The sequence below is a fragment of the Ipomoea triloba genome, chromosome 1 (assembly GCF_003576645.1).
Source record: "Ipomoea triloba cultivar NCNSP0323 chromosome 1, ASM357664v1".
NCBI classification, from domain to species: domain Eukaryota; kingdom Viridiplantae; phylum Streptophyta; class Magnoliopsida; order Solanales; family Convolvulaceae; genus Ipomoea; species Ipomoea triloba.
This window is the reverse complement of record NC_044916.1, coordinates 25,541,547-25,613,635: the sequence shown is the minus strand read 5'-3', so window position 1 is coordinate 25,613,635 and position 72,089 is coordinate 25,541,547. Positions and strand designations below refer to the sequence as shown.

The following is a 72,089-nucleotide window of genomic DNA, read 5'->3' as shown; positions in this document are numbered from 1 at the left end:
ACTTGTAGCAATTTTATTTTCACATTGAGTCAAATACATCAAATTTACCGGTAACGTGGTAGAAAATAACCGGAAAAGGCACCTTCTTCGGCGACACTTTTGGTCGCCTTCCGCCGGAGATAGTAGTTTAAAAACACATTTATCTAGGCAAGTGTAATAATATTTTCACAATGATTAAATTACTTCTAGCAATTATATATATTTTCACTAATATCGCTAGAGAAAGGGTTTGAACCTTTGACCTTGTGGTTAACAGCCACACGCTCTAACCAACTGAGCTACTCCAGCAAGTATTATTTGTTGTTAAAATAGCTATTTTTGAATGACGAGTTACATGAAGAGATTTCTATTAAACAACTTGACAGTTTTGTATTTCCAGATTAAGAAAAGAAAGTAAATTGATAAAATCATTGTATGATTTAAAACAAGCGTCCAAGCAATGGGTACTGTACGAGAAATTTGACCATGCAACGATAACTAATTGGTTTAAGATAAATGAGAGTGAAAAATGTATATACATAAAGGATACAGTAGACAGTTATGTCATTCTATGTTTATACGTGGATGATATTTAATAAAAAAGGCTCCATAAACCCTAATTCAATCCCTAAAGGATTTTACATCCCTAATTTTACTTCCTAGATGTTATTTTTTGGATGATACATGAATATATTGTACTATAGTATAAGTACATGACCAAAATTATTTTAAATGGTTTAGGTCTCATTGTCATCTATTATAGTCACATTGTATTCCAGTAACAGTACATGAAAAAATTATACTAAGTGTGTTGAGTGTCAATTTTTATAAGACATCAAAAATGAGCTTTTGTGGGAATATACTCTTTGAGTTTTAAATCTTCCCTACTTGACAATGTGTTGTCATTGGGCTATTTATCTAATAAGGTCTGGAAGACCTCGAATCAGGATTGATCTTTGGGTGACTAATGACTCATGAATGATGTTTGCAACTTCTATTTTTAGTGTTATGCTACAATGCATAAATGCTACGTGCTTGATAGTCGAAAGTGAATCACATCATACTTATTTGCCTGAAGCAAACAAATTGTGAATATTTGTTGATGATGACTCCTTATAAGTTGAGAAAATAGACTTTAGAGATCCTGAATTAATGCTCTGAATTGCATATATAATTGAGTAGTCACATTGAACACATATAATGAGTCAAATTTTTATTAATGTTGCTCGACATCATACATATGTCAAACAGTAGTCTCCTTTCTTTACGTGAGTATTTTATAGAACATGTGTGAATAGAATTTCCTAAATTACATGTTGGGGACATCCAATTTTAGATATTACTGTTTTTATCTAAATCTGACTCACTGCATATCATAACTATTCCCCCATATATCTAGTACGTGGTTAAAAATTGAGCATTTAATCAACTACAAAGGAGTATATTATATTTATAATAAATTTTTTAAAGAATAATCTAATGGGTTGAAACTAGAAATGATTACATATTTACATATCATAAAATCAAAATAGTTTAATATTAATTTTTTTTTAAAAAAAAGTAAGTAACAAATAGATTTATCAACATGATTGAAATTTAACATTATTTTATAAATCAAACAAATTTATTTTTGCTAAAGAAAGGGCTTGAACCTTTGACCTTGTGGTTAAGAGCCACACACTCTAACCAACTGAGTTACTCTAGTAAATGCTATTTATCATTAAAATAATTTTTTTGAATGGTGAGTTAGATGAAGAGATTTATATGGAACAACTTGATAGTTTTACAAATATGGTCTAAGAAAAGAAAGTTTATAAATTGGTAAAATCATTGTACGGTTTAAAACAAGCGTCTAAGTAATGGTACGATACGAGAAATTTGACCATGCAATGATAACTAGCTAATTGGTTTAAGATAAACGAGAGGGAAAAGTGTGTCTACATAAAGTATAAGGTGCATGATTATGTCATTATGATATACTCATCATTAGTAACAACGATCATATGATCAAATCTATCAAAAGCATGTTAAATTCAAATTTTGACATGAAGGACATGAGTTTGGTAGATTCAATCCTTGGGATTATATATTAAAATCATTAGAAGATCGGATTGACTTATGTTAAGCCAATCTCATTATATTGATAAAATTCTTAAAAATTTTAACAAAGATGGTAATCAATTGGATAGGACGCTATTAGATAATATACGTACATATATCTAAAAATCAAGGATAATGTTTCTCAAGTAGAATACGCTAGGATTATTGAACGTTTGATGTATCTAATGAGTTATACTAGACTGGATATTATCTTTGCGGTTACTAAACTTAATAGATATACTAGCAATCCTGGTGATGAGCATTGGAAAGAAATAGTGAGGGTGATGAGATACTTAAGATATACTAGTGAACTAAAACTATAATATACTAGATATCTTGTTGTACTACAAGGATATAGCGATGCTAATTAGTATTAGATACTAAGAACTCTAAGTCCACGAGTAGTTATGTGTTCACAATAGCTAGTGTAGTCGTATCATGAAAATCCTCAAAACAAATCGTGATAGTTAGATCCACATGCAATGAAATATGAGTTGATAACTTTGGACAAATGTAGTTTTTTTTTTTTTTTTTGAAAACCAGAAAAACCAGTATATTAAAACATAATATCCTTACAGACCAAAGCATAAATAAAGAACGACATATACTCAGAAAAATCAACTAAAACATGTGTCTGCTGATCTAAAGCCTATTTCGCCAACGCATGAGTGACCAAATTGTTGCCTCTCCGCACAAAGCACATAGCGGCCGACTCAAACTGGTCCAGTAAAGAACGACCATCCCGGACGATTGCCCCGAAGGGAGTATTCAGATCACCCGTATCGACCGCCCTCGTCACCACCTGCGCGTCTGATTCAATGATCACCCGCTCCCAACCTTTACTTTTTAGCCAACTCAACGCCTCCCGGGCTCCCATCGCTTCAGCTTCAGGAACCGAGAATAAGCCCACAGCTTTCCGCATTGCCACCCCCTACACCCGACCCTCATGATCCCTAACCACCCACCCGAACCCCATATAGTCATTAACAAAATCCATTGCAGCGTCGATATTCACCTTTAAATAAGAAACAGGAGGAGGACTCCAGTGTGTAGGATTTGTCAAACTACTAGACTGAAGTGAGGGTAAAACATGCTGCTGCTGTTGAGCCCTTTTCCACGATTCCCAGAAAAGAAATGCATGAGTGACCAGAGTGTTAGGATCCTTCATTTGTTGGTGCCAAACACTATTGTTGCGATTTTCCCACAGTGCCCAACAAACAACAATTACCTTCTCTACCATCTGCCGAGACAAAAACAAAAACATTTCCTGAACCCATTGCCCAATAGAATCCATTTCAATCAGCACCCAAGCCGGATCTAAAATACGCCAGCAAAGATGTGCAAAGGCACAATTTGCAAACACATGAACTGCAGTTTCATTCTCCAAACCACAGAGGGTGCATAAAGGATTACAACGAACCTGTTTCACCATCAAAGCGTCCTTAGTAGGGAGACGCAATGAGCATAAAGTCCAAAAGAAACACCTAATCTTAGGGGGCAAGTTTAGGTCCCATACGGCAGTCCATTCATACCCATTACCCATAACACACATTTCAGTCAAGATGCGGTAGGCACTACGCACAGAATACAAACCATTTGTTTCCCCCTTCCAAAACAGAAAATCAGGAGTAGAGGTAATAGAGATAGGAACACTCAGAATACGAGCACAATCATATTGATTAAAAATATCATGCAACAGCTCGTTGTCCCAACAAGTAGTATTATGATGAAATAAAGATTTGACAAGAGTAGAGGACTCAAAACCAGGGTTGTGGGTAGATACATAAGGATTTGTATAATTTGGCAACCACGGATCCTCCCACACCCTCACATGTTCCCCATTCCCAATACCCCATCGCACCCCCTCCCGTAGCATATTCTGAGTTTCACGGATACTCGACCAAACAAAAGAGGGATTGGACCCCGGCTTAGCATCAAGGAAAGAGCAGTTGGGAAAGTATCGAGCCTTAAAAACTCGAGTGACCAACGCATCAGGTTTGTGCATAAAATTCCAGCCCTGCTTACCAAGCATTGCCATATTCATCTCCCTCACTAACCTAAACCCCATTCCACCCCCCCTCTTAGGTTTACATAAGTCAGCCCAAGAGCTCCACCGAATCCCCTTTCTCCCTCGCCCCTCACAACCCCACCAGAACGCATTCATAAGTCCCTCAATCTCAATGCACATAGTTTTAGGTAATAAAAACACATTCATAGCATAGTTCCGGATAGCTTGGAGAACAGTTTTGAGAAGAACCTCACGCCCAGCCCGAGATAGAAACCGGTTACCCTAGTAAAGAATCCTGTTTCGAACCTTCTCCCGAATAAAACCTAAAATCTCTCTTTTACGTCGCCCCACAAAACCCGGTAGCCCCAAATAGCTCCTCCCACCATGCTGTTCCGTAATCTCAAGGGATTCCAAAACAGCCTCCTTATCCGCCCTCCCCACATTATTCCCAAAAACTATAGCTGTTTTCGCGAAATTCACTTGTTGCCCACTAGCCCGCCCATACTCCTTCAAAACCTCTCTAATAATCCCGGCTTCAAGATTGTTTGCCCTAAAAAAGAAAAGACAATCATCCGCGAAGAACAAATGAGAAATACGAGGAGCCCCCCGAGCCACTCTCACCCCTTGCAAACCACCCTCCATCTCCTGAACCCTTAGCATGGCACTGAGACTCTCCGCTACTAGGATAAACAAACATGGAGACAAAGGATCCCCTTGCCTTAACCCCCTAGTCGGAACAATAGGCCCCCACTCTTTCCTTTCCACCAAAACTCGATACTGAACTGTAGAGATACACTCATGCATTAAGCTCACCCACCTCTCACTGAAACCTAACTTAGTCATAACTCGCCCTAGAAACCCCCACTCCACCCGGTCATATGCCTTACTCATATCCACCTTTAGTGCCCCATAACCACCCCTATCCCCTTGAACACGGTTCATAGCATGATTTGACTCAAAAGCAAGAAGAACATTATCAATAATTGTTCTCCCTGGAATAAAAGCACTTTGTGCCGGAGAAACAATCAAATCTAACACCCCCCTTAGACGATTAGCTAAGACTTTCGCTAAGACACGATAGATGACATTACATAACAAAATAGGACGAAAATCAGACATCAAATCCGGGTGACTCTTTTTCGGAATCAAAATAATATGAGTTTCATTTAAAGACTCAGGCATATGACCAGTATGAAGAAAAAGTTTGCAGAAACTTACCACCTCCTCGCCCACCACATCCTAGTGCGTTTGGAAGAAAGCCGGTGACAACCCATCCGGGCCTGGGGACTTGTCAGGGTGCATCCCAAATATTGCAGTTTTCACCTCCTCCGCCGAAACCTCCTTCACCAACATTGAATTCTGGTCCTCCGAAACTTGTCTTGTTAAACAGTCAAGCACCGGCCGATCATCCCTTGCCTCTATAGAAAACATATTTTGGAAATAATCGACCATAATGTCAGCCTTCCCCCTCTCATCCCTTATGAGCACCCCAGCAGCATTTCTGAGCCCATCAATCTGGTTCCTCCTCCTCCGGCTATTGACAAAGGAATGAAAAAATTTGCTATTACAGTCACCCCCAGAGTACCACAACTCTTTGGCCCTTTGACGCCATATATCACTTTGATTTTGCACAAGAGCCATATACTTTCGCTGGGCATCCCCAAACTCCCTCACACTCCTCCCATCACCCGCATTTCTGAGTTCTCCCATCCTCTGCTTACACTTCCTAATTTCAGCACTTTCGCCCACGTTTTGCCACCTCCCCCACTTCCATACCTCTCTACTGCATCTGCCAATCCTCTCCCCAATCGAAGCAGTACCATCACGGTACCACGCCGACACCACCGTGTCCCTACACTCCTGAAGTTTTCCCCATGAATTCTCATAACGGGGTCTGCGAACTACACTCATTCTCCCTACCCAGTTCGTACTCAATTTTAGAGGTAAATGGTCACTACTAGAGCCTTCAACCGACCAAGCTCTAGCCCTAGGGAAAACATCTCGCCAATTCCCAGACACCAGAACTCGATCAAGCTTCTCCCTCACCCAATTCACCGTTCCCCGACCCCTTTCCCAGGTAAATTGACACCCCTCAAACCCAAAATCAGACAAACCACTCTCTCTCACAGCCTCACAAAAACCCCTCCTCAACCATTCAGGATGAGGAACCCTCCCTTCTTTCTCTGAAGCCGCCATAATATCGTTAAAGTCCCCCATGAGAACCCAAGGCAGAGAATTAATTGAAGATAAATACCTCAAGAGCTCCCACGAGTGCCGCCGATTATGCCTCTCTGGACTACCATAGTACCCCGTAAACCTCCATCTCGGATGCCCCAGAGCCGAGACCACCGTATCTATGTAATGATTTGAATAACCTTTCACCTCAACGTCGAGACCCCCATTCCATAAGAGAGCGAGACCTCCACTTCGCCCCACCGGTTCAACGGTAAAACAATTATCATATCCCAAACGAACCCGAACACTTTCCATCCGTCTAGCATTACTTAAAGTTTCACAAAGAAATAAAACATCATGCCTGTCTTAAGATGTTGAATGGCTACATCAATTTCAAGAGGATATTCTTAGTTAGGAAAAATTCATGTACCTCCGATTTTTATACATTGCAATAGTCAATTACAAGTGGAAGGAATGATACAGAGTAACATATATAATGGTAAATCTAGACATAGATTGTACGTCGTTGGCATAGTACCATTAAACGTCTTCTCACAAAATGTGTTATCTTTGTTGACTACATGATATAGGGGATGGTCCAAGTGAGAACAAGCTCCGATCCCATGTAAAATAATGAGGATTGATTCGATCCATCCATCTGGATAGATCTACGGTTGAGGGTTGTTGAAAAATAAGAAAAAAAAATGTTAGGTTCTTTTTATAAATATTAAAAACTTGAAAATTTTCAATAATTATAAAATTGATCCCGTATTTTTCATTTACTAAAACCCTCAACTATTGATGAACACTAATAGGTGGATGAGATCAGTCCTCACTGTATAATGACAAGTAAGATTAATCCAAACACACTATATATAAAATTTTATGTAATCATCACTAAGTAATATAGTAATTATAATAAAAGAATAATTACACTTTTGGTATCTCAATTATTGATTATTATGTAATTTAATCCTGCATTTTTAATTTTAGTCAATATAGTCCTCAATTTTTTTACTATGTTGTAAATGTTGTCGACTGTTATGTAATTTAGTGACACATACTACCTTAAAAATATCCGTCAATGTTGACATCTATTAGTTTGTCAACATATCTTTAAATTAACACACACACACACTAGAATGTTTTAACATTTTGGATTTTGGACATTGTGTTATTATTTCAAATAAAATTTATGGTATTTAAATATTTATTAGTGATTTAATGCATTATTTTTATTTATTAGTGTGATCTTTTTAATCATGAAACGAGTAAATAATTAATATTTATGCATATTTAGTATAACCTTTACATGCATATCCCTATATCTTTTTATATTTACATGATTCTTACTTTTTTTTTTAATATTAGGTATTGAATATTGTGAATTTACTAGTTGATAAAAAAATGATTTTCTGAGTTAGAAATTAAATTGAAAGCTAAATAACTCGAAATATAGGGATCACAAAAAAAAAAAAAAAACACACACACACACACAGAGACAATATATTATTGTTACGAGAGAATAAAACACAATTGGATGACAATGTTCATATTGGAGAAATATATGCATGTAATAGTTGTGCTCTTACTTCACATGATTTCCTATCATCAAGCCCGATCCTATTATTTTATAGGTCTAGAACATGAGAAAAGAAATAGGCTCTACTTGATGTTAACATATATTTCATACTTCAAATTTAAATTATATAAAGAAAAAAAAACTAATACCAAATAACTTTCAAATAAGATTAACAAATTTTTAGCAATTTTACATACACAATAATAATCATGAAAAAATTTCTAAGTACTTTCACAAAGAAATAATTTATAAATATGAATAAACAATTTAAAATCAAATAAACTTATAAATAATAACATATACTACCTTGTAATAGAGTCAATGGTGCTAAAAAAAAGCCTATAAAGAATAACACTTTTATCATAATAAATAATAAATAAATCTATACTATTAATAAAAACAATATCCTCAGTTTTAACTTCCCGCCCAAAACAGACCTATAATATTATGGTTTGCGTAATATTATAAAATATGGTAATACAGTTCCTATCCCTAATACAATTGTAAATTAAAATAGAATTCCTAATAAAATATATTCTTCCGTACGTTCCTATTCGTAATACAATTCTAGACTAGAATTACTAATGGTAATAATTCAGTATATATATTTCTCCGCAATGCAATCTATACTATTAATAAAAACAATATCCTCAGTTTTAACTTCCCGCCCAAAACAGACCTATAATATTATGGTTTGCGTAATATTGTAAAATATGGTAATACAATTCCTATCCCTAATACAATTGTAAACTAAAATAGAATTCCTAATAAAATATATTCTTCCCTACGTTCCTATTCGTAATACAATTCTAGACTAGAATTACTAATGGTAATAATTCAGTATATATATTTCTCTGCAATGCAATCGATACTATTAATAAAAACAATATCCTCAGTTTTAACTTGTATTATGGTATGGTGCTTAATATTGTACAAAATATGAAAATTTGGCATAATTCAACCCGCAAGCCCAACCAATTTTCTGAACGACATTCGTGCATGCAGGTGTCGGCGCACGAGTCAAGCCTTTTTAAGTTCATTTTGGGATTTCATTTGCACCCCCTCCCCCCTTGCGTGCGAGAGAGAGCCTCTATGCTATACAATTCAATAAGCCTTAGAAAAACTCTTGTATAAGTAGTGGTGCAAACCACTTCTCAAACCAATGTGGGACAAAAGTTACTTAAAAGATTGATATATTGTACGCTCAAAACTGATAATGGGTGAATGAGAAATTGGTTCTCAAAGTTGACCCATTTGAGTTAGAAAAATATAGAAAAAAACCTTTCAAGTAACTTTTGTCCCACATTGGTTTGAGAAGTGGTTTGCACCACTACTTATACAAGAGTTTTTCTAAGGCTTATTGAATTGTATAGCATAGAGGCTCTCTCTCGCACGCAAAGGGGGAGGGGGTGCAAATGAAATCCCAAAATGAACTTAAAAAGGCTTGACTCGTGCGCCGACACCTGCATGCACGAATGTCGTTCAGAAAATTGGTTGGGCTTGCGGGTTGAATTATGCCAAATTTTCATATTTTGTACAATATTAAGCACCATACCATAATACAAGTTAAAACTGAGGATATTGTTTTTATTAATAGTATCGATTGCATTGCAGAGAAATATATATACTGAATTATTACCATTAGTAATTCTAGTCTAGAATTGTATTACGAATAGGAACGTANGAGAAATATATATACTGAATTATTACCATTAGTAATTCTAGTCTAGAATTGTATTACGAATAGGAACGTAGGGAAGAATATATTTTATTAGGAATTCTATTTTAGTTTACAATTGTATTAGGGATAGGAATTGTATTACCATATTTTACAATATTACGCAAACCATAATATTATAGGTCTGTTTTGGGCGGGAAGTTAAAACTGAGGATATTGTTTTTATTAATAGTATAGATTGCATTGCGAGAAATATATATACTGAATTATTACCATTAGTAATTCTAGTCTAGAATTGTATTACGAATAGGAACGTAGGAAGAATATATTTTATTAGGAATTCTATTTTAATTTACAATTGTATTAGGGATAGGAATGTATTACCATATTTTAAATATTACGCAAACCATAATATTATAGGTCTGTTTTGGGCGGGAAGTTAAAACTGAGGATATTGTTTTTATTAATAGTATATTTTTATTATTTATTATGATAAAAGTTATCAATATCCTCAGTTTTAACTTGTATTATGGTATGGTGCGTAATATTGTACAAAATATGAAAATTTGGCATAATTCAACCCGCAAGCCCAACCAATTTTCTGAACGACATTCGTGCATGCAGGTGTCGGCGCACGAGTCAAGCCTTTTTAAGTTCATTTTGGGATTTCATTTGCACCCCCTCCCCCTTTGCGTGCGAGAGAGAGCCTCTATGCTATACAATTCAATAAGCCTTAGAAAAACTCTTGTATAAGTAGTGGTGCAAACCACTTCTCAAACCAATGTGGGACAAAAGTTACTTGAAAGGTTTTTTTCTATATTTTTCTAACTCAAATGGGTCAACTTTGAGAACCAATTTCTCATTCACCCATTATCAGTTTTGAGCGTACAATATATCAATCTTTTTGTCTAACTACGAAGAACACGAATCCACTTTGACCCGACCCAAATCGAAAGTGGACCCCACATATATTTGTACCACAATATTGCCAGTAAAATGCCATTTTATGCTAATTTTTTTCCAACAGATATTTGTCCAGAGAATATCAACGTGTTGAAGGAAGAAGATGATATATAGTGAAGGGCAATATCATCTTCACTATATATCATCTTCTTCCTCCAACACAACGCTCTACGGTCAACCAACAATTACTCAACTGATTATCCCATTACTCCCATGTAAATTTTTTCTCTAATATAGTTATACTTACTGAATATCAAAATATAAGTGTATCTCAAGATCTTGCAATAACTAACCGACAAGTAATTAAATTAATGAATATGATGCAATAATGTAAATTATCTACCTATTGCATTTATACACTTATTTTAGAACACTGAATTTTTGTGATATTTGTTGCATGCAAGTAAGACTCATACTATAATTGCATTTATACACTTATTCATACTCATATTCGATGTTATAATTTATATAATTGTATATCAATTCAAATATTTCTTAAAGTATTATAACAAATTCATTCCGTACAACGCACGGGTGAAAATACTAGTTATTAATAAAAATTTATAAAGCACCGCTTACAAACAGATGCCAAGCTAAAAATCTGAATAAAATTATATGATTTTAAAATTGTTAAGGTTGTTTGGATAAAATAATTTAAATAGAAAGCATATTATAAATCACAAATCTTATTTATTTATATTTTTTTATAAATATTTTTTACATCAACCATATATTCATTAAAAAAAAAAAATCTCTTAGTTTTTAACATTCTGATATTGTTTTCAAAAAATCATTCTGTTATCTAGTCTCACAAATCCTTTTTCCATTAACTAGAAAACAAAAGGCATTTACTTTTTAACATTTTGATATCTAGTCTCACAAATTAAGGAAGTTTTGTTGACTAAAATGAAAGAGAAAGTATTAAACGCCTTGTCGTTTAGGTTGTAGTTTAGACGATTTTCGCCGGAATCGGCCATTTCCGTTGCTGGGCGCCTAGCCCGCCTAGGCGTTTTTTTTTTATTTAGTAATTTTAAATTTTAAACATTTAAACTATTAATGTTATAATGTATTAACTAATACTCTAATAGTCTAATAAATAATAACTTAATAAAATAATAAGTAATAACTAATAACTAAATTCTCAAAAAAAAACTAATAGCTAAATTAAAATAATAAGTAATAAATAATAAGTAATAACTTAATAAGTAATCACTATTAACTTATTAAGTATTAAGTATTTAACTATTAAAGAGTAAATACTTAAAATATTAAACACTTTACAATTATTAACTTTAAAATAAATTTAAAAAATTTTAAAAAAAATCAGGTGTCTGGGACGCTTAGTGATTTTTTCAACCTTGAGTCTAGGTATCTACCAACCAAATAACTTTACCTTTGTGTAAAAATAAATGTATATTATTTACTATACATATATACTATATATAAAAGTGGTGATTTTCAATATATATATATATATATATATATATAAGAGATAGGTGTCAAGTGACCCCCTCCAAGCATGGCCCTGGACAAGGGCCTAGCCTGTCCTTTCCTGGTGGTGGGCCTGCCAACCATTTAGAACTCAACACTATCTAGGATAAGATTACTACGCCTTATAGAGCTCCTCTCGTTCTCGACCTACTCATGTGCATTATAAGCTAACCCGACCCACATATAGTTCTTTTGGCCTAATTTCTCCATATCGACTCATCAATATGTTATTTCAACCCAATAATGCACTTTCCCCAAGCCCATTGGAATCCAACACCATAGGCGGGACCAATATAATCTCTTTTGCTATCAAATTTGTTGGTGACGAGATAATTGGATAAGTATATTGGATCTAACCGGAAGCATTGAGTCATAGAGTGTTTAATCAGGGCAATTAAAGTGATCAATAGCAACAGTCATTAATCAAGCATTTAATATAGAGTCGTTGCACTTATTGGAGAGTTCGTTGTTATATTATTATGGGTATTAAGTCTGCATTTAGTATTGAGTCGTTGTACTTATTAGACCGTTGAGTCCATAGTTAATCAAGTATTACCTAATATAAATACTTAGCTCCTGTATAAGTCTGTAACATGTAAAGAGCACACTCAAAACTTATACTGAACATTTCAAACAATATAATCACTCTTGTTCATTATCTCGCCGGTGTTACAATAATACCGTGAGTGGCAATCAAATTCAAAAACAATATTGGATAGATCCAATAAATTCATACCTCAAAACCTTAGCCAATCAATATAAAATCATCAAAACATTTTAAATTGAGAATCAAAATCAAACTCCCATGGAATACTTTATTGAATTCAGATATGAGGAAGTGGTTGGCAAATGGCAACATAATGGTGGGGGGGAGTTGGGGAGGGCATTGAATTTGAGAGGTTGAACCACATGGCATAGTAGAAGCCGGTGCAGCATGCGTTATTGCGTGGGTGGGCGGTAGCTTAGCTAAATAGCCTTTGAGGCCACTTTATTTGGGCGTATAGAAAAATGCGACCATCTATCATTCAATGCTACCACTCGTTTCTATTTATAGCTCACCAAACTCTTGTATATCTTTTTTTTGAAAACAAACTCTTGTATATCTTGAATTGCTAGCTGTTAGATTCTAGTTTTCCATCACCCCCCACGTGTTCTTTGGAAACCTAGCTTCTACGCTACTCACACGTCGCCTTGATTCTACGGTTCTTCTACCCTAGTTTATATGTTTCAAGTTTTTACTTACTTTGTCTCCAAAATTCAAAAATCCTCCTCCTTCCATTAAAATATTATGCAAAAAATATCACTTTCAATAAAACCTCAATTAAATTAGTTAAATTTTTGACTTGATAACAATAATGTTACAAGTTCAACTCTCAGTCCATCGAGAGCGATTTAATTAATTGTCTTTCTTAATTTTAGTCGGTCAACTATAAGTAAACTTAAACGTGTTTATGAGTTTATCTCCTTGTGATTCTTTGTCAACTAGAATCACAAAACGGAATTTACTAAAAGAGGTAAGACACTACCTTTTATGATGTCCTACGACCCTCCGCCTCTGTCAACCACGTGTACGACTCTCTTGTGTGTCCTTTCCTCACCACCCATGTGTGCCACAACCACTTGCATGCCTCACCCACACACGCCCACTTCCACCCAACCTGTGGTGCAGTGCTAGCATCGCGCACCACCCTAGCCATGCCCGAAGAAAGCTTGCAGGCCCTAGCGCCTGCCGGTCATGGGCACCCCCAGCCCTTATGACGGTGGTATCTTTTGGTGAGGTGCAAAGTTGTGTTGCCACGTGCATCACCTGCGTTAACCATGCGACGACAAAGGGAGATTGGCGGGCCAAGCGTTGGGCAGTCCCGCTCCCACGGGTATAGTGTCTCCCTTGTTCTACCAACCCAACCAACACCATCCTACTTGGGCCGCCACCTTGCCTGGTCTCCCCAACCCATAACACCTCCATTCTGAACCCCCTAGATAAAGAGATATTCTCAATATAGTCAAAGGAGCTAGGGCCTAATCAATACTATTCAAACTAATCTTCTTTCGCACCAAACAAGTCCAATAAAGAGCAAAGTATTACCCATATTAGTTAAACTTTATCTTTAATAATAGATTTATAGGTAAAATTTCACATTTAAATTCGAATATACAAATTAAATGAAAGAAAGCACCAACCGGGACAAACATACATGATTATTCTTACACATCAATGACATCATAATTCAAATTTGCTCTTAATAATATGTGAGATTTTCACATTTAAATTCGACTATACGAATTAAATGAAATCCAACACCGGTACCAATGTAACATAAATGATCATTCTTACACGTCATGTTGTCATAACTATAAAGCACAGATGTTATGACTTTAAGTGCAGACGCTATATTCTAAGTGCATGTGCATATGACATGATTTTATTATGAAGTTCTAAAATTTTGTCATATTTTATCATTCAGCCTCATTTTTTGTTATTAGTAATTAAATTTTTATTTGAAAATTATCATAAACATAATGACTTTATCATTCAAAATAATTTATTTAATTATTATGCAATCATGTTCAATAATATAGGAAAACAGCCAAAGACCTTGTGGTTAAGTGGCACCCGGTGTCCCGATTAACACTCTCACATGGATGACGGGAGTATGTAGATTCGAGTTTCAGTGGAGTCAATTGTCTTCAGTAGGTTGAGCAAGAGCTATGAACAGATAGTGCATTCTAACAGAGTCAGTTAGTTATTAGCGATTAAAAATTAGGTCAAATGACTAAATGTGACAAAATTTTAAAAGTCGTAGGATTAAATATAAAAAATAATAATTGAAGATTAAATATGAAAGCAATCTAATAATTGTAAGATCAAATATGAAAATATTAAAAGAACGAAAAAGAAATTTATTATGAGAGCTATTAATTTTATTCTCGTAAATATATGCATTCTCTTCCAGGATTCTGTATTGATTGGATAGACGAGGCAGAGAATAAAGGGGAGAAAAAAGAAAGCATAAATGGATTCCACATAATATCCTACATAAGTAAATTGATATAAAATTTAATAATTAGTTTGAAATAAAATACAGGAAATATTGCGATATTACAACAAAAATAAAAAACGTATTATTATTCTTTTAATATATTGGTTTCCGAAAACACCCCCAGCCAAAGCGCTCACTACTTCTGCTCATCGTCGGCGGCGTCCTCTTCAAAGGCGGAAACGGGGTAGGAGCGGGAGAGCCCCGCCGGAGTAGAGAAGCTAATTTTCCCGGCGTCGGGATCGGGAATCGAAATATGGGTGAGCGTGACCCAGAGGAGCAGCTCCTTACTCTTGACGCCAGTAAGATGCTTAAGCCGGCGGTCCTCCACAAACGCGGTGACCTCGGTGTCGTACCACACAAGTTTCCCGATCTTCTTAAACTTGTGCTCCTTCGCCTTCTTCTGCTTCATCCACACGAACCCCGTTTCCCGGTTCCGCCCCACCTCCACGTACTCGTCCAGCGGGAGCAGCCCTCTCGGCATGTTGATCTCCTCTAGTAGCTCCAGCGATTTCTGCTTGCACACCGCCGGATCGGTGAAGACCTCGGCGTTCTCGCGGTGGTTCACGGCGGTTTCCTGCGACGACATCTTCAATTTGATTGTGGATTGGAGAGGAAAAGTTTCAAACTTGAAAGGATTCTCTTCTCGGGTGAGAGAATGAATTTGGGAGTTTAGTGTATTTATAGTGGCTAGTGGGACATTGTGAAGTTACTGAAAAGCCCTTTTCCAGATATCTCACAATAAAATAAAATAAATTAATAAATTAATAACCACTGAGTGTTCTTTATTTTTAAAATTTATCTTCAATTTTTGCCATTTTGGGTACAAGGAGAGGTGTACTCCTTTTTTTTTTTTTTTTTTTTATACCGTAATTTTGCAAATAAAGTTTGCAATTTTCTTGTTTATAAATAATATTTTTTTAAAGGTAAAACGTAGCTATTCCATTAATTCATAAGATAAAACATTTACATCAATGATCAATGAAATGGTAAACCATTCCTTACACTCAGACATAGAAACAACTTTTCTAACTATGCTATAGAAAACTTGAATCGCAGACTGTTTCATAACTATGAAGCTATGTTCGTTCAGGGAAATTAAAGCTTCATCAAAGATTTGGGTCTTCGTCATCATTCTTTTTTGCTCGCCCAGGATAAGATCAACACTTGTCGAAACCAAACTAAACGATTTATGCTAATGAAAATGAAAAGCTCGTGAAAGTAACGAGAGGAAAAATGCTCGTGAAACTAACGAGAGGAAAACACAATAATAGAGAAAATAAAAAGTGGGTAAAGTCAAAGTAGGGTTGGGAGTTCAAGACTACCCACACAAACCCCAATACCTACCTACTATTATTTTATTCAAAGGGAGAGAAAACGGAAGAAGAAGATCTATGGCGGTGGTCGGAGGCGGACGGAGCTGCGACGGTAGTCGGGACGGAAGAGAGTGAGAGCAAACATAGAAAGTGACCAAAACCGCCGGCTCAAAGCTCCATTAGAGCTCCGGCCGGAGGCCGGCGGTGGAAGCCGAAGTTGAGCAACAGAGAAAGGCGTTTGGTTTTAGAGGTGTACTCCTTTTACTTCTAAAGAAATTTATATTCAATGGACTAGATTTGTTTTTTTTTTTTTTGTTTTTTTTTTTAATACAACGAACTACATTTAAATATAAACACATGCTAAATACCACCTATGTTGTTCATTAATCATTATTCATTAACTAAATCAGCTCTTTTTTTTTTTCTTTAATATTTTCTTTTAAATTTTAAATTTTATTTTGTGTCTAATAATATTTTTTTTAGTTTCTAAATATATAAATTTTAAATACTAATACTAAATTTAACATTATAAAAAATTTAATTATAAATAACTTCAGGAAATAATCATTAATTGAACGAGACACATCAAATGAGATGGAAACAATGACCCTGTTTGAAAACATAGTTAACTTATCAGTCAATTTTGACTTATTTAACTATTATTAGTTGTTTGGCTTGGTTAAGCAATCAATATAAGTGTTTAACTAATTAGTTTTTTTGTAATAGCTTATTGCGCCAAAATGTTAAAATTCAAAAAGCTGCTCAAAGCAGTTTTTCGATCAACTTTTTGAGAAAGTCATTTTTCATGCATGTAATCAGCCATCAGCTAACAACTAATTTACCAAACATTTTTTTACAAGCAACTAATGCTATCAACTAGTCAACCATAATAACTCAATCAGCTAACAACTATTTACCAAACACCCTCAATATATTTTTAATAGTAACAATTTTTGTTTTATATATTCGTTATGATTAGTTAATTGTCATTATATAAAAAAAATTAATTGAAAAGTCAACCAAACACAACGTAACACATGAGTTGAAAATTTTTGAAAGTATATTACACATATTTTACTTGTTTGATAATTCAATTGCACACGTTTTAAGTTGATTGACCTAATTGTCCAAATACAATAACGTCGAAAAGTTTAATCACTTATTTGATGTAAGATATATTAAATATAATATATCTAAATATATATATATAAATATAAATATATATATATCTCTCTCTCTATATATATATATATATATATATAAACACGTATATATAAATGAGAGAAAGAGGAATTGAAGAATGATACTTTGAATTGGTGATTAGAACTGAAATGCATACACACTATTTATAGTGAATGGAAGACAACTTAAAAATGCTAAAATTAAGGCATGCTGCATGTTTCCTACAATCAAGGCCACATTCCATGATTCCACGTATTGCATGCATGACCTTTTCTAATTAACATATTAACAAGCTAATTAACAAACTAATTACTTGGTTTAATACTATAATAATATTATTATTATAACATTGCCTCCTTTAAACTAAGTTGGATATATTGGTCATCCCAATATCCTTCTTTAATTTGAGAAATGTCTCCGTCTTCAGCGGCTTCGTAAAGATATCAGCAACTTGACATGCACTCGAACAATACTCAATGTTGATTTGCTTTTCAGCAACCAACTCTCTGATTTTGTGATACTTGATATCAATATGTTTGCTGCGACCATGAAAGACAGGATTCTTGGACAACGAAATTGCAGACTTGTTGTCACAAAAAATAGTTGTAGGTGCTTCCTGCTTGTGTTGTAAGAACTCCAAAATTCTTCTTAGCCAAATTGCCTGAGTAGCACAATTTGCTGCTGCAATATATTCTGCTTCTGCGGTTGAAAGTGCTACAATCTGCTGCTTCTTTGAAGACCAAGAAAATATGGCTGAACCAAGATAGAAGGCATATCCTGATGTGCTTTTTCTGGTCTCAACATCTCCAGCCCAATCACTGTCTGTGTATCCAGCAAGCTCCACAACTTCATTAGTAGAGTAAAAAATTCCATCATTACTCGTACCTTTGACATATCTCAGAATTCGCTTTGCTGCAGCCCAATGTGATTCTTTTGGTTCCTCCATGAATCTGCTGAGTATTCCAACTCCAAAAGAAATATCTGGCCTTGTTGCCACCAGATACCTCAAACTCCCAATTAAGCTTTTATAAGCTATAACATTCACATTCTTAACAGACTCATCTTTGGACACCTTTAACTTTTCAGCTACCGGAGTTGAAACTGGTTTGGAGGTTTCTATTTAGAACTTTTTCAAGATGTCAGCTGCATACTTCTTCTGTGAAATAAAGATTCCACCATCTATTTGAACAACCTCAAGGCCAAGAAAGTAACACATAAGGCCCATATCAGTCATTTCAAATCTCTTAATTAGTGCCTCCCTGAATTCTGAGATTAGCTTCAAGTTATTCCCAGTAAAAACCAAATCATCAACATACAGACAGATTATAACAACATCACCAGAATCAGTTCATTTGACATACAAAGTGTGTTCATGAGGACATCTCATAAAACCACTTTCAACAAAATAAGAGTCAATGCAACCATACCACGCCCTAGGCGCCTGCTTTAAGCCATATAAAGCTTTTCTCAACCTGTAAACTTTAGATTCCTCCTCTTTCTGCACAAATCCTGCAGGTTGCTCAACATATATTTCTTCTTCAAGAAAACCATTCAAAAAAGCAGACTTGACATCCATTTGATGCAATTTCCAATTATTTTGAGCAGCAAAAGAAATAACCATTCGAACTGTATCAAGTCTACTTGCTGGAGCAAAAACCTCAAAATAATCAATACCTGGTTTCTGCTTGTAGCCCTTTGCTACCAACCATGCTTTAAAACGGTGAATATCTCCATTTGACTTGTATTTGGTTCTGTAGACCCACTTTACTCCAATTGGCTTCTTTCCAGGAGGTAAATCTGTTAACTCCTAGGTACCATTTTTTTCAATGGCACGAATCTCCTCATCCATCGCCTTAAGCCAATGAGTTTCTGTAGCAGCCTCCTCAAAGGATAGAGGGTCACAATCTGCAAAAAGAGCAAATTGAACAATCTCTTCATCAGACAGGTCATTATCACGACCGATAACATAATCCTGCAAGCGAGCTGGTAATTGGCGCTCGCGTTGAGATCGTCGAACAGACGACTCGGGTTGTGAAGGAGACTGGACATTATCTGGAATCGGTTGCTCATCAACAATATCGTCAACAACAGGAACAACAACTGACCTTTCATCTTTAGCTGACCAATCCCAGGCACTATATTCATCAAAAGTGACATCACGGCTTATAACAACCTTTTTAGTTTCAGGGTTGTATAGTTTATAAGCCTTTGAACCGTCACTATAACCAATGAATACGCACTTCTCTCCTTTATCACCCAACTTCTTTCTCAACTGATCTGGCACATGTGCATATGCCAAACACCCAAAAACCTTGAGATTTCTGATAGAGGGTTTTCTCCCACTCCAAGCTTCCTCAGGTGTCTTATCACGAACACTTTTAGTTGGACACCTGTTCAATACATAAACAGCACAAGCAACAGCTTCTGCCCAAAAAGGCTTAGGCAGATTTTTAGATTTCAGCATGCACCTCACCATATCCATGATTGATCTATTCTTCCTCTCAGCCACTCCATTTTGTTGTGGAGTGTATCTAGCTGTCATCTGGTGCTGAATACCCTTCTCATTCAGAAAATTATCACAACCAATATATTCTGTACCTCTATCAGTTCTCAAGATTTTGATTTCATAACCACTTTGCTTTTCAACAAAAGTCTTAAATTGCTTGAAAACATCACACGCATCAGACTTTTGCTTCAGAAAATAAACCCATGTTTTCCTACTAAAATCATCAATGAAAGTAACAAAGTACTTACAACCTCCATGTGAGGGAACCTCCAATGAACATAGGTCTGAGTGGATAATCTCCAATTGTGTTGTGGCTCTCCTTGACTTGCCCACGGGGAAGGGATCTCTGTGCTTCTTCCCAATCAAACAAATCTCACAAATACGATCAGGGACATTCACAACAGGTAAATCAGAAACAAGCTCCTTTTTCGCTAGATAGTTTAATCCAGAGAAATGGAAATGTCCAAATCGCATGTGCCATAACCAATTATCATCACATATTTCAGAATTGAAGCAAGCAAGAAGTGCATGATTGATTTTCAAAGGAAATAGTCGATTTTGGGACATATTTACCTTTGCAATCAAAACTCCCTTAGCATCTACAATGGTACAACACCCCTGAGTAATATTTATCTTATATCCCTTTTCTGACAACTGCCCCATACTCAACAAATTTTGGTGCAGTTTAGGAACATAGAACACATCAGATATAAAATTGTGAGTACCATCTTTCAACTGAATAAAGATTTTACCTTTTCCCAAAATTGGCACTTTTGACTTGTTGCCAAATGTCACTTCAGACCTGACTGATTTATCTAGTTCGGAAAACAACACTTTCTTCCCACACATTTGGTTACTACACCCAGTATCCAAGAACCATATGTTTTCGTCTGCAGAAAAACTATTACTGGCCAAAAGTAAGGTTTCAGAACTCTCACCGGACTTTTCAGCAATATTTGCTTGATTTCCACGATTGTCTTCATTGTACCAGCAATCTGTAATCTTGTGCCCATACTTGCCACAATTGTAGCAATGAAATGGAAATTTGCCTTGTTTGGCATTACCTCCACCTCTTCCTTGGTTGGAGTTACCTCGTCCTCCTCCTGTGTTGGAGTTACCACGTCCTCTTCCTCTAGATCCTCCTCTTCCTCTTCCACGACCTCTACCAGATCCTCCACCTCTTTGATTAGGGCCAGTCATATTCAAAGTGACTTGGCTCTTCAAAGCTTCTTCTGCAAGTGGTTCCGACTTTGACTCAATCCTGTCAATATGACTTTCTATCATACCTTTCAGCTCTGCAATTGATAAGAGCTCGGTTTTGTGTTACTCTGTTATTGAAGCCACCACATGGTCATACTTCATCGGCATAGTTCGAAGAACTTTTTCAACCACTGCACCATCTTCAATCGTATCTCCATATAACCTCAACTTATTTACCTAATTAATATGACGAGTGAAATATGCATCTACTGTTTCTGTAGAGGTCATCTCACATTGATCGTACAACCTTCTCAACGACTGCAACTTCGACTTTTGTGCCCGATCAACTCCTTTGTTTGACACCATTAGGATGTCCCAAGCTTGCTTTGCTGTTTGAGCCCCAGCTAATTGGCCAAAAATTGAGTAATCAACACCTTGGTGAATTTGTCCCAAGGCTAATTGATCTCACCGTATAGCGGATGCTTCAGCTCCTTCTTGTAGACCGGGATCAATAAAGCTCCAAAGATTTTGGGCTTTCAAATGAGTGGTCATCATAATTTGCCAATAATTGTAATCGAGTTTCCCGTCTAATTTGGGACCCGACCACACACTATTGAAATTTGTGGACATATTTCACTACGGACAATATCTCGGGGTTGGAAGGTTGACTGGCTCTGATACCAAATGTAAGATATATTAAATATAATATATCTAAATATATATATATAAATATAAATATATATATATATCTCTCTCTCTCTATATATATATATATAAACACACGTATATATAAATGAGAGAAAGAGGAATTGAAGAATGATACTTTGAATTGGTGATTAGAACTGAAATGCATACACACTATTTATAGTGAATGGAAGACAACTTAAAAATGCTAAAATTAAGGCATGCTGCATGTTTCCTACAATCAAGGCCACATTCCATGATTCCACGTATTGCATGCATGACCTTTTCTAATTAACATATTAACAAGCTAATTAACAAACTAATTACTTGGTTTAATACTATAATAATATTATTATTATAACATTTGACTTTTTTTTTTCTTAATATTTTAAAGAGTTACATTTTACGGAGTAATTCATTCCCTCGAAAAAACGAATTTAAAAATACGTACCTACTCAATCAATATTATTCACCAATATATTCTTAAATTATGATGTATCAATACCATTGCCTTTAACTCAGTCCTTCAAAGCAAATTAAACAAAGTAATATAGTCACCACAAGTTTAATGTAGTTAGATGGAAAATAATGTCAACCCTTAAAAAAAAAAAAAAAAAAGACTTTAAGTGTGCTCAAGACTATGTTTTAGAAAGCATTCAACCTAAACAAATGATGGTTGTTTACAAGCACTTAAGTCATAATGCGTGTTAGAGGTGACCACACCGCACAATTGTTATAAAATGGACTATGATCTATCTTGCATTATAAAATTTAATTAAAAAATTATGTGTCTATAGTGAATATGTTATATGCCTTTAGTTAATAAATTATATGTTTGTAAATAAATTGAAGACACATAATTTGTTAACTACAAATACATAATATGTCAGTTATATATTAATACATTATGTGATTTACTGTGGATACATAATAGATTAATTGCATACACATAAGGGAATGTCATTTTGGACCAAGGTCTACAAGGCAAAGTAGACCCTGATCCATGACATAATTTGCCTATACCCCAAGCCTGGGTGGATCCGTGCTGGTTCGAGTCTAGGCCTAGGGCGAGATTGGCCTTGTTAATTAGGGACGGGCATGGGATTAGGTTTTCATTTGTTCTATTTTATGATCTAGTTTGACTAACGATACTTGACTAAAATTATTTATTATTTAAATTTTAATAGTATTAAGTTTAGTATTAGTAGATAAAATTGATATATTTAGAAACTATATTAAAGTACTATTAAATACAAAAAATTAAATTTAAAAATAATGATAAAAAATAATAAAAAATAAGTAAAGAAGAAAAAGTTAGTTTAACCCGTAAATACTAAATACTAAACATGATAGGTAACATAAGACAAATGAAAGTTTTTTTTTTTTTTTGGTATTAATTTATAACCTCATATCATTTTTACAATATATGTTATATAATTTAATACCCCACTTTTAGAATTTTTCAAATATTTAATATAATATTTAATATTTGTAAACAAAATATGATGTATATATATAACATTTTTAAGTAATTTATTTATATAGATAGATAACTATACAAAACAAAATCAGTAAGTTTCATTAGCTTATTTGGTTTGTATTTAATTAATAATACAGTTGAGAGTTGGAGCGTACCCATTTTGAATATTATATATACCGAACATTTAGATAATATTGAGTGTTTGGGGGAGGTAGGGCCGGTTGTTATGCCATGGACTCGGGTCTATCTTAAATCCAGATTTATGTTCACAATTTTAGAATCATATGTACACAATTTTAGAACTATATATTCACAATTACAGAACTCTATATTCAACAGTATAACACAATTTTTGAATCTATATAACAAAATTGTGAATATAGAGTTCAAAAATTGTAAATATTGAATAATGTAATTTTATATATTGAGATCTAAAATTATGAATATAAAATTTTAAAATTATGATAATAGAATTCTAAAATTGTGAACATAGACCCGAGTGACCGAATGAGTGGACCCGGATCCATAACATAATTTGCCGGTAGGGGCTGGGGTTGAGCTTGGTTCAATCTCTGTCTCAAAACAATTAGGTGCTTGGACCAATTTTGGGCTTGAGTTGGGCCTCCAAAGGGCTAAACTAGGATCAGCTCAGTACAGGGTAGTCCCCATCAATTGTTATACCATGGATGAGAATTCATATTACAGTGTGTATCCTAATACAAAAATTATATATATACCTTCAGTTAGTATATTTTGTACTTACAGTTAATAGTTTCTGTATATATAAAAAATAACTTCATAATATCTGACACATAATATGATAGCTACAGGTACAGAAACTTGTCAATTGCAGGTATAGAATTTGTTAACTACAGATACAAAATCTGAAGGTTATTTTTAAATCAAGGTCTACAATGAAAGGTAGACTTACTTTACCCGTCCCGATTTGAGCATAGGCCAGACTTACAAATTGCCAAGTCCAAAATTTTTTTGTTAAGTTGATTCAAGGCTTGTTCGATCCTAAATCAATCTATGGGCACCTCTAACAATAGTTATATATGTGGACCCTAATCCTAAAGAACTTAGTTTTGAATTTTAATTTTGATGTTCACCGTTTGTTGTTCAATTCACGTTACAAGGTTTTTTTTTTTAATTTTTTTTAAGCATGTGTATGTGTCTTGTGTTATGCGTTTTTGTGTCTCGTGTTATGCAATTCTATACCTTAAATGTATTGATTCTGCACCTGAAATAAAGTAAATATAACATGCACTTTTCTGTCTTATGGGTTATGCACGTGAAATATATTAGTAAATATATAACATGTGTATGTGTCTTGTGTTTTGAGTTTTTGTGTATCTTGTTATGAAATTTTGTACGTTTTTTTTTAATACAACTGACTCTATACATTTTAATATCTATTCATCCATACTCGCCTCCACTTAGGCGAGATCTCATGACCTCTTATATGGGAGAGTCACTACATGCCATCTGAGCACAAGGTGCTTGGGTATACGTAGGGCTGTTAACGAATCGAACATAAACGAACGGAGGATGTTCGTGTTTGTTTGTTAAGGATTTTGGAGTGTTCGTGTTCGTTTGTTAAGGTTTTTGAAAATCATGTTCGTGTTCGTTGTTAAGCGTTCATTATTATTTGTTAACGTTCGCGAACACGTTCTTCACAAACATGTTCGCGAACGTTAACAAACATGTTCACGACATGTTGGTTAACAATCATGTTCATGAACACTGAATAACCAAACACCTGCATATGTTCATGATCACAATTCGTTTGTGAACAAGACATAATTTACGTTTACGAACAATAACTAAACGAACAACACAAGCTTGTGAACATGATTGCGAACATTTGTAAACGAACACTAACTGAGTTTGTTCGCGAACATTATTAAACGAACACAAATGAGCTTGGTCACGGTCTCTTAGCAAACGAGCTTATCCATGTTCAAACTCTGTTTGTTTATTACCCGAGCTCTAAATTTTGTTTGTTAATATTTATTTACCTTAATAAACGAACATAAACGAGCGCTTATTGAACACGAACACGAGTAGTTTGTCGAAAGCTCTATTTGCTAGCAGCTCTACCTGTACGTTAAGAGTATTGGTTCTATACCTAGAATAAATTAAAATTGGTGTATTGAAACATGAGAAACGAGAAATTACAACATCTGTTAAAGCTTAAATATCAAAACATCATTTTGATACAAGGTCCACAATGTTATGTGAATCCTAATCCACGATATAAATTGCCCACCCCTAATGTGTATAGCAATTATAACAGTCTAATCATATATAAAGAGAGTTAAGATTATTCCATTAATTTTCTTTTTGTAGTCCAAATATTTGTATATTTGGTTTTAATAATTATACTTTTAGTGTTTATAATTATACTATTATTTAAATTTGATTAAAATGTATGGGTAACACTTGGTTGAGACCGTCTCACGAGTCACAATTTGTTAGACGGGTCGGGTCTATATAATTTGGGTCATAGTATTAGTTATAATTTGGCGCGCTAGTTGGTTGCTGCGGAGAGTCAAAACAATCGATCCAACTGTAGTGCGCATTTATAGTGCCATTTGCGTATATATTGAGCTTAATGCCAACCTTTTTCCAAATTAATAGGCAACTAAATCTCCTCTCACTTATCCTAAGAATGAAAATGTAAATTTATATTACATTTAACAAAATATAGTAAACTCATTCATATTCATACATTTTCATCACATTTTATATTTAGACTATAAAGTATTATGTTTAATGTTTAAAGTATTAAATATATCTATCTTAAATTATATATGTACTAGATTAGTGCTATGAAGTATTACATTTAGACTGTTAAGTATTGTATTTAAGGTTTAAACTATTAAATATATCTACCTTATTAAACTGTGTACTAGATTAGTGCTATAAAGTATTACATTTAGACTATAAAGTATTGTATTTAAATCTTAAAGTATTAAATATATTTACCTTAAATTGTATACTAGATTTGGGCTATGAAGTATTAGATTAGACTATAAAGTATTGTGTTTAAGGCTTAAATTATTAAATATATCTACCTTAAATTGTGTACTAGATTAGTACTATGAAGTATTACATTTAGACTATAAAGTATTGTGTTTAAGGCTTAAAGTATTGAAATATATCTACCTTAAATTGTGTCCTAGATTAGTGCTATAAAGTATTACATTTAGATTTAAAGTATTGTGTTTAAGGCATAAAGTATTAAATATATCTACGTTAACTGTATACTAGATTTGGGCTATGAAGTATTACATTTAGGCTATAAAGTATTGTGTTTATGACTTAAAGTATTAAATATATTTACCTTAAACTGTGTACTAGATTAGTGCTATAGAATATTACACTTAGGCTATAAAGTATTGTGTTTAAAGCTAAAAGTATTAAATATATTTACCTTAAACTATATATTTGATTAGTGCTATGAAGTATTACATTTAGGCTATAAAGTATTGTGTTTAAGGCTTAAAGTATTAAATATATCTACGTTAAACTGTATACTAGATTTGGGCTATGAAGTATTATATTTAGGCTATAAAGTATTGTATTTAAGGCTTAAAGTATTAAATATATTTACTTTAAACTGTATACAAGATTTGTGCTATGAAGTATTACATTTAGGCTATAAAGTATTGTGTTTAAAGCTTAAAGTATTGATTATATCTACCTTAAATTGTGTATTAAATTTGTAATATGAAGTATTGCATTTAGGCTATAAAGTATTATGTTTAATGCTTATAATATTAAGTACATCTAACTGCAAACTCTGTATTAGATTTGTGCTAAAAGTATTTGATTATATATACATGTAGATTGTGTATTATATTTGTGCTATGACGTATTATTTTTAATGGTTAAAGTTTTGATTATATATTTGTGAATTGAAGTATTACATTTATGTGATAAAGTATTATTTTTAATACTTAAAATATTGATTATATAATTTGCATATGGCAGTCCAATATGCATTAATACACAGCTAACTATTGACAAAAGCTCAATCCTAATGCAGAAATTTACACCACAATGACAAGTTTAACAACATCATCTCCAAAAGCAGTTGCCCGCAACACTATCTCTAGCTACACAAATCCAAGACTACATGAAAACAGAGCTATGAATCAATGCATGATCATCAAAATAAAATCAATAACCATAACCCAAGCTAAACCAGATCAAAAATGATGATAATTCTAAAATCTACTCAAAATGGCGATAATCAACATACTTATAGAAAGAGAAGATCCATAAGAAGCAGAAGACAATGTTGCTTAGGATGATCGTCTATGAATTCCCTTCGATCTGATGTTGCTCAGGTGTCGATGATGGTGGATGAGGTTTTATTTCTTCCACATTGAGTCTATGGAAAATAGTTGCGGACACTCCGTTCATCATTGCAAGATCAAACTTGAATTGGTAGCTCCGTAGACAATAGCTCTGATGCTGAGGACATCGTGGAATCTTTCAGAACGGCGTTGTATTTGGGCGGCTATGAAGGTCGGAGTTCCGACGGATGCCTGGACTGTAGTGGGGCAGCTGCTGAGTAGGAAACAGGCAGATCCAACAAGAATATCCTTGATGTAGGCAACGACGTAGAACTCGAACGTGACGCGGGAGGTTTCACTTGAGATGAAGTCGAGTGAGATTCGGAAGAGGAACTTGTAGTTACAATTCGGAAGAGGAGTCGACCCACACAAGAGCGTATGTTTGCATTCTGCGAAGGTATGAGCTTGAGATTGTGCGCCACATATTGACCCATATTATAAAAGATCCGATCCATCTCAAGGATCTCAATCCGTGAGACGGTCTCACACAAGTTTTTGCCATTTTATTAATCAAATTTTCACTAACTCTATTAATATTTTGGCTAACTCTTTTACTATTAAAAAAGATAGTGCTCTTTGAATTTTACAAAAAAAAAATACTAAATCAATTTCTTTTAAAAAAATTATTTTAATAAGTTTTTTTTTTAAATGTTGTTGACTCTGTTACAATATAATATTTGTTCATAACTACTTTCTCAACATACTGAAACATGAAGAGTCAATATTATCCCCTAGGGGGCGAGCCCATGACGTCCCATATGAAAGAGTCACTTCATGCCACTAGACCATAAGTTCATTGAAAATTAAAGAAAAACATTAGAAATTTATTTTCACAGAATTTTGTTACTAGTCATAAAGTTTGTAACGATTTGACATCTTACCTTATAAAAAACATATCTCACACTCTCACAGGAATTTATTTACAGTTTCCATGCTTCCGTACAGCAAAATCGTTTGTAACATATCAAATGACCTAGCTTCTCTATACAAATAATAGTTGAGCACCATAATTGCTTTAGTTGAAAGGTCAAATCCCCATCTTTTGAACAAAAAAAAGAAGTTTTTTTTTTTTGAAAACAAAACTCAAGCACTAGATTATGAAATAAGTGTCGAAATGGCATCGGGTGGGACTAAATCCCAGTACAACGAGTTTGAAAAAGTAACAACAGAAGTAGCTAGAGTATGTGCAACGACATTATCGTTCCTTGAAATTAGTCTAACACAGCACGAATTAAAAGTAGCAAGGGATGCCGTACAAGCATCAATGGAGAAACCACCATACGAGAGGAATGGATGGTTTGGTGGTGATAAGGCAGTTGATAGTTGTTATCAGTCCGTGAGCATTACCACCTCATCAACCTCCGTGGTTCTAAGCCAAGCCAACGCTTGCTTGCATGCAGCTGCTTCTGCCATGAATGGAGTGTAGCAGTGAAGCAGGGGACCAGCTGCAGCCGCCATGAATGATCCATCTGGTGCGAGCAAAACTGCCCCAAACGCTGCAGTCGACGTGCCGAAGTGGTAGGTGGCGTCGAAGTAACAGCAGGGCGTTGTTGCAACCGGTGAAGCCGCAGCTGGAGGAACGGTAGTGGTGTGAGGACCGATCTGATGGACTCCTCTCCATGCCTGCAACGTAGCTGCTGCCATCCGCACTGTTCTTCTCGGAGCAGGCAGGAAACCCTCCCAGACTGCCTAATTTCTTGCCATCCACACGCGATGCAACACTGCTACAGCCAATGCAATATCATCATCAGTCAAAGTAGGCAACAGCCGTGTGAACCATGCATTAAAAGTGTCCCCAACTATATTAGAGATAGGTAGCATGGACTCATGCCAAACACGTTGTGTGTAATCACACCCAACAAGTGCATGCATTGTGTCCTCATGAGCAACCCCACACATAGAACATGTAGGGTCAACATCTACTCTCTTTATAATCAAATTTGATTTAACAGGGAGAATACCACCAAGAGCTTTCCATAGAAAAGTTTTCCATTTGGGGGGAACTTTTAATTTCCAAATTTTTAACCAATCACTGAAATCCCCTGGGTTACTTTGAAAGTTTCCCATAATGGATCTATAGCCACTCTTTACCGAATAGCAACCATTGGGGTTATCATGCCAGAACCAAGAATCCCTATAGTCTGGTGAGATGGGGACCCTCATAATTCGTTCCACGTCAACCGGTGAAAAGATATCCTCCAGAATCTCGTGGTCCCACATGCAACCATCTTGTGTCATTAACTCTGCCACCAATGAACACTACTACAAAAATGGTCTATTACGACACAGCATAGACCGCGGTTATTTAAATAACCGTCGTCTAATATATTTTAGGTCTACTACGTCACATATAAACTGCGGTTTTTTTTAAAACCGCCGTCTATTATTTACCACGTCACTTAATAGATGGCGATTTTTAAATAACCGCCATCTAATATATACCACGTCACTTAATAGACGGCGGTTTTTAAATAATCGTCGTCTAATATATACCATGTCACTTAATAGATGACGGTTTTTAAATAACCGCCGTCTAATATGTACTTAATACACGGCGGTTATTTATACAACCGCCGTATATATATTTTTTATTTTATTTTTTTATTTTAATATATATTAAGCTATTTTAATATTTTACTTTGTACCAAAGACTAAAGGGTAAAGAAATAACCTTAGATCTAAAGCCCCCAGCGCCCAGCTAGACATGGGCATTTCAGTTCGGTTTACCCGAACCGAATTGAATCGAACCGAATCGAAAATCGATGGATTTTTTAAATTATATATATATAAAGATAAATATTAATAAACCCTAAGTTATGTTCTCAAAAAAAAAACCCTAAGTTAAGTCATAGTGTCATACGCGAAGAGCCGAAGACCGGCGAAATCCTCTTCACGCACGCAAGCCGCAGCTCTCAATCTCTCATAGACTCACCGACTCACTGTCACTCCATGTCTCCGCCACAGGCCACGATCACGACCACGTCTCCGGCTCTCTACCAGGCGGACCACCGCTGTCACAGCCGCACCACCGCACTAAACCGATGTAATGTTTGCCTCAGAATTTTTGTAGTTTATACTTTATAATGTTCAATTTCAATAGTCTTATTTTAATGATTTAGGTCTTTTATTTACTTATTTATGCTTAGTGAATAATTTTTTAATTTTAGGATTCTTGAATTTGAATTTGAGATATGATATTTGAGTTCTTCATTTAAGATTTTTTAATCGTTTTTGATTTGGGATTTGGGATTTGATTTGATTTAGGAATTTGAATTTCAGTGAACTAGAATGCTGCATTCCAGTTCACTGGAATTGAATTCACTGGAATTAATTCCAGTTCCTCTAGTGTCACTGGAATGCATTGGAATATGCATTCCAGTGAACTGGGAACTGGAATGCACATTCCAGTGAACTGGAATTGACTCTCAGACCATTGGAATTGCATTTCAATTTTCATTAGTATTTTAATCTATCCATCGACTTTTAGTACGCTGACATTCGAGGGTCTAAAACTGAACTGAAGCAAATTCAAATCACTTCGGTAGTCATCCTTGGTGCATTGTTCAACATACAACCATTTGGGTCAAGTAAAGTTGCTGGCTTCACATTTGCTCCGACTCTTGCTATCTGGTTCTTTAGTTTCAGGTCGATTGGAAACAATGTTTGCTGATTTAGTATGTAAATAGGATTTCTTTCAAACTTATGTATATTGAATATTAAATGCTTTTAATTTGATTAATTTTAATTATGTGTTCAGAGTTATATGTGTTGAATTATTGATAAAGTTTGGAGCTAGTGTGTACTCTTTAAGCACATGTAAGAAAAATTATAATTTTAATAAATTAATAATATTTTTAAGCTTTCAAAAAAAATATTTTTTAAAAAATATATACATATTTTTATTCTTAATAAATACTTACGACGACGATTGTTACTCGAAATCGTCGTATAAAGTACACTTTAGATGGTGTTCATTATTCAGAACCGCCTTATAAAGTATATATGTAATGTGTAAATTTGTTTTATACGGCGGTTATTACTTCGAGCCGCTGTCTAAAGTACACTTTAGATGGCGGTGATTATTCAGAACCACCTTATAAAGTAAATATGTAATGCATAAATTTGTTATAGAAGGCGGTTATTACTCGGAACCGCCGTATAAAGTACATTGTACACGGCGGTTATTATTCAGAACCGCCTTATAAAGTATATATGTAATGCGTAAATTTGTTATAGACGGCGTGTATGTTTATGATTATACGGCGGNTTAATAACCGCCGTATATAGGTAATATACACGGCGGTTCTTTAGAACCGCTGTAAAATGTAATTATTTACCAAGGCGGCCACCTACACGGCACTTCAAAAACCGCCGTGTATGTGTAAAAATAACCGCCGTGGTAGCTATGTTTTGTAGTGGTGGAACCACATAGCTGAGTAGGCATTGGAGTCTGAATTAAGGGGGATGGATCACCAGGTAACCATGGGTGTCCCCAAATCAAAGTATTCTTACCATCCCCAATTCTTCGCCTTACTCCATCACAAATAAAGTCATGAGCAGCCATAATACTACGCCAACAGAAACTTGGAGAGCTACCCACTGTGGCCTCAATAAAAGAAGACTTCGGGAAATACCTGGCCTTATAAACTCTCGCCACCAGGGACTGTGGTTTTGTTAAGAAACGCCAAGCTTGCTTTCCCAGCATTGCCAGATTGAAAGCACGTAAATCCTTGAAACCCAGGCCCCCATATTTTTTGGGAACACATAACCTATCCCAAGCCTTCCAATGTATTCCTCCATCATTTCTAGTGCCCCACCAATACCGATTCATGGTTCTCTCAATTGACAGACAAATATTATCTGGAAGTAAGAAAACACTCATAGAGAAAGTTGGCATTGACTGAGCTACACTTTTCAGCAAAACCTCCTTCCCCGCTTGCGAGAGCAATTTCTTATTCCACGAACCAATCCTGTGCCTGATCTTATCCTCAATATATGCAAAAGCCGCCTTTTTATTTCTTCCCACAAAAGCCGGCAAACCAAGATATTTCCCAAAATTCGGGGCTTGATTTACGCCCAAAACTGCAACTACCTCTTCTCGGTCAGCCTCAGATGTATTTTTGCTGAAACAAACACTAGACTTGTGGTAATTCACTGCTTGGCCTGACATAGATTCATAAAGCCCCAGGCAATGTCCAATCACCCTGGCTTCCTGTGCATTTGCTCTGAAGAACAACAGGCTATCATCTGCAAAAAATAGATGAGAGATAGGGGGGGGCTCCCCTAGCTACCCTGCAGCCATGAATTTCCCCTTCCATCTGAGCCTTTTGTAGAAGTAGAGAAAGGCCTTCTGCACAGATGATAAAGAGATATGGGGAAAGGGGGTCACCTTGTCTCAAACCCCTGGTTGGAGCCACCTGACCAGCAGAAACTCCATTTACCAGAATGTTATAAGAAATAGTGGTAACACAGAGCATAATCAAATTAATCCATCCTTCCGCAAACCCCATGGCTGTTAACATACGCTGGAGGAACAACCACTCCATGCGGTCATAGGCTTTTGCCATATCCATCTTTAAAGCACCCCAGCCTACTAAACCACACTGTTTCCTGTTCAAAAAGTGCCCTACTTCTGCAGCTAGAAGTATATTATCCGTGATTAGCCTATCAGGGATGAAGGCACTCTGGGACTCCGAGATTATTCCGTCTAACAAAGGCTTCATCCTGTTTGCCAATACCTTTGCTATAACCTTGTATACCACATTACACAAAGCTATTGGCCTCAGATCAGCAACCGTTTCGGGCACTGGTTTCTTGGGAATCAACACAACATTAGTATCATTTAAGCCCTCAGGGAATGAGCAGGAACTTAGGCAATTGAATACAAACTCCGTAACATCACCTCCCACCACATCCCAATAGTGTTGATAAAATCCCGGGTTCATCCCATCAGGTCCCGGTGCTTTATCAGGGAACATTGAGAACATGGCAACTTTAACCTCTTCCATCTCAAAAGGGCGCAATAGCATATCATTATCATTTTGAGAGACTCGTGGGGCTAGCGTACTAAAGAAATCATCTACGGGGTCTGAGCCATTGGTTGTAAAGATAGAATTAAAATAACTCATAACAACAGCCTGCAGAGGCTCACCCTCAACCCATACCCCACTTTCATTCATTAGTTTAAGGAGAGTGTTCTTCTTTTTACGGGCAGAGGCATACTTGTGATAGAATTTTGTATTTGCATCAGCTCCTCGCAGCCAATGTTGCTTGCCCCGTTGCCTCCAAAAGACATCCTCCTGGGCTTCAAGACGAGATAATTTCTTCTCAATATGCACGAATTCGGCCAAAGATGTGGGGTCCGTAAGGCCCCTCAACTGTTGTTGTGCTTTACGTAGATATTTAATCTGCTGGCCAAACTTTTGAAAGTGCTCACCTCCCCACCTCTGCAACTTCTCCCCACAGTGTTCAATGGTGCGGAGCAGCCCATCAGTTCTCCCTTCATTCCATGCACTAACAACCACATCCCTACATCCCTCATCAAGCAACCATGCCATCTCAAATTTAAACCGCCTTTGACCCCTCCTTCCCGTGTTCTCAGTGTGTAGAACACTTACAAATAATGCAGAATGGTCAGAAGAACGGGTTAAGATATTTTCAACGAAGGCCCCATCCAACTGCGCTCTCCAACTGTCAGTTACCAATACTTTGTCTAACATCTCCTCCATCCAATCCACAGTGCCCTTACCTCTTTCCCAGGTGTATCGATGACCCCTCAATGGTAATTGCATCAAACCACAATCCTCTACAGCCTCCCCGAACCCCCGTAGAAGGTTATCCGGGTGAGGGTTGCCACCTCTCTTCTCATGCTGATATAAAAGGTCATTGAAATCTCCAATTACCACCCATGGTAACGAGGATCTGCCAGCTAAAGACCTGAGCAAATCCCAGGACTCCCTTCTTCTGCTACGCTCGAGGAATCCATAATAACAAGTCATGCGCCAACTTGGCAAGTTAACGCAATTCACTTCAATGTCCACATGATTTTTTGAATAACTGATAAGATTGACCGAACAATTCTTCCGCCAGAACAATACCAAACCTCCACTTAACCCCACATTCTCAACAAAGAATAAACCATCAAAACCAAGCCTGACACGGAGCCGTTCTGCATGTGACCGCCCCACCTTGGTTTCCATCAAGAACAAGAACTCGGGCTTCTTACGGGACATGATGTCCATAATCTCGCGAACTGTTCGTGGATTGCCCAAGCCACGACAGTTCCAATTGACGATACTCATGATGACGGGCGGGACTGGGAACCAGTACCCGCCATATGCAAGTTTTTTGAAACCTCAGTCATGGTAACGTCACCATTGCCACTGCCCGACCGCCTACTACCGGGCCCGCTCCCTTCAAGGCAGCGCTTTGACACCGCAACAATGCCGCGTTCCTCAATCTGTTTACTGGACTGCTGCGGTGCACCCCTCCCGCCACAATTCTCACTGGCCGACACCGCCGGCGAGTCCGCTGCTCGTGGCGAGCCTCCTAACGGCACCAGCCATGGATCGCCCACCGCTCTCGTCCCTCTTCCACCTCCAGCACGTAGGTCAGCACCATACGGGTACTGATCCAGAGGCAGCCCCGACTCTCGCGCTCTCAAACAAAATTTATGCGAGTGGCCGAGGAATCCGCAGAAGAAGCAGAAAGTATGTAGCCTCTCGTACTTGAAAGTAACCCAACAGCACTGCTTGTCTCTCTTCACCAGTCGCATGCGTCTTTTGATCGGACGCGCAACTGGAATAGCAACCCGCACTCTATAGAACGATCGCCAGGGAGTCCCCGCAAACCTATCATCACAGCGAACAAACGAACCCAAGAAGTTCCCAACCTGCTCTAGGACTTCATCAGATGTGTAGCCAAGGGGTAGGTCATGAACTTGAACCCACATGTCAACTGCATCGAGTACGACATCCCCCGGGAGGACGCCATCTTGCACCTGCCGACAGATTAGCGTGTGGTTTTCAAATGACCAAGGGCCTTCTTGTAGAACATGATGCATGTCTGATTCATGGAAGAAAACAAAGAGGAACAGATTGGGCTGTAGCTCCGACACTTGAACGCCTCTAACCGGCTGCCAAACCAATGCCATTACTTGGCGCATATACTCAATCTTGATCAGCTTTTCGGTCAAGAAGCGTCTTACCACCGTCCAAGACTGCACGCCCTCCGTCTGAATAACTCCAACCGTATCACCAACAGGCTCAAAGCCGACAGCCTCATCCTCCAAGACCATGTCCGCCCAACGTGCTGTCATCGCCGCTACATCACCACCATCCGTAGCTATGCAGACGCTAGGATGAAACAACCACAACACACACAAAGTAAAGCGCTGCAGAAACAACTGGAAGAAACGCCGAAGAAACGACGAGGAAGACCGGAAGAGAACGCCTGAGGAAGCAAAAAAGACGCCGAAACCCTAGACGAAGCTGGGAGGTGAGAAAAACCCTACACCTGCTAGAGAGAGAAATCTTATGATGCCACGTTTAAACTTAGTTGGTACAAAAAAAAAAAGTTAATTAGAAAAAATAATTAAAATAAATAGAAGTTATATTTTCAAATAAGAAAATCATATTAAAATAGATACACACTATTCATTAATTAAAAATTATCATCAAACTACACTACATTTATAGAAACTACTTATACGCTACATATGTATGTATGTGTTTGTATGTACCTATATAGTAAGTGAGAAACTGGTAAAAGAAAAAATATTGAGGGTAAACTTGTTAATAAATTTTAAATTTACAACACAAAGATCATCAAAGAAATATATTTAATGTCACATATACAACTAACGAATTTTTAATTTCAGTTAATAACTAATGTTAAAATTATTTCAAAAAAAAAACTAATGTTTAAAGAAAAAATGTAAACAATAAAGTTGGAAAGAAATTGTAAACAAAAAAAAAAAAAAAAAACAAAAAAAAAACAAAAAAAAAACAAAAAACAAAAAACAAAACAAAACAAAAGTAACACAAAGAAACAAATAAATGATACTATGTACAACTTATATTAATTTTCATTCCAGTTAAGAATTGATAATTTTTTTATTCTTATAAAATTTTAGAGATAGAGATTAGAGAAATACTTTGAAATTAATGACATCATGATATTTTATTTGTTTGGTGAAATTTTTAAGATTAAAGCTCTTAAATAATTTAGTCTCGATTATTTATGAGTATTTTGAAATCATTTGCTGCATTAAGAATTATTTATTAGTCATTGTGTAATAAGATATTCATAATAGTATCAAAATGTATTTTAAAACAAATCCAAGACTACATGTTGTTACTAGTCATAATGTTTGTAACGATTTGACACCTCACCTTATAAAAAACATATCTGACGGGAAAAATTTTATTTACAGTTTTCACGCTTCCGTCCACCAAATCGTTTGTAACATATCAAATGACCATGATGATAGTGGCAAATGGTCCACATAATGCTTTGTAGACCATAATAAAATGTACATTTTTAATATACTAAATGTATATTATTTGTGTACTGAATATGCATTATACTAACATTCCTGAGTACAATGCACATTTTTAATATACTAAAAGTAGTACATTATTTTATACTGTATGTACATTATTTGATAGTATGGTCCACACAGCTATATGGACCATGGTCCATACAATAATGATTGACAATGCCGAATTTTAGGGTGTGCAGAATGCCTAACGGGCCTCAATTTTTAAAGAGTCCAATATTTATTTTTGACATAGCTACTTAAAAAATAGAAAAAATTGCAATTAATCCTAAAACTAATATGTTTTTTTCCTAAATCATTACTCTCTCCTAATAATGAGGACCTAATTAATTGAGCATGACAAAATCGTTATGTTTCTTCAACAGCACAAATGATGTCTCAAACCCTGAATCTGCAGAGATAACTTGAAGCATGTAACATTCACCATTCACCACCAATACAGCAATACTACATTATTACTACCTGTGAATTTGATTCTTCCCCCTAACAGATCGCTCTATAGCTACTTGCATTCCAAGCGATAGCATCAGCCCAATAGTTGTTTCAATCCCTTTTCACTTTAATTTTACATATGTTTGCTCCCTCTTGGAGTATTGTTGTTTGTTTCAATTGCATATTTGCGTATTATGGTTCCGACAAGATAATGAAGACATTAGGTTTCTTCTTTATACTGAAAAATAATATATAAATAAAAATCATATATTTTACGATATTACTTTGAAAGATTGCATTTATAGTTTTGAAAGAGTCGGGGTCTCATTTATTTACAAGAACAGGACCACAAACATTAAAAACCGACTCTGATAGTTGAGCACCATAATTGCTTTAGTTGAAAGGTCAAATCCCCATCTTTTGCATTAAAAAAATATGAGTTATGCTGGTAAACGTATAACTACCTTCGAAATTAGAGTTGGAATGTAGAAATATAAGTAAAATAGTAGGTGAATTGTAAATATAATGATAGAGTTCATTACCGATTTGGTCTCTCGATTATCGAGATTTTACCACTTTAGTTCTCGATAATTTGTTTTGCCTAATTAAGTCCTCGACTTTGAAAAAATTAATCGATTTGGTCCTCCGTTTATTTTACCGTTTGATATCCGTCAAATCGGGACCAAATTGGTCATTTCACTATAGTCAAGAGACTATTTCAGTCAAAAATTAATTATTGAAATGGTCCCTTGACTATAGCAAAATTACCAATTTGGTCCCGATTTAACGGTTGTTTAATACCAAAATAAATGGAGGACCGAATTGATTAATTTTTACAAAGTCGAATAATTGGGCAAGAAAAATTATCGATGACCAAAGTGGTGAAATCTCAATAGTCGAGAAAGCAAATCAGTAATTAACTCTATAATGATATGACAATAGGTCACTTTTAAAAGTGAAAAACCATTGCAAGTGAATTGGAAATATAATAATAACCTAATAGATCACTAAGTGGTATTTTATGAATCATATTTAATTTAATATGACTCATATTAAATTAAATGCCAAGGATCTTGTGGTCCAGTGGCATCAAACTCTTCCCTTTATACGGGAGGTGGTGGGTTCGAGGTGGGTTCGAGCCTTAGTGGAGTCAATATTGACTCTTGTGCTTCAATAGGTTGAGAAAGTAGTTATGAACAGATATACTATAAATATAGTAATATTAGTTTCTGGGTGGCAGATTATGGACAAGTACACATGATTGAGCCTTCATAGTCGCAATGTGGTGGGCTTCTTGGGTAAAGATGCTGATCATCTCACCTAATGAACCTTGAGTCAGCGTGATTTATCACATCCACAATCCTGTCGAATCATAGTGTAGGGTCCCAGGGGCAAATTAAAGTATTTCACTTTTGTTTGCAACTGTGCAAGTAATGTTACTTGTATGAAAATTAATAGCGCTTGACATGAGATCACCTAATTAACTTGTGTGAATCAATTCCTGATAACCAAAAAATAGAATATTCGATATAAATATTATTTTCTATACAAATAGGACATAAATATTATAGGGACAACCCCATTCAATGTGGTCGAACAATTGACTTAATAACCAAAAGGTTTCAACTTCGATGAACAAGATTTCAACTTCGATGAACTATTTATTGACCTCATTAATTTGAGCCGGTCTATTATTGGATCATAAAGCGGATATTGGATATTGATTGCAGGCTTTTTTGGGTCACACTTGTGTGATACCGTCTCACAGATTCTTATTCGTGAGACGGGCCGGGTCAAGTCGAACCATCATGCAAATGTCATACTTATATGCTCAAATATAATACTAATCGGTATTATAATTTTTGTTACTTATTTCTATAATAAGTGATGTTGACAAGTGCCCCTTGCTTATATGGGAAAATATAATACTTTTAAGGAAAAATGTAATACTTTTAAATCAAAATGTAAAAGTACTGTATTTTTCCTTAAAAGTATTACATTTACCCTTATAAGTAAATTTTTTTATTATTCTTGATTAGTATTACATTTGAGCATATAAGTATGACATTTGTGCGTATAAATATTACATTTTCATCTTGAATCGACCCGACCTGACCCGTCTCACGGTGAGACGGTCTCACACAAGTTTTTGTCTTGATAGAAATATTCTAATATTTTTTTTGTTAAATTACGATGTTTTCTGAGTAACCCATAACTATATATAGGAGGTGCTTATAAATTCGTACCATATTCAATTTAATCGCTATTCACACCGGGCCGGTCCAATTTAGAGACAAAGTAATTGTCATATTATTCTTTTCATATGTAAGGAGTTTTAAAACTTTCAGCCCCTTTAAAAAATGTGAGTATATGGTCATTCACGTCAACTAAATTAATTTTATAATATTACGGAGTATAATATTCGAGGATACTAATCGATTTCCTCCGCATTCGTTTAATTTGGTAGGGGTGGAGAGTTGTCAAGTACATGAGAAGGCTTTTAAAGAAAGACATTCGTAGGACGCTTCGACCGTCCTAGATTTGGTCTATAAATAGCATATTCACTATTGGATTAGACCTCTACGTACTCAACCCAATCTAAAAGTATTTGATAACCGCCCCAAAGTTTTAAGGTAAATTAAATTATAAAGTGTTCATTTTAATATACGAAAAGGTTTATATGGTATACTAAATATTCATTTCAAAAAATAACATCTAATATGTTAAAAATGAACTTTCAATACATTAAAATATGTCGATGATCCAATTTATAATGTAGAATATAGTATATTATATAATCATTAAGGTTTTATCGATTTTTAATTTTAATATTTGTCGAATTGAATCAACTGAGTAAGCGATAGCTCTGTCCAACACTCCAACATCTTATTCTTATCCCATCTATAATAAAGCAAAACCGTGTGGGGACAATTTTCGCCCAAAAGCTGTGTGAAAACGGTGTCGTTTATGGTATATTGCGTTGGAGATAATTCCCGCCCAAGGAGTAAAACAAAGCGTCTTTTCATTTTCGCTAATTGCATGCGAAAAGCGCCGTTAAATGTAGGATTAAGTCACTTTAATTGTGATTTGTATTAATGTTTTACATTGTATTTTGATTCAGATTTAAATGTGAAGGCTTTTTGAAAATGCTTCACATTTAATTGGATACATATGACTCTTCGTGAGCCAAACGTTCCAATACCATCCCTATGGATATATATATCATCTCTTGGAGACTAGTAATGTGGATAAACAACCATTTGAATGAGGCTGGTTTCAAAGCTCCGATTCCTGCAAAGTTATGGCTCTTCATATTGCATCAAATCCGGTGTTTCATGAACAAACCAAGCACATAGAGATTGACTGTCATTTTGTTCGTGAGAAGATACAACAAGGATTAATCTCCACTGGATTTGTTAAAATCGCAGGACAACTCGGGGACCTATTCACAAACTTGAACATGAGTTAGTTATTTGTGTAACAAGTTAGGCATGATCAATATCTATGCTCCAACTTGAGAGGGAGTGTTATAGAATATTTCTCATATATGGAATCCTGCATATTTTGGAATATTGCATATTAGGAATCTTGGAGCCTAGGGTTTTAAGTAAGCGGTATATGGAAACTTGTTTCCATACCATATGATGGATTTTAATAACCCGGGTGGTCCGAATTACAAAACCCGATAAAATAATGGGGGTATGACAAGCTAATGGATCGTAAGTATACCGCGGGGGTAAAATATATATTGAATTGTATAACGCTATTACAAAGGTAAACAATGTAATGACAAGATAAGTGTGATAAAAGTAAGTCAGGATGTCCTAACAAGACAACCAGCGAGCTATTATATCAGCCCTAGGTGTAACTAATCCGGAGAAGACGCAGGGAAGCACGCCTAACGCCCGGGCCGTAACCGCCGCCGCGAGACCCTGGCAGCGTGTGGATCAAAGAGCCCAAACGCTCAGCCGGGCTGAGCGTGTTACGGAACACGCTCAGCTTGGCCGAGCGTCCGCGCCTGGCCGAGCTGAGCGTGCCGCGAGCCACGAGGCTGCCTCGGGGTCGTACTTGCTCCGGTTCCTCCTTGCCCCGTTCGTGCTCCGTACCCGGTCCTAATTATTCCATCACCATATGCCTTCTAGCTTGTATTTATAGGATGATGTATCCTCCTCTAAGTTGTGTGAGACATAGAGCAGAACAAGGTATTTCCCTTAAAACATTTGAACAAGGTGCTCTTATATGCTCTGATCTACTGTTACGGATCAAGGTTATGATAATGATTCTAATATGAAAGAAAAGCAACATGGGTTAAAAAATGATCACTTGAAAGTTTCGCCCTGGGCCTACAATAAAAAATAAATAATCTAATTAGTAGACTAAGAATAAAAGAATAGAAAATTAAAAAGATAGAGAAATAAAATAATACAAACAAATTATAAATGAATGTTGCTTTCAAATTGATAAATTAACTTATGGATAAAGAAACATAAAAGATAACAGAAGACTCAGAAACATATTATCAAAGTTTGGAACAACACAAACTTTAACCTTTAGGCTTGAAATTTATGAAAAATTAATGATTTGATAGAAATAAAGAGAGAATATATATGTAGTTCAAAAACATGAAAATGCAATTGATATTACAACTATTAATGGAAAAGCAAGAATAAATCTAATAACAAATGAAATATTAAAAAGAGAACTAGCAAAAGACAAAGACTAAGAGATATAATAATATTTATTTTGAAACAATAGAATTACTATAAAGGCAATATATATCTGATGATAGAATACATGGAACTATATTAGATGCTTTAATAACCATAGTAAGAGAAAAATCTAATTTACCAAAAATTAAATTTTACAATACAACCAGATTTTAGTATATCATTTTTTAACAAGATTTTAGTATATCATTAGAAGATGAACATAAAAAATGAGCCTTAACTATTATAAATTACAAGGTATAATAGTACCTAAACTATATCAAGAAATTTTAGAACCTATAGTGTGAGGTGTTATCTCCTCATTCGTCGTTAGTGTATATCACTTATACACCGGTAGTGCATCAAATATTTTTCCATAAAGAAAACTTTAAAATTACAATACTAGAAGATATATGTATGGATTTTGAAAATAGAAGAATAAAACCATTTTCAAAACTAATATCATTAGTAGAAGGATTTATACTAAGTTTTCATAAAGAAATCATAACAACCCATAGAAACTGGAATTAGACAATTTAATACATTAGAAATTATACCCCAAAAAAATTAGATTTAGTAAATAAATAATATAATAATTTTGATAAGTTAAAAATAAAAGTAACAAAATATTTAATGGAAGGGGAAATTATAATTTATGCCCCTCCATAATATGTTAATTATCGATGTCACCCCTGAACTATTAGAGGTGTAAATGTTGTCCAATTTTCAAAACATTACATATTTTGGAGCAATATATGTACCATTTTAAAAATTAAGGGCAATATATGTACCATTTTGAAAATTGAAGGAAAACATTTATACCACTAATAATTCAGGAGTGATATTGATAATTGACATATTATGGGGGCATAAATTACAATTTTCCCTTTAATGGAATGATTGTAACAGAAGGAATAGCAATAATAGCCACAGATACAAGAGTTTTGTCCATATAAATAAAACTAATGAAAAAGAATGTATTACAATTGAATCTCAAACATATAATTTTCCAAATGATGAAAAATAAATAATAGTAACTAAATCAATAGTTTTAAAATTTAAAATATAATATTAATATAAAAGTATTAAGAATTACTTAGGAAATGATTTTAGAATTGAAATAAATTATCGATGAAAAAAATAAATTTATAAATACGATATGAATATATCAAAAGAAATAGAGAAAAGAAAGAAAAGGAATTAAGACAAATAAAAGATACTCCCATACCACATATCAATAAGACAACAATCTATTTTATGTGTAGAAAAATTCAGGAGTAAATAGAAAATTTATGAAGCAACTCAAGAAGAAGGTATAACCTATCAACAACTTTTAAAGTTAGGAGAAGATTTAAAATATAAAATTATGAAAATTATTATTAACAATTAGCAGATGAAGCCGGAAAATGGTAGCAGTTTATATAGACTAATAGAAGCATATCTAATATAAACCTGATAATATGATAATATAAAAGATATTTATAGATAGTGGAGCATATATATATATGTTTAGCTAAAAAATATGTAATAACACCATACAAATGTAAAAAATCAAACAGATAGTCAGACATAGAATAAAAGTCTCAAGATTTAATGAACATAATAAAGAATTAGATGTAAGCTTAGTATGGAAACATGCATAGAAAATTGTTAGAAACTCTTTTTCAACAGCATACCAAACCGCCATTGACACCTGAAATCATCAAGAGCAAAGTATGGTTATAATAGTAAAAAAATTCAAATCCAAGTAAGTTTCTAAGTACACATTTAGAAGATATTGACTATTGATAAAATAAATATGTAAATCTAATTTCACATTTACATTACAAATATCATTTTTCATGTATTACCATATGTGAAATCCGATTTAAAAATGCATCAAAATATGTATTAGTTTATAATGTATATGTAATGATATCTATTTCACTACATTCTGATTATCTAGCCACTAAAATATTTTAATAACAACTTTCACTGTTAACTGTTTTTATTTCAAAAAGTGTTATTTCATAAACTAATTAAAAATGTTATAACATTATTTATTTTCCTTCTCAAACTCATCAACATACATAAATTGGATTTATCTATGTGACATCATAGCAAAATTATTTAAATATATTTTAACTAACTAATTTAAATCCAACTATAGCATTAGAATCAATTTGATTATATATACAAACCACTAATTAAATTTTAATCATATATCAAGATATTGTTTTGGCTACTTCAAAAACAATTAATTATTTAAAACAGTTTATAAAAGTCAAGAATATTAATACAATAACTTAAAAGATGTCTATATATAGTAATTATACAATCGATTTTTCTATGAAATTATAACTAACCATATACATTATATCTTATCTTATTTCTTAATCTTAATCTTATCTAAATCTAAAAACATAATAAGTGTTGAATGAAGGTTATGTTTTTTTTTTTCGTTATGTTTTTTTTGTACATTATGCTATAAAAGTTGTACTTTACAATATATTAGACAAACATACCCCTACCGTTATAACTTCCGTTATCTTTTCCACTATTGTTGTTATGCACATTCATCCACTATATATTTTCTTATTTTCTTCAATAATAATAATATATATACACATTATATATTGGAGTTATATGTTAGTTATTTCCTAAAATATAAATATAAAATTTATAAAAATATTTTACATTATTATTATTATTTACAATAATTTAAATATCTAAAATCTAAATAAATTTAAAATTTTAATATTTACCCTCTATTATACTATTTTCTTCCCTTAAATAACCTCATTTCGTTAGTATAAACTTTAATAATGGATATTCCGTTAACTTTTAACTTATATATTAATTTCTATAAGAAAGATTGTAGGTTCGAACCCCATCCTAATCAGAGTTGACATAATTGTTAAATATATATATACTACCAATACATTAGAGATTATTATTGAAAAGTAAGTACACAACTCTATTACTCTTATTAAAAATTATTAAATAAATTAGTAGTTACAACAAAAAAAAAAAAAGTACATATGCATAGAATTCGATGTTTACCATGTCTTTATTCAAAAAAAATTATTCATTATCAAAAGATTAAAAAAGAGATATAATTTCATTAGTCATATTGTCTTTATTTTCTAAAATAAAAATTAATTATCAAAAAATTTAAAAAGAGATATAATTTTATTAGTTTTATTGTCTTTATTTTCTACATTAAAAATTAATTATAAAAAATTTAAAAAAAAAGATATAATTTCATGTTGTCTTTATTTTCTACAACAAAGCAAAGATTCTTTACCTTTAAATTTATTAATTAATTATATTCACTACATTATTCATTGTATTCTTTTTACACTATGTTTTAATTAAATACTCCGTATCAAAGTCATAATACAAAATAATGTTATATATTTATTTACCAAGTATTCTATTAATAACATACAAAAAAATTTAAAAATGTACTTGGGAAGGATTTGCAAACAAACAAGAAATTCAAATAACTCAATAAATTTAAGCGGGAAACTACTCCATAGTATGTTTTTGACTACATCACAATTGTTCGTAAATCGTAAAATGTATAAATTTTTATTACCAAAAGTAGTATTTATTTATACTATCATTTTTAGACTAAGTATATTAACATTTTTGCAAAATTACAAACATTTATTTTAGTGACAATTATAATCAACCTCTCATATATGATTCTTGCATTCATATACTTTGAATTACCGATTTAAATAAACAAATTCAATATTCAATTACATATGCATGAACATCTCTTATATAATCTTGTATTGATATAATTTGAAGTACTTATTTAAAAAATAAACATTGGGCATTATCCTATTCATGCAACGCGCGTGAAAAACTAGTGTAATAATAACATTTCAAATTAACGATTTTTTTAAAAAAAAATATTACTACATATAATATAATGTTTTTTTAGTATTATTCACTCAATTATAATTTATAATGTTATATCTGTCCACACCTACTTTCTCAACCTATTTGAAGCATAAAGAATCAATTTCCCACTCTCTATGCTTTGTATTAAACTTATAATATAGTTTATTATTTTTAGTAATTACCCACCTAAAATATCAATTCTTATTTTAATTACAAATAATTATATTCATAATTTTTTTTTTAGTTCATTTATATTCATAATTTGATTGTAGCAAATCAACATAATTATTAAATAATAAAACTTTATACCCGTATGGAACATGAGCAGTCTTTGATGCAAGAGAACAAATTTGACAGTTTATATGACGAGATAAAATCATAACAGCAAGGCTTAGGAGTGCAGAAACAGAAACTTACTTCTTAACTGGTTCGCTGAAGTTGTCAACAACAATGTCCCTTATCTTTTCATTGTAAACCTCTAACATGCTGACAAACAAATCATACTTCATAATGCAAGCTGAACAATTTCTCCAAAGTTTGATAGTTGACTCCCCTATGTCAATTTCTGGTGTTCCTTCCATTGTGAAATGTCTTGCCAGTTCCAGTTTGCCGATTGGCAAAAATGTAGACATTAAAAACCATCCAAAACAGAGGTTACAATAGGAATGGCTTCAACAAAAACAGCCTCTGCATTGCAAAAGTTGAGTAATTATACTAGTATATTATTATAACATCTTTACAATAAACCTAGAATAATAATAATATGCATACTCAACAAAAGATTTACCTTGACCATCCTCTGGTTTAAAAACATGATCAAACCTAAATTGCTTTCAACAAGAATCAGAGGAAACAATTTGTATCTCATTTCCCCGAGACATATCAAAATCAACCACAAATGTTGAACCATTCGCAACTTCCTCAGAGTTTAATGGTCTACATCTACAGAAAACCCGAATGTTGCCTTTCAACTCAATCACTTCATTCCTCTCTGAGCACTCATCATTCATCAAGATATCTTTTCTTCAAAAGGGCACACTAAGAAGTTCATGTTGCACACCTAATAACAACCCAAAGCAACTACCATAATTAAATCAAAGAAAAACAAAAAGAAGAACCAAGAGATCAGTCTACCAGAAAAGAGACATACTAAGATCCCTAAGAGCACAGAAAACTTCAGGACAAGGAAAAGAATCCCCGGTATACCCTTCACCTCATCGCTTAAAAGCTGCATGCTCTTTTCTCAATTCCTGCGAGGAAAAAATAAGGGCAGAATATTAAAAGGGAAAACTCAAGGAAACTATGCCAAGTTTCATTTCTCTCAACAGAAGAATTCAACCATGAAGTCAAAATGCTTACATGTACTTTAGTGGACAGGTCTTCAATTTTCTGAAAAACAGGAAGAGTTTGTTCTTGGTATGAAATTTCTGGGGCCCAAATCAATGAATTCCACAAAACAAAGGTCAGTTCCAAGGATCAGGTGAAATGATAAACCCATGCTTTAAATATTTTCTGTTGTACAAAAAGTTCAAATGCAGACTTTCCATCCATTAACATAATCAATACTTTTAAGTATGAAAGGAAAGGCATGGTTAACAACATTTTCTTCCAATTTCATCAAATTTAAGTGAAAATCAGAAATTCCATTTCCTCCAAATAAAATAATTAAGGCATGGTTCTCGCAGAACAAATGCGTTACAAAAGACCAAATGGAAAGACGTCAAATTCACACAAAAGATCCTACTATCTTATTGAGGGATATTTCAGGAAAAATAATGGGAAAAGAATAGTTAACTAATGAATCCCATGGAAAGGGGGAAAGGTAGAAGAAAAGATAGTATAAATTGGGAACTCAAGGCAGAAAGAAACCGAACAGGCAGTTCAAATGAAAAAGAACATCTAAAAAACCTGAACAAGGAAATTAAAAATAATAATAATAACAAACAATTCGAAAACGGGAATCTTAGAGACTTAGACAGACCGGCTCTGTGAATCAACGGCGGCTCGTAATTCTCGACGGAGACGGTCAAAACTTTACCAAAATCGTCGCAATAGTTTGATCTGAAAACGATACCACTGGTCAAATTCATATGCAGATACACCTGAATGTAAGTTAGCGTGTATGAATAATTCAAGCGCCAAGATGTATATACAAATATGTAAAGAGAGTTTGTGAAATTACCGTCCATGAGTAGACCACAATTATCAGAAATCGGCACCTGGCAGACCAAATGTAGTGGACAAAGTTGAAAGCTTGAGCCTTTGGAGACCTGAATCGCAGAGAGAGAGAGGAGTGAATTCACTTAACGGCCAAGAATAGGGTTAAAAAGGTGGGATTTCAAGTTTTTGAAAAGGAAGGAGGGAGGGGGTGGTCTGATTCTTGGCCGTAACGGCTATAATTTTAAATTTCTGGGAACGTTTACAGTGTCGAATCAAAAGTATAACCCGGATGGCCGAACCCGTTCTCTCACCATCTACTACATAGACTAAAGTGACAATAAATAAATAATAGAAAATAACCTTTAAATTCCAAACGCAAATAAGTTTGTTTTTTTTTTTTTTTTAAATCCAGCTCATCTAAAAGTGGATAAAATAGGCTCAACCCCATGGCAAATTATGCTATGGACCCGAATCCACCTTACAAGGTCGACCAGGTCCATGTTCACAATTTAAAAAACTCTATATTTATAATTTTAGAACTCTATGTTCACAATTTTAGAATTCTTTATTCACAATTTTAAACCTCAATATACAAAATTACATTACTTAATATTCACAATTTTTGAACTCTATATTCACAATTTTAAACCTCAATGTACAAAATTATATTACTTAAAATTGTGTTATACTATTTAATATAGAGTTATATTAAATAGAAACGTAAATAAAAGGTGATGTTGAAGAGTTGAGCCCACAATTTGGTGAGAAAAGGGGTTCCCTTTGTTATGGGTCTTGATTGGCAAATAGTACCATGGACCAGGGTTTACCTTGCCAATCATTATTGCATGGACCATGGTCCACACAGCTGTGTGGACCAAAAATAAAAAGTACATTATTTTTGTACTGAAGGTACATTATTTTTGTACTGAAGGTACATTATTTGATACTATCAAATAAGTATCAAATAATGTACCTACAGTACAAAAATAATGTACATTCAGTACAAAAATAATGTACTTTTTATTTTTGGTCCACACAACTGTGTGGACCATGGTCCATGCAATAATTTGCCCTACCTTGCATTGTAGACACCCGTTCAAAAATAACCATTATATACTCACACTAGTATGCCACCCGTGCGATGCACGGACTGAAAATTTAAAGTATAAATTTAATGTTATATTATTACAAAGTATTAATGTTGTTAAATTTAATTTACAATATAAGGAAGTATGAGCTTTATTTATAAATATTTTGTTGTTCACTTACTATAATAATAACATTATGACCATATTCCATTAAAATAAGTAATAATATTAAAGGTGGATCTATTTCTTATCTTCAAATGAAGCAAATACTTAATTTTAAAACCTTACAACTACTCCACAAATAATAAGAGTTAATATTTGCCCCAACAATATCTTGTCTCGTCTCATTTGGAATCACGAGTACTAATAATAAGGGATAAGGGTCAAATAACACCATCTACTACTCAAGAAAGTTCAATTATCACCCTAAACTCAAAAAATATTCAAATAGCATCCTCTACTACTCAAAAAAGTTCAATTAGCACCCTTAACTCAAAAAAACATTTAATTAACTACTCCTTTAAAAAAATTCAAATTTCATTTTTTTGTATGTTTCTATGGGTAACAATTTTATTTTTTAAAATAATTATTAATTTTGTTTATAAAAAAAAAACAGATATCGTCTCCATGGACATATGTGTAAAATTTTAAATAATTATTTTTAAAAATTTATTGTACATGTGTAAAATTTTTAATATACAAAAATGCTATGTAAAATTAAAAATGCTTACAATTTAAGTTTAGTGGACTAATTTACTACTAATTAATTTAATGTTCAATAGTAAATTTTAAACATATGTAAAAAGTATATTAGCATTTTTGTATATTAAAAATTTACAAATATGTAAAATAAATTTTTTAAAAAGAATTATTAAAAAAAAAACAGATTCGTCTCTAGGGAGACGAAATCTTTTTTTTTTAAAATTTAAATAATTATTTTTAAAATATATTTTTATTTTTTTAAAATTTTTACCCATATAAAAAATGAAAATTGATTTTTTTTTAAGAGTTGGAGTAGTTAATTGAATATTTTTTGAGTTTAAGATGCTAATTGAACTTTTTTGAGTAGTAATGGTGCTATTTGAATGTTTTTTCAATTCAGGTGCTAATTAAACTTTATTGAGTAGTAGAGGATGTTATTTGACCATTTTCTGTAATAATAATAATAATATTAATAATATAAATAATAATATTAATAACACAAATTAATAAATACATAAATAAATATAAATATAAATGTTACATACATACATACATACACACACACACGTGTGTATGATTTTTTAAGAAAAGGTCCAGGGCCTTTATTATTTTAAGCAATCATTATTGTGTGGACCATGGTCCACACAGCTGTGTGGACCATACTATTAAATAATGCACATTCAATATAAAAATAATGTACATTCAGTATAAAAATAATGGACATAATATTCAGGTGATGTACATTATTTGTGTACTGAATGTACATTATTTTTATAGTATAAAAATAATATATATTCAGTATAAAAATAATGTACATTTAGTACATTAAAAATGTACATTTGATTATGGTCCACATAGCTGTGTGGACCATGGTCCATACAATAATTTGCCTTATTTTAAGTGCTAAGCCCAAAATAATGGCCCAACAATGTATTTATATGTTATATATAATATGTAATCTGTTAATATATGAACCAAACCCATTATCATCATGAAGCCCAAATTGCAGCCCATGGCCCAAGTATAAATAACAAAACGCCCTTCCAGAATCATTTTCCTCTTACCCTTCCTTCTCGCCTCTGTCCAAATTCTCTCCACTCTCTCCGTCGACAGTCCAGAACCTTCAATTGCTCTTGCCAAAATTAAACCCCAAATTTTCCATATAGTCCATGCTTCCAAACAATTTAGCTGACTGTTAAATATTCTTGTTCATGAATAAGCTCCTGGTGACCGATTTTGAAAAAGAAACCCTAATTTCTTAATGTTGAAATTAGCAATTATTCACGACATTAAAGGTATGTCTTCCCTTTTATTTGTTGTGTTTTCGCTATATATATTTTTATTGTGTCCGATTTAATTCAGTTTTTCGCTATATATATTTTTATTGTGTCCGATTTAATTCAGTTTAAGCAGTACGTATAATACTTTCTTTTTAGAGTTAGATAATTGTCTGAAATTCTTCCTTACTTTCTTTTTAGAGTTAGATAATTGTCTGAAATTCTTCCTTTAATTAGGTGTTTGAATTTGGATTTTCTGCTAGATTTATTTGTAAGCATAATTTTTTTTTTAATTCATGAATGCAAATAGTAGAGTTCAAACCCCACCCAAAGAGTTCACGTTGTACATGCATAACGATTACGAAGTCGAAAAGCTTCTCAAAGACAAAACAGATAAAGATAATTACATTTTTAGTAAAATTTTTTATTAATTTTTCTAAAATTTATATTCGATATATGAAAATTTGTATAAAAGTAGATTCTTATGTAAATATAACTTTAAAATAAAATGAAAGCACGTATAATGTGTATTGAAATCATAAATATAAATACATATATACATGAAATTTTCTATACTATACAGTAATTTCTTTATTTTTTTTATTCATTTATTTTTTTTATATTCTATCATTTGAAGATATATTTTTATCTAATTAACCAGAAACCCTAACCAATCCTTAGGTTTGATCTAAATACATCTTGATATCAACAGATGGACAAATATACCGGAAAAAAGAAAATGAAATGAAGGTCCGCATGCAAATCAAATTCGCAGCTGAAAATTCAATATAAAAGGGATATGAATCTCGGCTAATGATAAGTTTGCTATTACCTGTACATTAGTAATTTCTTGCTAAAACACGAAATTTGTATTCATATTCTGCCAATTTTATTTCAATCCTATCATTTTTAGATTTATTTTTTATTCATTAACCACAAACTCTAACTAACTTATTCACAGGTCTGATCTAACTACATCTACAAAGAGTAGACAATGTAAGGCTAGAAAGCTACAAATCAGGCAACCAAGCCCTGCATGCAATTGTGGGAGAAGACCTAGATAGCTACGGGAAATTTTTACCAAGAAGTAAACTTAATATAGGCTACAGAATCCAGTAAGTTGATTCTATACCTTGAATGTCTATACTTCCTCTTGCAACAAATGATAGTGGACTTTTATTTTTTATTTTTTATTTTTTTTAAAAAATTTCTCATCCTTCTTTAAGTTGCTGCTTGGCACCCAAAAATTGATATGAAGTGTAAGTATACTTGAAGGAGTAGGTGTATAAACAAACTACTAAATATTTAAGTTAATTTTCTCCAAACCAATATTCTCTAGTTTTACTTATAAATAAATGAGCAATAAAGTGTTTTTCACAATTAAGTAAGTGTTTTATTGAATTATTGTTTTAGATATATGTCATTACATTTGAATTCTCAAATGGGATATTTGAATAGTACGTGAATTATTAACTCTTTATTTATTTTTGTATAAAGGAATATATGGGCAGTGGAAATAAAGCATTAAATGTTCAATTTATGGATGAAATGTATATCTTACTGCTTATACTTAATACTTGAATCCATAATGTGTTGCATACTTACATTATGATGCTATTTTTTTTAGTAATAAATTTTCAAAATCAAATAATATAGGTAAAAAATACACTTACATAATTTATAATATTTAAATAAGCATCCAGAAATACAATAATTAGATGAACAGACTTTAAGGAAAACAAAATATATTACAAATTTCTGCAGAAAATATTCAGAAGCAGAAATGCAGAACATACCCCTAACAACTTAAAAACATAGGAAATAATAGATTAACAGTCCAAAAACAACAACAGAAGAACAGATTCAACTTTAAAATTCCATTAAAATTTCTTCTTCTTCTTTATCAGCTCAATCCTTATCTTTTTAGGAACTTCAACCTTTGTGAATTGCTCCATAAGACACCTCTTCACGATGAGGCCATTGCTTTAGAGTTTTTTCAGAATCTTTCTCATCAACCTCCTCTTTGCCTAGCTAGCAATGTTTTGAAAGAAAATATAAATATATATTGTTGAAAGAGAATTACAAAATTTATCTACTTACCTCTGCATCATGATATAAGTATCTCCCATGCTTTTGCTTGTTTTTTGTTCTTGTTTCAGACAGCTCATATGTGTGCATTGAAAGTACCCTCATGGCTTTTTGGGTGTGATAAAGATGGATTTGAAACCCAAGAACAAAGTGGCTAGACATGAAGAAGCTTCAATTGTTGTGCTTTACAGTTGAACACCTAAAGCAGTACAAAAAGTTAAAAAAAAAAAAAAAATAGGAGTAGGAATTGTTATTTACTAACCTCTTGATCATGGAATAAGCATTTTATACTCTTGACTCCTTCAGGCTTTTTGGGTGTGCATTGTTGTGTTTTATTGCTTTCAGGTACTGCATATGTTCGCACCAAGTGAAGGGGAATTGCTTTGGTTGTAAAATCTGGGTTGAGTTGGGATGCAAGATCAAATTGATCAGCCATTCTAAAGGCTTCAGCGTGTGTACTGAGAGAGATTTGTGTATCAAGGGTGTGTGTGAATGAAGCCATTGTATATGTATATATATACCCAAAAAGTAGAATAGATACAACAAAAACAATCATAACAGCATAGCTACTGCCGTGAAGCTAATCGATTCCCAAGAAGCAAATGAAAGAAATTAAATTAATATAAATACATATAAAAACTAATACACCAATAGGATTAGACTTCTAATTAATGTGAATGATTACAATCTCTATCATAAATAAATTCAACAAAATTACAAAAAAGAATTCAAAATTTTGTTAATGATTATCATCTAAAACAAAAGCATTACCTCTCCCACACGTTTCATAATACCAATCACTTTGGAAACCCAAATCTCTTAACCCACTTACAGACTTTGGAAACCCAAATCTCTTAACCCATTTTAACTTCTTCCACAAAAAAAAAAGAAGCCAAATTGCATAGGCTGGAGAATGAAGCAATTTTAGTGGCCAAATCCCTTCTCTTTATTATAATAAGAGATTTTGATAGTACTTGTAGCTATCATATTATGTGTTAACAATTAAGTTATTTATTACATGTACTGTTAACTGAAAATATAAAATTTTTTTATTAGGATTCACAATGCAATATGAACCCTGATCCATTGTATAACAATTGGTGTATTAGGGTTCACAATGTAATATGAAGTCGGATTGATGTTATAACAATTGGTCTTGATTTTGGTTCATAACAAACTTTTTAATATATATATATATATAGCATTATATTAATGGTGTCCTCCACCATTTGGCTACTGCTAGAGCGTCATGCACATTTCTCTTTCTTTCTTTCGGTGAAAACTTTCTTTCATAAGACTTGAACTCACCGTCTTTTCGTATAAAAGTACAATCGATCTGAGTGTCACTAGACTACAAAGTCTAGACAATCTTTTTTCTCTTCTAATTATATTCATTTTTTTTTTCTCTCATTTAATCTCCACCATTAGAGCGGTCCTTATATGAATATCATATTGAGCTTTTAAGCCACCAATGCCCTGCACCCCCAGTCCCCACATTGCTTTCATGGGAAAGAAAGTGTACCCCATTACCAACAAACTATTTCATGCTCATCATTGAAAAATACCCATTATATAATTACTTCACAATTCCCCATAAACATTCACTGACAACCTGGTATGATCTGTCAGCTTTTTCCCTTTACAATTTGCTTTACTTCTTCTATACCCTTCTTTAAACCTCTGGCTCCCTTGAAGAATTAATCAAATAAATCCAAAACCAATCATTTGGATTTACCCCACATTTGCAAAAGGTACCCATCACACTTGCTGCCAATATTAGACAACCCATCAGCTGAACTTGCCATCTTGGCCCTGGCGGGCCCCACCTGCGTCCCACTGGCCCCACCATGTTTGAGGTTGTGCCTGTACTCAACTGCCACATGTTCAAACACCTCAACCTCAAACATGTTCAGCCTCAACTTTGGGTTCATGGAGTCTCTCACATATGCAAAGGGCAATTGGTCTCTTGGATTGAATGCTTCAAGTTCATTGAATAAGAGGCATGAGAAGAGATTTGTTGCCTTGCTATGCTTCCTTATAATCACTGCACTGTCTGGGACATCTGGAGAAAACGATAAAATCAATACTGAAATTCAAACATACTGTAATGTCCAATCTAATGTTATGAGTTCCAGACTTTACAAATGAGAGGTCATGAATTCGAGCCCCAACATGGTGGTATTGACTCTTTGTGCTTAGTAAGTTGAAAAATAGTTATGAACAGATACTACATTGTAACAGAGTCAGTCGTACTAAAAAAAAATAATATCTAAAGATCAAGTCAAATTTTGTGTTTGATTAATTCTTACTCTAGAATATGCCTTTAATACATTCTTCTTTTTTCTATTCCTTTCACTTTGCTTTGGGATGATGGAGAATCCATTTTTACGCCATTGTCCACTCTCATTCAACTAAGACTAAAAAGGAGCTAGCATGCGTATCCTACTCAATATAGCTTTTCCAAAGTAGATTAACCAAACTTCAACTAAAGGTGAAGAAGTTACATGATTTCTAATACAATATTATCTTGTGAGATTACATCAGCTTCACAAGAAAATGTGAAATGGTATTAAATTTTGAAAGATGTTTCACCTATTGAACTAGTCTTTCGAGATAAGCAATACTTATTATTGGCAATTGAGAAACCCGCGCATGGTGAGAAATGGTATAGTTATTTGGAAAATGGTTACCCGATGTCAAAATAAGAGTTCAGTGTAACAACTATTTTGAGTGAGACAGAGTTGTCTGCTCATCCAGTACCGACATAGCGGAGGGAGCAACCTTGGTAAACGAACCCCTAAAATTTAAATATTACTTCACAATCTCACATATTAATCGAACTAGTCTTTTGAGATGACAATTCAATACCTCACACCAGTGCAAGGTGATAAAGGGTTATTTGAAAGAGGGCTACTTGATGCCAAAATAAGGGTTCGTGTGAAAATTCTTTTGAGTGAGATAGAGTTGTCTCATGTTTGAATATCCAGTGTCAATGTAGCGGAAGAAGAAACCTAGATGAACAAACCCCTCAAATTCAAGTATATTTCACAAAATCTCTGGTAGGGTGATAATCCTATCAAGTTCTACTTGTGACTAAGCTCTCAAGTTAGAACTAACTATTAAATCCAGATTAGTAAAAACACAATGCGCATAAAAATATGAGAAAGAAAAAAAAAAAGAGAAAAAGACAATCACAAGAAGAAGAAGCATCAAACTAATGCAAATCAAAAACCAGAATCATCAAACTAATACTACAGATATATATACCTGAAGGATAAGGCTTCTTGGACGTCCATGGCTGCATCCCATTCTCACAGTAAGTCTCCATTTGCACCCTCAACGCCTCAACATCCCTCCACTTCTTCCACCGAGCCGTCGCCATGGCTTCCTCCATTGTATGCACATACAAAGGATGCTTCGAAATCGCCATATCCACGCCCTCCTTAACCACCAGCGAATGAACCAACAGCAATGGATCAACTACTAACCGCATCTTCGCATCTGCCCAGATACTGTATTTGGCGTTTGGGAACAGCCTGTGGGTTAAGTACTTTGGTATCACCCCATTCATGGCTGCATTCTCGTACAACCTCTCCTTGTCAACCCTCACAATCCTCCACACCCCAACCTTTGATTTTGTGGAGATTAGGTTGTAATTGTGAAGCCCATTGATTGTGACATCGTCCACAAACATGAAGAAGCAGACAGTGTTCAGGGTTTGTGATCCTAGGCCTTTTGGCTGCCGGATTTTGTCATGGTCGTTGAACATTGCTGACACTACAACTACCCCATTGCATCCTTCCATGGCTGTCTTATCTAATCATTCCAAGAAAATGAAATCAAAATCAGGGCACAGACTAGTTTAGTAGAATGATTACATAAAGAACAGATACGTTTTAAATGAGCCAGCACGGACAACCCAGTTGGTTTCTGGGGTGATAGATTGTTGGTAAAGACAAATGGTCGAGCTCAGGAACTGCTCTTTCTGAGCACCAGGTGTTGGTCCTCCCAACACCTCGGCCCGAGACAAGGGAATTGCTTAATTGGTTTCGGAGGTGATAGAGTGTAGGCAAAGACCCGAGATTGAACCCGGGTAATCATAGTATCGTTTTGGGCACCAGGTATTGGTCCTCCCAACACCTCGGCCTGAGACAAGGGAATTTCAATTGGTTTTCGATGTGATAAATTGTGGGTAAAGACACAAGATCAAACTTGGCCAGTCATAGTAGGATTTGCTCCTTCTTGGAGCCAAGTATTGATCCTCCCAACTACACCTTGGCCCGGGACAAGACAATTGCTCGGTGATTTCCGGGGTGATAGATTATGGGCGAGTACACACAATCTGACTTAGACCGTCATAGTTTAGGAATTGCTCGTTCTGAGTAGGAGGTATTGATCCTCCCAACACCTCTACTCGTGGGGAGAACGGAGTAAGAGATTTTCGTCTTTGGGGAAGGTTTTAAATGGGACTGTTAAACACCACTGAATGATCAAATGCCACAAAATTTAATGAAAATTAATTGGATCATACAAACCCGAGTTGCTAACCGGAAACGGTTTGAAGAATCCACAGGGGATTTCCTTGAGATCGTCGCCATGATCGAAATACGAAAACCGTTTCTTGGCAGTAAAATTACCGCCGAAACTCCCTGCGCCGTCGCCCTGAACATACCTAAGGTTCCCGGAGCCCAACGACGACGACGAATCCCGGCAAACCCCTTCGATTTCCCTCACAACCTCCCAGTAACCTGCAAAACCGGCAACGACCCATTTCTCAGAAGAGAAAACCCATCAAAAACCCGACATTACAGCGACAAAAAGACGAAAACTTTACCGGAGAAAAAAACAGGGGAGACGCAGGAGGGGCGGAGGGTGGGCAATGCGTGCTTGTTCTCGCCATAGGAGGAGTTGTAGGAGAATGAGGTCTGGATTGGAACGTACGGCGGCCGCCGGAAAAGGCAATCGGCGGTGGAGAGAAGCGTGCGGAGAGCTAGAAAGAGAGCGGCGGAAAGGTAGAGGAGAGAGATGCAGAGTAGCTTTGAGTGGAAGAGCGGCGGTTTGGACGTCGTTGCCATTCCCATAATAGGCCATTGCTTTCATCGATATATAAGTATTGTAGTTTTGTTAGTAAATGTTAATGTGAAATCTAAAACCTTGTTTTTCTCACCAATTGTGTAGTGTTTGTGATCATAGCAATGTGATGGTGATGTTAAGATTTTGAAATTGAAATTTCAATCAAGGAAGAGATAAATGGTGAAGGCCTAAAAAATGGTTTTTGATTTCAAGTTATATCAACGTATAGAGTGTGATTTATGAAAAATTTATACTTAGGGTTCGTAAATAACTTAATTTAGGACGATAGTGAGATTGAAACGATGATGTAGTGAACAAAATGAATTGATCAATCTAATCACGCACCCCACCCACAGAATTGTTACTTAATTAGTTGAAATTTTGTGATTGAAACAATTGATAGCTATAACCGCTTTAACCCTAATTGTTACTGTCAAAGTGGGCCGACAAGAGGCAAGCCTATAAAATACTAGCCCATCCCACCTCAACCAAGGCCCGCGTTCCAGCCAACAGCAAATAGCGGTTCACACAACTATGGGACCACGGCTCAAACAAAGTCGTTTTGGCGTTAAAAAATTTCATTAGACAAATAACGATGGTTGCTGTCGCCGTTTATGCGTTGTAATATGTTAGAATAATAAAGATTCTGGGGTAAGATAATATAGTTCGATTTCATAACCTCCAATATGAAAAAGTTACTATATGCCATCTGAGCACAAAGTGCTTGGTAGTTACTATAGTTAATATATTATGTGCCTTCAATTTATTTATAAGCACATAAACAATTAACTGCAGATACTACATTGTAACAAGGTCAATAATACTAAAAAAAAAAAAATTATTATAACGTTTAAAACCTAAAAATAATAAATTTTAACAATTAATTAATTTATGTTATTATTAATATTGGTGGGCTAACTTGCCCCGGCCCCGCCATTTCATAGGGTAGAGTTATCACTTATCAGCCCTTATCTCATTAAATGGTAAGATAGCTAGATCGCAATGCAACCTAATTGTTTAACCCCTTTTTGACAACTATACTCCAACCACATTAATTGTTCTACTAAGTGAACTCTAAATTGATTAAAGAATAATGAAATTATTGAATATCAACATCTCCAACTAAAATACCAAAATGAAAGCTAAGAAATAAAATAAAATAAAAAATGAGAACGTCTTTTCAATTCTTTGTTTTCATAATTTTGGCGCACATGCACATGCACAAACTTAAAAATAAAAAGTGGACCCATCAATCCGACCGAATTCTTTGTTGTGTTTAAGAAATAGCATAGCAACACAACTCATTCTGCAAGAGGAAGATGCTTGCTACGTTGCTCTCACCTTTACTAAAAATAATGGGTGTTGTCCTATATTTTACAAGTTAGCCCAACCAAAGTTGTCATTATATTATAGCAAAAATGAAATTTAGTTTATAAAAGCATCCCCAATAGGGGATTTTAGAAAGTTTTAGCAGATGGTCAGTAATCTTATGTGGAAGAAGAGAGAGCCATTTTAGTCTTTGCAGAGAAAGACCTTCATTTTACTTTGGTTTTTGTCAGGTGTGTGAACCCCACCAAAATTGTGAAACCGCTCCTTGGTGCGGGCGTTATGCGGCCCCAAGAGCGCCTAGCCATTCACGCGCAAGTTGGGCGGCTCATTATTTCATTTGCATTTTCTTTTTTCTTTTTCTTTTTCTTCTTTCACTTCTGTTTCACATGTTCTCTCTCCTAATAACATCTGCGAAAGCTCTTCAAAATCCATACATATTAAGGATGCTCTAAACTATATATTCTTATTTAGTTGTTTCAGTTCTGCCTTCCTACAGTTGTCAATTACAAAATTAAATTGTACTGTATGTAGCCAAATATGTGTCACTTAGTATTTGTTTTATATTTGACACCTAATACCACTTTATATCAATCATATTATTATTGATTCTTTTCCTTATTGTTGTACTGTATTATATTACTGGCTAAATAAAAGAAATAAAGAATATGTGACAACAAAAGTTAATAGAACAAAGTATTAAAATCGCACATATTTGATTACAAGAGACACTACTTTTGTGATTGATAATTATCGAGAGTAAAATGATCAAATCAAATGAGAATAATTTTTATTTTTCTTGGTATATTATAGGCTCTATTTGGCAGAGCTTATTTAGGAACTTATACCTTATTTTAATCTACTAATAAGCTATAAGCTCTGTTTGGTAATGTTCTCAAAATAAGCTAGTAGCTTAAAATAAGAGCTTATTTTGAAACGCTACTTGGGATAGCTTTTCAAAATAAGCTAATAGCTTTTTAACTTTTTTTCATCTTTATCCTTATTATTTTAAATAAATGACATCCTTTACCCCTCTCAATTAAAACCCTTTTGACATTTTCTTTTCATTATGTTTGGTTGTAATTTCAGTTTGATATTTATGTTTGAACATTAATTTTTGTATGAACTAATCTTATGAATTATAAATATTTTTTTTACTTTATATATTTTCAAATATATGTTCTTACTTTATATTTTATTTAAATATATTGATTTCATTATTTTATATTTTAATATATAAACAAACCTATTTAAATTTAAAATTATTTAAATTGTATGAAGATGTCTTTTTTAGTCTTTTTACATTTATCAGCTTATCAAAAAGCTAATTTTACCAAACACTTTTAAGCATAACAGCTCTTCAGATTTCAGTTTCGAGCTTATAGCTTTTCAGTTTTCAGCTACTTTTCAGCTTTCAGCTACTTTTTCAGCTAAGTTTGCCAAACATAGCCATAATGTTAGAATATAAAAGGGCCCTCTTTTGTTTTTGCTTTTGTTTTTGTTTTTGTTTTTTTTTTTTAAATTGTCATTATTGGTTGCTATAAATAAACATGAGTTCTAAAATCTAAAATAATAATGTATTTGCACATGGAGTGGTATAAATTTTTAATTAAAATAAAAAGAAAATAATTGAATGTAACTGATCATGTAGTGCAGTGATGTACAAGGAAGTAGGAGCTAGTGAGGTTTTAAACTTTTAATTGGTGAAAAAATTAGTTGACTGCCCTAATGAATATTGTTTAAATAATTTGAAGGCAGCCTATACGATGTAACAAACTCTTCAACTAGTGATGTGGGTAGGTCGTTGGACGCAAATTATACTGGGGACCATGGTCATGGTTGATACTGCAGTTGTGTTGAACGGATACTGCAGTTGTGTTGAAAAGATACTGTAGTTGTATTGAAAGGAAACTGCAGTTGTGTTGAACAGATGAACGACCTCTGTTTCGCGCAACTGCAGTTTCCTTTCAATACAACTGCAGTATATTTTCAACATAACTGCAGTATCCATTTAACACAACTGCAGTTCAGACGGATGAAACGACATCTGTTCTACGCAACTACAGTTCCCTTTCAACACAACTGAAGTATCCGTTCAACATAACTGCAGTATCAGTTCAACAAAACTGCAGTATCAGTCATGACCCATAGTCCACAATGCATTGTGCATCAAGATCAATGCAAAAGGTCATCAAGACTATGTTCACTTATTGTTTGGAAACCCATCAAAAGGTAATCGATTTGTATAGATAAAAGCTAAGACATGTTAAGACCATTATTATTTCGAGTTGGGTAAATGTGATCGGGAATCTAATTATAGGTGAAATAATATGAACAGGAAATTAACTAAAGGTCTAACCACATGGGGTCCGGAATATAAATAAAGGTGATTGGTGTGGTCAGGAGGCTTCAAGTGGTGTATTGTAGGATGGAAACCAAAAGTCCTCCCAATGTGCAATAAATGTCCTTAATATAAGGATGAGAGGCGACACATGTCGGGTGCTGGGCATGTCCAGCCTCCATGTATCTTAAGGAGGTCGGGCGGTGAAGCTAGCTAGCTAGGCTTGTCATGTGTCCTTAGGGGTTTGACTACGTGATGGGATGTTTGGTGATCATTATTTAGTTATTGACGAGGTCGGGAAGTCTATATACAAGGAGGTCAGTAAATTTATTTGATAATGATAATGGGAAGGTCTACTACTACTAATATAATGGGACCGGAAAGTAGTCATGCCTTCTCAAGGTCGGGAGATACACTAGTGTGCTCGGGAGGTATACTAGTGAGGTTGCGAAATGCACTACTAATGTTGGAAAGTGTACTAGGGAGTTTAGAAAATACACTAGTGAACTCCGTTTGGCAAGTGGGTTGCCCTATAACCTTGTCAACCATAATATATAAAACATTTTTTTTAAATACTCATGATTCTTTAGGAGTAGTATTTGTTCTATACTTTTCTCAAACATTTTTTAACTTATGACCACTTATTTAGAATGGTAACGGGGATGCTATCACATGTAGTTGGCAGTCTAATTATAGTATATTATTGTTTGAAGTGAAACAAAATTTTATTACCTTTCTAATAGAAAATGATCGAAGCTGTCAAGTTGATTGATTTATTTATTTTGTTTTTAAATTGATAATACAAATACAAACTTAAAGCGATTCATCTGAGTAATGAAAGAGGTGCGAACTGGGAAAGCTTCACCCAAGAACTATATAGAAATGTTCAAAGTCAAAACTTGAAAAGAGCCCATTGATAATCTCTATGATTATTTTATTTTTTTTAAGCAACAAGCAAGGATCTAACCACAATTACATTCAGCAACAAGCAAGGACAATAATTTTTTGAGAAATAATAGTTAATTTCAATTTTAGTCAATTTTTCATATGGTATTTGGAGGGGGAAATCCTGCTTCTAATCTATCTCAAAAAAATAATTTGGGTGAATGTGGAGCAATCTCTCAAAGTGTGAGGTGCTTCTGATTCTTGTGCGTAGTAAATAAAAGTTTAGTTTATATGTTCAACTGAGTTACCATAATTTAAATCCGCTATGTTGGGTTGGGTCGTGGGGGCCTTGAAGTTGGGGATAAACCTTTTGGGAATAACAATAATTTGAATGTGAAATTTATCACATGAAATATATTGAGACACAAATATACGGAATAATAGAGATCTACAGCTATAACCACAATTATATTTACAATTAATGAAAATTATGTGAATATTATTGTGTCCATTAAATTCTTGTGTTATTACTAAGGGGAATCTTTTTTTAATGTACAACAACATTAACTAATTCACAAAAAAAAAAACCAATAATTTTAAAAAAAAATTATCACCTAAATTTAAAACAAGAAAATAACATTTCATGTATTCATCTTATACATACTCTTCCCGATCCCACAAAAGCTGAAATTTCTCATCAAGAGGATCCATGTTTGGAGATCACAAGGAGCCACTCACATAAGAGGGGAAACTCTTACACTAAGACTGCTAGAATTCGATTATGTGTCTTTGTTCATAATCTATCATCAATGAACCAACTTAGCTACTCATCATACGGGCATTCATGCATCTTGTATTCTTATGCGCCTATGGGTGTGAATGAGATCAAGTGAGTTTCTTCCACTTTATTCAAAGGTCTCAGGTTTGAATCAAGATAGAAGAGAGTGTTTTGCCACCCTTTAAAACCTTCTCAATTATGAATATGACTAGTTTTAATGTATAAGGTCCTAGTATACCCGCCAAAGACCTTGTGTTGAAACAGCATAGCTATGACCCTCTCAAGTGAGAGGTCACAGGTTTGATCCCTACTATACTACATTATAATTTGTAACAGAGTCAATAGTATTCAAAAAAAAAAAAAGTCCTAGTATACCCTGAATAGAGAAACGTGCTCTAACCAAAAACAGTCATTATACCGACAATGCATTGTGGACCATGGATCATGGTTGATACTGCAGTTGTGTCGAAAGGGAACTGCAGTTATGCGAAACAGAGGACGTGTCATCCGTCTGCAATTGCAGTTGTGTTGAACGGATACTGCAGTTGTGTTGAAAGGAAACCAACTGCAGTTTCCTTTCAACACAACTGCAGTATCAGCCATGATCATGGTCCACAATGCATTGTGGACCATGGTCCACAATATAATTTGCGAACCAAAAAATCGTATATTCTTATCTTTTTCATTTTCCTCAATAAGTTGAGAGTCCATTAAGGGATGATGGGCTAGAATTGCAAATGGCCATTTTATATTCTTGGCCCAGGCCAACACAATTATTGGGCCTTAAATAATGTGGGCTTAAACACTAGTCCCCGAACTAAAGGCCCAATAGCAATACTTAGGCAAATTATTATGAGGACTATAACCAAATCATTTTTAATATACCAAAAGTACATTATTCGTGTATTAAATGTACATTATATAAAATAATGTATTTTTTTTGAAAATAAAGAAGCTAATTCATTAATCATAGGCTGAAACGTTTACAATAAAGATCGATAGATCGATAGAATGGTCAAACATTCCTTACAGTCAGACATAGAAACAACTTCCCTAGCATAGAAAAGTTGATTCGCAGACTGTTTCACAAATAATATCATTTATATACATAAATAATGTACTTTTTATTTAGTATTCACACAACTGGATCAATAATGCTCTCAATATTTAATGAACTACTCTGCATTCTCATGTAAAATGATAATAACATAGATAGTAAAAAATTTGTCCTACAAAGTTTGTAATAATGACAAGTATAATATCTTGGTAATGATTGGTGGTTCAGAATGATCATATGAGGTTGCTCAAGAGCCCAAAGTTTCACTCAAAAACCCAATCTTAAGAGACTTAATTTAACTGAGTTGTTAGAAGACGTAATTACATTCATGAGAATCGCAAAATTAATTGACCACAAGGAGATGTTATTAGATGTTGGTTATTTGTTTAATATAAATAGCCTAAGTTATGTAACGAAGGTCATGAGATCGAGCCTCACTGGAGGTGATATGTGCTTCAACAGGATGAGAAAGTATAGATGAACATATACTACCATGTAATAGGGTCAGTGGTATTCAAAGGTGATCATTCATGATTGACTTAGTCAATCTCTTCACTTGCCTGTACTCCTATCCCTGAGTCTTTGATCAAGGAGTGGCTCACTGCCCAAAACTATTATGGAGCCTTTAGGAGTCTTCGGATTTAGGAGTCAGCATAGGTCGAAAGCTTTCTTTTCTTCCTCTTATGTATATGTAATTTTCTCTCTCTTAAGGTCTTTCCTTACGTGGATGTAGTTCAAAGCTTGAGCTTTCGATATTTGGAATGCCAACCCCGATTGCCTTAACTAGTTCCCTGGGATCACAACTACCTTAGAGAAACCCCAATTTTCTATTCCCTCACTTTCACTCCCTGACGTGGCAAGATATGATAGGCTATTTTCATCCTATGTGTCTCAATGAAAGTGTTAACATCAAACTTTTGTGTGAGGAAGTAAAAGTTTGGAGCAAAAAATTCAGAGTCCAGGTAGTATTTTTCTTATTTAAAATTGGCTTTGATGTTGGCATAGTAATGCATTTATTAACTTAACTGTATGGTATCAAATATCAATTGGATTGGGAAAACGGAGTCTAAAAAGCTTTTAAGTCATTTTTGTTCCATATTCGAAAAGTCTGTGGTTTGCACTTTGCACGGGTATAAATGCGTACAATTTAACTTTTTAATATGATCTTTATTAGTATAAACTAGTTTTTCTTATGCGCGATGCGCAAAAAATAGGTGCCAAATATTAGTATTTTTTATTAAAATTTTAAATTTATTTAAATTTTAATATAGTAAATAATAATAATAATAAATAATGTAAAATATTTTTATAAATTGGATATTTATATTTTAAAAAATAACTAACATATAACTCTAATATTTAATGTGTATATATTATTATTATTATTAAAGAAGATAAGAAAATATATGGTGGATGCATGTGCATAGTAACAATAGTGGAAAAGATAATAGAAGTTATAACGGTAGGGGTATATTTGTCCAAAATATTATGTAGTACAACTTTTATAGCATAATGTACAAAAAAACTTAACGGAAAAAACGGACATAAATGAGGGGTATAACCTTCATTCACATTTATTATGTTTTTAGATACGCACAATTTAACTTTTTAAAGAATTTAAATTATATAGCATACAACGGACCATTATAGAGCTGATTCTCCCCCTTCATGGCGGAAGCTATGGCTTGTAAGGAGGTCCTGTGTTGCTCAAGGACCGTGGTCTTGATCATATGGAGCTCATCACTGACTGTGCCAATCTACACCGACTACTTGTAGCTACTCAACAAGATCTCTTTTCTTATGTTACTTTTTCTATTGAAGCTTAAGGACTAATACTATCATGTTGTCATTTACTCATTGTTTAGTAAGTTCAGTCCCTAGGTCTGCTAACCTAGGTGCATATACTCTTGCTTCTATGGCCTATTCTCACGCTGATTTTTTGTATTGGGATTCAGTGTCTCCTGACTCTATTTCTTATATGATTTAATACACATGGTGGTTTGCTTTCAAAAAATTATATAGCATACAGCCATACATGTTCCATCTTGCACATAAAATGATGAGTGCAAATCAGATCTCAAAATGTGTTTTAAAAAGCTTGAACTCGTGTATAGACCTTACTACTCTATTGGTCTCTCATTCGACGGCGCTTCAATGGACCTAATATTATTGGAAGGAAAGGAATTTGATTTATAAAAAAAAAAAGGAAAAAAAAAAAAAGAATATGTGTGGCCATGGTTGAAGATTTGCAGTAGGCGCTAGGCGCTAGTCGGGCGGTAGACTAGCGCCTAGCGCCTAAGCAGTCTAGACGGTACCTAGGTGGTTTTAGGCGGTGACCTATAAACACAAAAAATTAATTCATGCATGTGGGTGTATGTCATATTATATATATATATTATATATATATATATATATATATATATATATATATATATATATATATATATATTTATTTATTTATTTATTTATAAAATAAAATTAACAAAGCCGAGTCGCTCGAGTTAACTCGGCTAATTCTGACAAGTTGGGCGAGTTAACTCTGTCAAATTCGACCCAGTCGGTTACCAACTCGGCCCAGTCGGCCGAGTTAGGCGCTAGGCGGCCTCCTAAGCGGACGCCTAGGAAGCAATTCGCCTCGGTCTAGAAATGCTTAGCGCCTAGGCGGGTATTTTTGCAACAGTGTGGGACACAATTCTTTAATTAATTTTATGATTATCATGACTAAAATTTGAAAATATTAGTTTAAATTATTAATTCTCTTTATACGATCTCACAGTACAAAACATAAATATATACACGTACTAACAACTCCACTTGAGCTTGCCAAAAAAAAAAAAAAACAACTCCACTTGAAGTAGATTCCATGAAAGTGATAGCATGGGAATTGACTGCTGCCCACTTGCACATTTATTACAAGTACCGACGAGGACCCAACTGACAATTGACTCCAAATAAATAAAATAGTAATTAATATTACACAAATTTTCACTTTTTATTTTTATTTTTAAAAAATACTATATATTTACTCAAATTTCCTACTCTTAATTTTTACTCACACTTAGGCCTTCTTCAATAGTGATCAATTTTTGAGAAGATTTTGCAGATATGATTAGGAAATAGAAAATGAGAGTGAAAAAAAAAATTGAAAAAAAAATTGGAAAAAAAAATGTATTTACGTGCCTAGGCACGAAAGTTGCGCCTTATGCACGTGAGGCACAACTTTTGCAAGACAATGGCCTCCACATTAATCTGCCAAAATCTATATATTTGCAGGAGAAAAATATCTTCAAAACCACACCCTCCCCACATTTGTTAAAAACCCAATATTTAGTTTTTACTATTCCAAAAAGCCACCCAATATCACTAATATAGAACGCCTTAAAATTTTTATGTACACACTTTTATAGGGCTCAGATGGAAAAAAATAACCTATCAACATCTGTCACATCAGAGAGTAGATTTGAGAGAGTAAAATTTGAGATTATATATTTTGATCCACTCATAAATTAATATTTTTTTAAAACAAAAAACCTTCGCTTTTGTTTAAATAGGTGACCAAATGGGTGAATCATGATTATCGTACCAGAGAATCATAAACTTGATTTTTACTAACACCTTTTTGGTCGAATTCATACTATTTGATCTAGTATATTTATCAAGAACATACCCAAAGTTAAAAAGTTTACTCTTCAAGATTTCATTTATCATTTAACTAAATAAAAATGTATACAAATACATAAATGTAATTTGATCCATATGAAATAAAAATGCTATTCTTCATCATTTCGATAACATAACTTTTGTTCTAAAAATTAAACTTTTAGATTGGAGTGAATAGATCATGTGAATATAATGTTCAAAAAAAAAAAAAAAACGATCATGTGAATATAATGGAGCTATATATAGTTTTATTGAAAAATCTCACAAATAGGCACCAAAACTCGATCATATCACTTTTGCTTCATGAAATATATGATAAATTAAATAAAATTCTTGACTTGGAATAGACCTATTATGTTTATTTTTTATTCAGCAAAATAGCAAGAAATGAGCTATTCTATTCTCAATAAAAAAAAAAATAAAGTTATTCTAAAGGAGGTCTAGTATTAATTATTCATAATTCTTTATGAATAATTTTCATTTTTTATAACAAAATATTTAAAATGCTTTAAACTAACTAAACACTTTATTAGAATTTCTTTTGTATTATTATATTATATTGGACAATATAATGTAATAGACTAATAGTGCGTATTGTTGTTATATTCATGAGCAATTCCCACTTTTGTTTAACCTTCAGCTGATGAGAACAATTATGTTTGTATTAGAGTTCACAAAATATAACTGTAGGAATACAAGAGTATATATACAAGAGAATCATAAGTAAACTAGGACTGAGAATCATAAGTAAACTAGGACTGAGACTTATAGTATGACTCTATTATGTAGAGTCCTAATACAGCTTTTATAGCATTTCAATTTATTGTCCTATATTATTATTATTATTATTATTATTATTATTATTATTATTGTTATGTTATTGTTATTGTTATTGTTATTATTATTATTATTCTCTTGATTTTAAAGTGAAAAGAAAAAAAAAACAGCATGTGTATTCTTTATTTCATTTCTTTTAAAATCTTATTTATATTTTTTTTATTCTTCTCCCAAAAGGTTGAATCCCCAACCCAACAAAGCTTCTGGGAGGATGTAAATCATGGTAACTACCGCTGGTGAGACTTGATCCCTGATCTCTTCTCCCAAACTTTACCTCTGTGACCAGTTGAACTGTCCATGTGAACATATATGAATGAATGTCATGTATGAATGTTCAGACAACGTAACTATCGAATCGAATATAAAAAGGGAATAGGGAGACAATCTTTAAGCTATATGCATGGTTTTGTCAATGGCATAGGTTTTGAACTTGGTTGTGTCGTCCTAGGTTTCCACAACCACCTTTTTGCTTTACATTGACTAATCTACAAACAAGGCAAAAGCAAAGTGTTTAATTGGGTAAACATGGTCTAAATGAATAAGCTATGAATTTTTTTACATTGACTAATCTACAAAGAAGGCAAAAGCAAAGTGCCTAATTGGCTAAACATGGTCTAAATGAAGAAGCTAAGAAAGCAAAGGTGGAACAAGTATTCTACTTTATCACGGTTATAAGGGGATATGTTTGACAATGTTAGTGGCACCACATGGATAAAGTGTTTTCTTACCACATTTTCTTTCTACTTGTATTAAAAATTTACTATGATTACGTGTAGTAGGTAATGTAGGAGAGAGTAGGACATGATAATTTCGTTTATCTTTCATGAGATTTATTATACTTAATAGACTTGAAAAGAGCATACAATAAAATAATATTTTAGACAAATATACCCCTACCGTTATAACTTTCGTTATCTTTTCCACTATTGTTATTATGCACATGCATCCACCATATATTTTCTTATCTTCTTCAATAATAATAATAATATATACACATTAAATATTAGAGTTATATGTTAGTTATTTTTTAAAATATAAATATCTAATTTATAAAAATATTTTACATTATTATTATTATTATTTACTATATTAAAATTTAAATAAATTTAAAATTTTAATATAAAATACTAATATTGGACACCTATTTTTTGCGCATCGCAAATAAAAAAAACTAGTATAAATAATAAGAGCTAACAAACTATATATAAATAATAACATGAAAGGACTTTGCTTGCAAAACATTGCTCATAGTGGGCGCCGAAATCAAACTCTTAACTTATGGAAAGAGGATTTTAATGTCAATTGATTCGACAAACACCTCATCAATGTTTATAAAGTTATTTGATGAAATTGACTAGAAGATATTATAAATCTAGATTGGAGTTATCGGAGTGAATTGAATCAAACTCAAAGTAAAAAGATTCATCGGTATGTAGCTCTAGAAAGTTCAATTATACGTTTAAGGAACGACAGATCACGTGTGATTCCGTGATTGCATCAATTATGATTATAAATTTATAGTTGATGTATATACATTGATGTTGAATTTGTTATGGATTTTCGATATATTTTGATTTGATATATTGTTAAATGTTTCATTGGTCATATGATATGATGTTAATTGCATGGTGGTTGATAATATACTATATATATGGATGATATTTGGTATTACTTGCCAATAATAACAATCACCGTCCTTTAGGGAAACCCTTCTTGTCCACACTACGGTGCAACATCAAATTCATGTGTGCCATGTCCGTTTGGTATAAAACATCTAGAGGGAATTGCGGGGGTATTATTAATTAATAATAGATTTTTTTTTTTTGAAACACATTCTTTACAAGATAATACTTTTCGGTCTAAACATCTAGACTGAAATTTAACTCAATAAAGTAACTCAAGTGGTAAGTGAACTCTCTTTGTAGGGAGGAATTTTGGGAGAACCCGGGTTTGATTTTCGCAACTGACAATTCCCCCTTGACTAGCTCTTGTGCCTCTCGAAGCGAACGCGGGTAGCCCCGGACCGTTAAACAGACGGAGAAAGACCTACTCTATTACATTGTAATATCTGTTCATCTATATTTTCTTAACATGTTGAAGCACAAAGAGCAATATCGACTCTATTATCTGTTCATCTATACTTTTCTCAACATGTTGAAGCATAAAGAGGCTCGAACTCATGATCTTCCGTTTGGGAGAGTCACTACACGCTACTTCACCACAAGGTCATTAGCTTGTAATAAGTATATTGATCGTTTATATTTGTTACTACATGTATAGCCAATTTTACCACTGATCGTTTATATTTGTTTTGATTTTTTTTTTATATTGATACTTTAGATAACATTATATTAGGATCAATTGCCTTAATTTTTTATTTTTGTATTTTAAAAACCTTTTATTCTCATTATAGGTTCATACATAGGCAAATATCAATGTTGGTAATCATTCCAATTCCACTGCACCTTACCACCAAA

The 72,089-nt window shown here is 33.8% G+C and overlaps 3 protein-coding genes, 3 long non-coding RNA genes and 2 other non-coding genes across 9 annotated transcripts; 1 reads left to right on the top strand and 7 right to left on the bottom strand.

Annotated features, from left to right (window-relative positions):
• Window positions 1-214: 214 nt before the first annotated feature.
• On the bottom strand, window positions 215-288 carry TRNAN-GUU. The gene has a single exon. It is a non-coding gene; the product is annotated as a tRNA-Asn (tRNA).
• A 1,322-nt stretch (window positions 289-1,610) lies between these two features.
• TRNAK-CUU lies at window positions 1,611-1,684 on the bottom strand. Its single transcript has one exon. It is a non-coding gene; the product is annotated as a tRNA-Lys (tRNA).
• Window positions 1,685-14,987: 13,303 nt separating this feature from the next.
• On the bottom strand, window positions 14,988-15,660 carry LOC116020136. Its single transcript, XM_031260623.1, has one exon. The coding sequence runs from the start codon at window positions 15,601-15,603 to the stop codon at window positions 15,154-15,156; it is 450 nt and encodes a 149-aa protein (XP_031116483.1). The 5' UTR covers window positions 15,604-15,660; the 3' UTR covers window positions 14,988-15,153.
• Window positions 15,661-35,046: 19,386 nt separating this feature from the next.
• Window positions 35,047-36,066, bottom strand: LOC116011141. The gene has a single exon (XM_031250662.1). The coding sequence runs from the start codon at window positions 36,064-36,066 to the stop codon at window positions 35,047-35,049; it is 1,020 nt and encodes a 339-aa protein (XP_031106522.1).
• A 7,874-nt stretch (window positions 36,067-43,940) lies between these two features.
• Window positions 43,941-48,644, bottom strand: LOC116001600. Its single transcript, XR_004094256.1, has 7 exons — window positions 48,523-48,644; window positions 48,322-48,401; window positions 47,700-47,767; window positions 47,491-47,590; window positions 47,128-47,400; window positions 46,758-47,027; window positions 43,941-44,139 (listed from the first exon to the last, which is right to left on the bottom strand). It is a non-coding gene; the product is annotated as an uncharacterized LOC116001600 (long non-coding RNA).
• A 2,576-nt stretch (window positions 48,645-51,220) lies between these two features.
• On the top strand, window positions 51,221-53,960 carry LOC116032485. Its single transcript, XR_004100759.1, has 2 exons — window positions 51,221-51,585; window positions 52,529-53,960. It is a non-coding gene; the product is annotated as an uncharacterized LOC116032485 (long non-coding RNA).
• Window positions 53,274-54,265, bottom strand: LOC116032477. Of its 2 annotated transcripts, none has more exons than XR_004100757.1 (2): window positions 53,668-54,265; window positions 53,274-53,598 (listed from the first exon to the last, which is right to left on the bottom strand). It is a non-coding gene; the product is annotated as an uncharacterized LOC116032477 (long non-coding RNA). The 2 variants fall into 2 exon arrangements; XR_004100758.1 differs by having other exon boundaries at window positions 53,274-53,594.
• A 944-nt stretch (window positions 54,266-55,209) lies between these two features.
• On the bottom strand, window positions 55,210-58,736 carry LOC116021100. The gene is made up of 4 exons (XM_031261711.1): window positions 58,490-58,736; window positions 58,191-58,403; window positions 56,923-57,471; window positions 55,210-55,717 (listed from the first exon to the last, which is right to left on the bottom strand). Exons 1-4 carry the CDS (start codon window positions 58,734-58,736, stop codon window positions 55,377-55,379), a joined length of 1,350 nt encoding a protein of 449 aa, XP_031117571.1. The 3' UTR covers window positions 55,210-55,376.
• Window positions 58,737-72,089: the final 13,353 nt, after the last annotated feature.

Excerpts from the sequence above, each read along its gene's own strand:
- LOC116020136 (XM_031260623.1), bottom strand. The coding sequence starts at position 15,603 with ATGTCGTCGCAGGAAACCGCCGTGAACCACCGCGAGAACGCCGAGGTC.
- LOC116021100 (XM_031261711.1), bottom strand. The coding sequence starts at position 58,736 with ATGGGAATGGCAACGACGTCCAAACCGCCGCTCTTCCACTCAAAGCTA. Across the intron at positions 57,472-58,190 it reads GTTTCCGGTTAGCAACTCGG|ATAAGACAGCCATGGAAGGA; the intron begins GTTTGTATGATC and ends TGGAATGATTAG. Across the intron at positions 55,718-56,922 it reads CAAGAAGCCTTATCCTTCAG|ATGTCCCAGACAGTGCAGTG; the intron begins GTATATATATCT and ends CGTTTTCTCCAG.
- LOC116011141 (XM_031250662.1), bottom strand. The coding sequence starts at position 36,066 with ATGACAGCACGTTGGGCGGACATGGTCTTGGAGGATGAGGCTGTCGGC.